Source organism: Theropithecus gelada, chromosome 2, assembly GCF_003255815.1.
Source record: "Theropithecus gelada isolate Dixy chromosome 2, Tgel_1.0, whole genome shotgun sequence".
NCBI classification, from domain to species: domain Eukaryota; kingdom Metazoa; phylum Chordata; class Mammalia; order Primates; family Cercopithecidae; genus Theropithecus; species Theropithecus gelada.
Genome location: NC_037669.1, coordinates 121,882,228 through 121,954,316, shown reverse-complemented (window position 1 = coordinate 121,954,316; position 72,089 = coordinate 121,882,228).

Genomic DNA, 72,089 nt, shown 5'->3' with positions numbered 1-72,089 from the left:
CTCAGATGCTCAATTCCCTTAGCCAAAATGGTGTAGCATTTCTGTATAAACTACACACATCTTCTCATACACATTAAATCATCTCTAGATTATTTATTATGCCCAACGCAATGCAAATGCTATGTAAATGGTTGTTATGCTGTATTTTTATTTCTATTCTTTTACTGTTGTGTTGTTATTTAATTTTTCAATATGTGGTTGGTTGAATCTGTGGATGCAAAACCTACAGAGGGTTGCCCGTATCTATATACCCTTGTAACTACCACCAAAGTGAAGATTTAGAACATTTCTATTACCCCAGAATATTTCCTGTGCTCTTCCCAGTAATCTCCACCCTATTCTCAACCACTAGTGTGATTTCTATCACTATGCATTAGAATTTCATATAAAATGAATATATAGTATGAAGTCTTTGTTTCTGGTATGATTTGCTCAGCATAATGTTTTTCAAAGCTACCCATATTGTTGCATATCAGGAATTTATTCGTTATCATTGCATAGTATTTATTTGTATGGCTTTCCATAATTACCTGTTGAATACTTCGTTTCCAATTATAGAATGAAGTTGCTATGAAAGAACTTTGTATGGACATGTATGTGTTTTTTCTTTTTTGTCCAGTTTTAAAATTATTTTTATATTTTTCTTTGTTTTTAAGTTTTGTGGCTACATAGTAGATATATGTATTTATGTGCTACATGAGATGTTTTGATACAGGCAAGTGACGTGAAATAAGCACATCATGGAGAATGGGGTATCCATCCCTCAAGCAGTTATCCTTTGAGTTACAGACAATCCAATTACACTCTTTATTTTAAAGTGTACAATTCAGTTATTAGTTACTATAATCGCCCTGATGCACTACCAAATTGTGTATTTTATTTATTCCTTCTATCTTTTTTGTAACCGTTAAGCATCTCCACCTCTTCCCCAGCCCCCTAATACCCTTCCCAGTATTTTTTTCTTTTAGGTAAATTTCTAGAGGTGGAAGTGCTGAGTCATGTGGTAGGTGTATATTTAACTTTATATGAAACTATACAAATGTTTTACAAAGGGATGTACAATTTTACATTCCCATAGTTCTCCACATCCGCATCCTTGCCACTACCTGTGGTATGTAGCCTTCTCGTATGGGCTTCCTTTACTGAGTAATATGCTCTTAAATTTCTTCCATGTATTTTTATGAATTGCTAGCTCATTTCTTTGGGGCACTGAATATTTATTGTCTGGATGTATCACAATTTATTTATTGACTTATCTACTGAAAGTGGTCTTGGTTGTTTCCAAGTGTTGGCAATCATCAGTAAAGCTGCTAAAAACATGTGTGTGAAGATTTTTGTGTAGATAACATGTTTTCAACTTGTTTGGGTAAATAACAAGGACTGTAATTACTGGATTTTAAGGTAAGAGTATTTTTAGTTTCGTAATTTGAGCTGTTTCAGTGGTGTGTAATGGTATCTCATGCAGTTTAAATTTGCATTTACGTGAGAACTAATGCATTTGAACATTTCTTCATGACTTAATCACCATTTATATACCTTTGGTAAAACTTTCAAGTCTTTTACTCACTCTTACTGGATTTGTATTTTTTTACTATTATATTGTAAAATACATATTATTCTCAGATGTATGTACAGTGAAGATTTTCTGCCAGCCTCTGTCTTGCCTATTCATTTTCTTCATGGAGACTTTTGAATATTAAAACATTTTAAATTTTGATGAAGTCAGATTTATCAACTTTTTATGTTTGTGCTTTTGTATTCTAGAAATCTTTGCCTTTTCCAAGGTTACAAAGATTTTCTCTTATGCTTTTTTTAAAGACATTTTTATGGCATTGGCTTTTATATTTAAATCTATTGTCCATTTTGAGATAATTTTTATATGTGGCTGAGTTAAAGACCGAAGTTAATTTTGTTTTCCATTTGGATATCCAGTTTTCTGACATCATTTGTTGAAAAGTCCAACCTTTCTCCATTGAATTACTGTGGCACCTTTGTCAAAAATCAATTGACTATGTATGCGTCAGTCTATTTTTAGAATCTCCGTTTTGTTCTGTTTAACTTATTGTCTATTCTTATGCCAATACCACAGTCTTGTTTAAGATAACTTTATAATAAGTAAATCTTAAATTCAGTTACTGTAAGTTCTCCAACATTGCTGCTCTTTTATAACATTCTGTTGGTATTTCCAGATAGAGCTTTTGACTTTTCATATGAATTTTAGAAAAACAGAAGAAAAACTTTTGTTTTTCTGAAAAGCCCCTGGGATTTTGATGTATATTGAATTCAATCGACACTTTAATTTCAACAACATTGAGTCTTTCAACAATCTATGAATATAATGTAATTGCTCCATTCATTTAGGTCTTTCTTTTAAAAAATTTTTATGTATTTTAGAATATAGCTTTTACTCATATTTTTAATAGACTTTATTTTTTAGAGCAGTTTAGATTAACAACAAAATACAGCACAGTTTTCCCACATAACCCCAACCTCCACAAACACATAGCCTCCTCTTTTATCAACATTCACCACCATAGTAGTTCATTTGATACAACTGATTAATCTACATTAATACATCATTATAATTGGAAGTCCACAGTTTACATTAGGGTGTATTCTTGGTGTTTTACATTCAGTGAGTTTGAACAAATGTATAGTGACATGTATCCACCATTACAGTGTACAAAACAGATCCACTGCCCTAAAAATACCCTCTGGTCCACCTATTTATCCCTCCTTCCAGTCTCATTTCTGGTAATCACTAATTTAGCTTTGCCTTTTTCAGAATGTCATATAGTTGTAATTACGTGGTATGTGGCCTTTTCACATTGGCTTCCTTTACTGAGTAATATGTTTTTAAATTTCTTCCACGTATTTTTATGCCTTGCTAGCTCATTTCTTTTGGGCACTGAATATTTGTTGTCTGGATGTACCACAATTTATTTATTGACTTATCTACTGAAAGTGATCTTGGTTGTTTCCAAGTGTTGGCAATTATCAGTAAAGCTGCTAAAAATATCTGCGTGAACTTTTTTGTGTAGATAATGTTTTCAACTTGTTTGAGTAAATAACAAGGACTATAATTACTGGATTTTAAGGTAAGAGTATTTTTAGTTTTGTAAGAAATCACTAAACTATCTTCCAAAGTGGCTGTACCACTTTGCAATGAATTTCTGCCAGTGATGAGCAGGAGTTCCTGCTGTTCCACATCCCTGTTAGCATTTGGTATTGTTCGTGTTCTAGATTCAAGCCACTCTACTAGTATGAGGTGGTATATCACTGCTGTTTAATTTGCATTTCTCTGTTAACATATTATGTGGAGCATCTTTTTATATGCTCGTTTTTCATGTATATGTCCTCTTGGGTTAGGTGTCTGTAAGTCTTTGGCCCATTTTTAAACTGGGTTATTGTTGAGTTTGAAAAGTTCTTTGTATATTTTGGATAATAGTCCTTTACCAAACTTGCCTTTTGCAAATATTTTCTCCCAGTCTGTGGCTTTTCTTTTCATTCTCTTAACTTTTATGAAGTAAAATTTTTTTATTTTAATGACATTCAGCTTATCAATCCTTTCTTTTATAGACTGTCTTTGGTTTTATATCTAAGTAGCGATCACCTACCCTAGCCTATCTAGAATTTTCTTCTGTTATCTACTAGAAGTTTTATCACTTTGTGTTTTACTTTTAGGTCTGTGATTCATTTCAAGTTACTTTTCATAAAGGGTGTAAGGTCTGTGCCCAGCTTAATTTACTGCATGTGGATGTCTGTTTATTTCAACATAATTTTTAAGCCTATCTTTTCTCAATTGTATGGCCTTTAATTCTTCATCAAAGGTCATTTGACTATATTTATAGTATGTGGGTCTATTTCTGGGCTCTCCATTATGTTCCACTAATCTGTTTTTCTATTATTTTAATAATATAATACTGTCTTGATTACTATGGTTTTATAGCAGGTAGCATCAATCCTTCAACTTTGTTCTCCTTTCACATTGTGTTGGCTCTTCTGGGTCTTTTGCTTCTCCATCTAAACTTAAGACTCAGTTGGTCAATATCCATAGAATGACTTGCTGGGATTTAGATTGGGTTTGCACTGAGCCTGTATGTCAAATTGGAAAAAACTGTCATATTGACAATGTCATTTTTCTGTTTATAACCATGGAATATCTCCATTAATTTGGTTCTTTGCTTTCTTTCATCAGAGTTTTCTAGTTTTACTCATGAAGAACTTGTACACATTTTGTTAGATTTATACCTGAGTGTTTTATTTTTTAGAGTGCTAATGTAAACGGTATTGCATTTTTGGTTTCAGATTCCACTTGTTTATTGCTGAGATATAGAAAAGTGATGGACTTGGCAGGATGCAGTGGCTCACACCTGTAATCCTAGCACTTTGGGAGGCCAAGGTGGGTGGATTGCTTGCATTCAGGAATTTGAGACCTATCTGGGCAACATGGTGAAACCCATCTCTACAAAAAATACAAAAATTAGCCAAGTCTGGTGGCACGTACCTGTAGTCCCAACTACTCAGGAGGCTGAGTGGGAAAATGGCTTGAGCCTAGGAGGTGGAGGTCTCAGTGAGCCGAGACCACACCACTGCACTCTGGTGTGGGTGACAGAAGAGCCAGGCCTTAGGAAAAAATAAAAATAAAAAAGAAAGGAAGAAGGAAAGAAGAAATGAAAGAAAGAAAGAAAGAAAGAAAGAAAGAAAGAAAGAAAGAAAGAAAGAAAGAAAGAAAGAAAGAAGGAAGGAAGGAAAGAGAGAGAGAGAGAGAAAGAAAGAAAGAAAGAAAGAAAGAAAGAAGGAAGAAAGGAAGGAAGGAAGGAAGGAAGGAAGGAAGAAAGAAAGAAAGAAAGAAAGATGATAGACTTTTGTAAATTAATCTTTCCTGCAACCTTAATGTAATTGCTTATTATTTCTGTGAACCTTTTTATTGGTGAAGTCTCAAATTTTCTACATAGACAATCATGTCACCAAAGACAGTTTGGTTTCTTCCCTTCCAATCTGTATACCTTTCATTTCTTTTTCTTGCCTTGTTGCATTCCATTGTTATGTTGAAAAGCTGTAGTGAAAGAAGATATTTTTTCCTTGTTCTTCATCTTAGTGGGAAAGTTTTGAGTTTTTCATCATTAAATATAATGTTAGCTGTATATTTTTGTAGACATTTTTAATCAAATTGAAGAAATACTTTATCCATATTTTATTAAATTTACTCTTAAACTGTACTAGTCAGGGTTCTCTAGAGGGACAGAACTAATAGGATAGATGTATATATGAAGGGGAGTTTATTAGGAGAATTGACTCACATGATCACAAGCTGAAGTTCCACAATAGGCTGCCTGCAAACTGAGGAGCCAGGAAGCCAGAACAAGTCCCAAAACCTCAAAAGTAGGAAAGCCGATAGTGCAGCCTTCAGTCCGTAGCCAAAGGCCTGAGAGTCCCTGACAAATCGCTGGTCTAAGTCCAACAGTCCAAAAGCTGAAGAACTTGGAGTCTGTTGTTCGAGGGCAGGAACCACCCAGTATGGGAGAAAGATGGAGTCCAGAAGACTTAACCAGTCTTGTCTTTCCACATTCTTCTGCCTGCCTTTATTCTGCCCACACTGGCAGCTGATTAGATGGTGCCCACCCAGATTGAGGACTGCCTTTCCCAGTCCACTGACTCAAATGTTAATCTCCTTTGTCAACACCCTCACAGACACCCCAGGATCAATACTTTGCATCCTTCAACTCAATCAAGTTAACACTCAATATTAACCATCATATAAATACTTTATGTTTTTGATGCTATTGTAAGCGTTATTTAATTTCAATTTTTATTTGTTTTTGCAAGTATGTAGAAATGAAATTAATTGTATAATTATTCTTAAATTCTGAGTATTGCTAAACTCTCTTACTAGTTCAACTAACACTAGCAAGTAATTTTGTGATTCTTTACAAATTTCTAGTTTTCAAATATTCCAATAAAAAGGTTTATTTTCAGTCTTAGTGTCTTTTATTTCTTCTCCTTGCCTTACTTCAGTGGCTGGGGCTTTTAGTACAATATTGTATAGATAGTGATTTTTTCCAATCTTAGGTAGAATGATATTTGTCTTTCATCCATACATATAATGATAGATGTAGATTTGTCTTACATGCTTTTTATTGGGCTGAGAAAGTTCCCATTTCCTCTTATGTGTGGTGCTTTTAATTATGAATGGCTGTGGAATTTTGTCAAAAGCTTTTTCTGTATCTATTATGATAATCATTAGGGTTTTCTCTTCTGTTGATATGATAAATTGCAATGATTGCTTTTCAAATGGCAAATCATGCTTGAATCACCAAGATAAACCCTAACAGTATATATTATCTATTTTTAAAGTGTTAAACTTGATTGGCTAAAATTTTGTTAAACTTATTTTATTTTATTTTTTTTGAGATGGAATTTTGCTCCTCCTCCAGGCTGGAGTGCAGTGGCATGATCTCGGCTCACTGCAACCTCTGCCTCATGGGTTCAAGTGATTCTCCTGCCTCAGCCTCCGGAGTAGCTGGGATTACAGGCGTGTACCACCACACCCAGGTAATATTTGTATTTTTAGTAGAGATGGGGTTTCACCATGTTGGCAAGGCTTGTTTCGAACTCCTGACCTCAGGTAATCTGCCTGCCTCAGCCTCCCAAAGTGCTCGGATTACAAGTGTGAGCCATTGTGCCCGGCTTGTTAAACATTTTAATGTTAATGTTTATGAAAGTTTCTGGTGTGTCATTTTCTCAAATGGAATAAATTTACTAGTGAAACTATCTGGTTTGGGAGTTTATTTGTTAGAAGGTTTTTAATTACAAATTCAATTTCTTTAATAGATACATACCTATTCAAATGTTCTATTTCTTTTTTGGTTGATTTTGGCAATTAAAAAGTAGTTTATCTATTTCTTTGAGGAGGTTAAAATTAATACCATAAAGGTGCTTATAATATTCTCTTCTTACTCTTTAGTAACTGTAATGATGTCACATTTTCCAGTTCTTATGTTAGTAATCTGGGTCTCCTCTTCCTTATTCTTTGATTTTGCTAGCTAAAGATTTATCACTTCTTTAAAGTATTTATCAAGATTTCAAACACCTTATTCTTGTTTTAATTACTACTTTTTTAATTTTTTGATTTTTGCCCTCATCTATATTATTTCCTGTCTTCTGCTTACATTTATTTTCTAATTTATATTTTTTAAATGAAAGCTCAGATAATTGATTTTGCAACTTGTTTCATTTCTATACAAAAGTGTTTTAAAGCTATATTTGTTCCTCCTAATGGCAGTGTTACCTGCATCCTACACATTTTGGTATATCTTAAATTTTTTTTTTTTTTTGCTTAATTCAAAATATTTTTAAATTTCTGTTATGGCTTATTTCTGACCATACATACATAGAAGTGATATTTTGTTTTGCTTTTTACAAATACTTAGAGTTTTTCATATATTTTTCTGATATTTCTCATTTAATTTAATTGTAGTCAGAGAACATACTCTGTTTATTTTCAGCCCTCTTAAATATATTGAAACTTATTTTATAGCCTAAAATATGGTATATCTTGGTGAATATTTCATATACACGTAAAATAAATGTATATCCTGCATTTCTTAGGTGACTGTTTTATAAATGTTATTTATGTCAAGTGGTTTTTAATGCCATTTAGGTCCTCTCTATACATTCTGGTTTTTTGTCTACTTGTTGTATCAATTACTAAAAGAATAGTGTTTTAAGTCTCCAGCAATAATTGTAGATTTGTCTATTTCTCTATTCCATTCTGTCAGCTTTTATTTAATGTGTATTAAAACTCTAATACTGGATTTATATGTGTTTAGGATTGTTTTTTCTTCTTGATTGGTTGACAGTTGTATCATTATAAAATATACCTGTCACTAGAAATATTACATAAAATCTACCTGATCTGAATTTAGTCACTCTAGCTTTCTTATGATTACTGTTTGCATGGTATATATTTTTAAATTATTTACATTTAACCTTTTTGTGCTATAGGTTTTTACAGTTAGTTTTTATAGGCAGACTTTTGTGCCATCTGATAAATTGTTACATTTTAATTGGAAATTTTAGTGCATTAATTTTTAACGTAGGAGTTTATATGGTTGCATTGAAGTCCACATTATTGCTATTTATTTTCTTTTAAATTCATTTTTTATTCTATTGTTTTCCTTTATTTCTTGCCTCCTTTTTTGATTAACTGGGTATGTTTTAGGGATTCATTTTATCTCTGCTGTTTGCATATTATTTATAACTCTCTGTTTTATTTTCTAAATGGCTGCTTTGGGATTGATTGACAGTATGCATATTTTTGCTGGATATAGAATGATAAATTGGTAGATTTTGGGAGGGCCAAGACCTTGAGTATGTTGCTCCTATTTATTTAGTTTCTGATAACAAGTGTCTTGTTATTTTTATCTTTATTTCACTTTATGTAATATGTCTTTTTTTTTCTGGCTACTTATAAGATTTTCTCTTTATCATTGCTTTTCAGTAATTTAATTGTAATGTGCCTCTGAGTGTTTGTGTATGTATGTGTTTCCCTTGATTGCACTTCATTAAGCTTTATATATCTGTGAGTTTACAGTTTTTATCATATTGTGAAAGCTTGGAAACATTATTTCTCAAATAGTTATTATATCATTTCGTGTCTCTCTTCACCTTCTGGGGCTCCAAATATGCATGTAACAGATAGTTTAATGTTATTCCACAAATTTCTGAGATTCCTTTTATTTTTTTTTTAACTGTTCTTTATTTTGTTATGTTTCTATTGTCAATACCCTCAAAAGTTTACTGATTTTCTTTCTTTTTTTTTTTTTTTTGAGACAGGCTCTCACTCTGTGGCCCAGACTGGAATGCAGCAGCATGATCTTAACTCATGGCAACCTCCACCTCCCATGCTTAGGTGATTCTCTCATCTCAGCCTCCTGAGTAGTTGGGACTACAGGTGCTCACCACCCTACCCAGCTAGTTTTTGTAGTTTTCTAGTACAGATGGGGTTTCACCGTGTTGCTCAGGCTGCTCTCAAGCTACTGGGCTCAAGGGATCCTCCCGCCTTGGCCTTCCAAAGTGTTGAGATTACAAGCGTGAGCCACCATATCAGGCCAATTTTTTAAATATAATGTCTTTTTTGCTTTTCATTCCATCTGTGAAATTTTTATGCAAATATTTTTCAAGTTTAAAAGTGTAATTTGGTTCTTTTGAATTCTTCATGTCTTCTCCTTACTGTGTTCATATTTTCATTTAATTACTTGTTTTAGTTCATTTTGAGAACTAAGTTCATTTGAGAAGGGATAATCAGCTGGGTGCGGTGGCTTGTGTGTGTAATTGTAACATTTTGGGAGGCTGAGGCAGGAGGATCCCTTGAGGCCAGGAGTTCGAGGCCAGCCTGAGCACATAATGAGACCCCATCTCATTAAGAGAGAGAGAGAGACAGAGATTGGATAATTTTTAAAGAAAATTTTATATATATATATATATATGTATATGCGTGTGTGTGTGTGTGTATATTTTTTTTTTTTTTTTACAATTCTGGAGCCTGGGAAGTTCAAGGTCAAGGGGCTGCATCTAGTGAGAACCTTATTGCTGGCGGGAATCTCTGTGAAGTCCCAAAGTAGTGCAGGGCATCACATGGTGAGGGAAATAAGTGTGCTAGTTCAGATATCTCTTTCTGCTTTTATAACACCACTAATACCCCACACTTATGACCTCATCTAATCCTAAATATCTCCCAAAAATTCCACCTCACAAATACCATAGCCAAATTTCATACCTTCTTAATGCTGTTACAATAGGGATTAAGCTTCAACATGAGTTTCAGAGGGTACAAACATTCACATCATAACATTTCAGACCTGGTCCCCAAAAACTCATGTCTCTTACACATACAAATACACTCATTCCATCACTATTACCCCAAAGTCTTAACTTGTTCCAGCACTAACTTAAAAGTCCAAAGTCTGATCTGTGATCCTGTGAAAACAAGTTATCTACTTCTAAAATGCAATGGTGGGAGAGGCATAGGTACACATTTCCATTCCAAAAGAAAGAAAAAGGAAAGAAGAAAGGAGTAACAGATCTCAAGCATTTCCAAACTCCAATAGAGTGAACAACATCAAATCTCAAGGCTTCACAATAATCTTCCTTGCATGTTCCACTTCCTGGATACACTAGTTCACTTCCCAATATGCATTGTTGAATTGCTTAATATTATTCCACAAACCACTGAGGTTCTTTATTTGTTTTTTGTTGCTGTTGTTGTTTGTTTCTTTTTTAGTAGTTTTACTTTTAAATGTCCTTTGCCAAGTTTCTATTGTTATAGTCTTATGTTTACTTCTTCCATGGTATCACTCCCGCTTTTCATTCTATCAGTGAAATTTTCATGTAGATGTGCTTAAAATTTAGAAGTTTAATTTGGTTCTTTTTTAACTTTCATGTTTCTCCTTATTGTGTTCATGTTTTCTTTTGACTGCTTAAACATAGCTATATGTTTAAACATAGCTGTTTTAAAGTTCTTGTCTCCCAGTTGCACCATCTTTGACATTTCTGCATCAGTTTCTATTGACTGCACTGAATTCTGCTTGTGAAAATGGCATGGGCCATTTTTCAAATCTCATTTTTTTGGCATCATTAAGAAAATGAAATACACACAGTTTGGTATTGCATTATATAACATGTTCACTTTTAATATTTATGCATGATAAACTCCTAAGACATTGACATTATTATCCATAAAATACTACCATCATTTACTGAGTGTTTACTACATTCCAAATATTTTATATACAATATCATTTTATTACAATATTTTATATACAATATCATTTTATTGCACACCAATTTCTTTCTTTTGAGAATTTGTCTCAGTCATTTGTATAATTTAAAAAAATTTATGTTTTTCCAAGACTGTAAATTTTATAATGGCAGAGTATATATCTTGTTTATCACTATATAGCCAGCATTTGATACATAATCTGTCATACATTAATTCAAACAAATATTTACCAATGAATAAATGAATGAATATATAAGTGAATACTGCATCATAGATATTATTACACCTAACTTACTTAGACCCATCTTTCTTACACCCATAGAGTCAGAACCTGAACCCATATTTTTTCCCCCAAATCCATGCTATGATGTGCTATGATCTCTAGTTCTTGAAAGTAAGCACTATGGTTTTATCATTTATTCTTCAAGGTAATTGTATAATGTGTGTTATTGTTTTATATTAGAGACTTAGATAAATGTCTCTAAAGAATTAATATGTATTACAGAATAACAAGAGTATAGTTAATGCACATTCTTTAAGACACTTCAGTTTGAGGAGTAGAGATTAATATACTGTTTCATTTTACATTAAATATGGTAAAATGGGGGTCCAAAGTCCAAAGTAATGGAGAAAAAAACAACAAAATAGAAAATAAAGAAAAAAATAACAAAATCTCAACCCTGATTAATCAGTTACAAAAGACAAGAAAAGAGAAAAATATTATAAGATCTGAAATTAAAGGTTAAAAGTTTTAATAACCAATATATCAATAACCATAATTTTAATGTCAGTTAAAAGTCAGATTTGGCTGGGCACAGTGACTTACACCTGTAATCCCAGCACTTTAAGAGGACAAGGCCAGCAAATCACTTGAGCTCAGGAATTCAAAACCAGCCTGGCCAGCATGGCTAAACTCTATCTCTACAAAAAATACAGAAAGTAGCCAGGCATGGTGGTGCATGCCTGTTGTCCTAGCTAATCGGAAGGTTGACATGGGAGGATCACTTTAGCCCAGGAGATCAATGCTGTAATGAGCTGTGATCATGCCGCTGCACTCCAGCCTGGGCTACAAAGCAAGACTCTTCCCCCATCCCCCCCAAAAAAATAAAATAAAATAATAAAAAGATTTTTCAAATTGAATTGAGAAAACCAAGCTATTGTAGTTTATAAGAAACATTCCTAATGCATAAAGATAAAAAGACTATATTAAAATATTTAAACTGATATACCAGACAAATACTAGCTAAAAGACTGCTGATAAGTAACGTAATATCAGTAAAAATAGACTGTAGCACAGAAAGTATATTAGGTTACATGCTGCAACATGGATGAACTTTGAAAACATGCTAAGTGAAATAAGCAAGACATGATAGGACAAATACTATATGATTCCACTTACATGAGGTACCTAGAATAGTCAAATTCATAAAAATGGAAAGTAGAATAGAGGTTGCCAGGGGCTGGGGATAGGAGGGCGTGAGAAGTTATTATTTAACGGGTACAGAGCTTCTGTTTGGGATAATGAAGTTCTGGAAATGAAGAGTAGTTGATATGAACTACATGTTTGTATTCCTCAAAATTCATAAATTGAAATTCTAAACTCCAATGGGATGGTTTTAGAGGGTGGGGCCTTTAGGATGTAATTTGGTTTAGATGAGGTCATGAGGGTAGAGCCGCCATGATGGGATTAGGGTCTTTGTAAGAGGAGAAAGAGGGTTTAGTTCTTACTCTTTCTCTTCCGTGTGAGGACACAGTGAAAAGACAGACATCCTCAAACCAGGAAGGGGCTCTTACCAGACATCAAAGCTGCTCATGCCTACATTTTGGACTTCCCAGACTCCAGAACTCTGAAAAATAAAATTCTGTTGTTTAAACCATCTACTCTATGGTATCTTATTAAAGCAGCCTGAACCAAGACAGTGGTAATGGTAGCACAACATTGTGAATGTGTTAATGCCACTGAATTGTATACCTGAAAATGATTAAAATGGTTAAATAAAAACTATATGGATATCAAGTTTTTAAACTATATTAGCTATAGAAAGGGTCATCACATAATAATAAAAGTTCATCATAAAATCTTTGCCTGTGCCTATGTCCTGAGTGATATTGCTTAGGTTGTCTTCCAGGGTTTTTATAGTTTTGGACCCAGCAATTCCATTACTAGGTATAAGCCCAAAGGAATGTTAATGATTCTATTATAAAGACACACACATGTGTATGTTCATTGCAGCACTATTCACAATAGCAAAGACACAGAATCAACCTAAATGCCCATCAATGATAGACGGGACAAAGAAAAGTGGTACATATACACCACAAAATAATATGCAGTCATAAAAAAGAATGAGATCATGTCCTTTGCAGGGACATGAATAAGGATGGAGGCCATTATCCACAGCAAACTAACACAGGAACAGAAAACCAAATACCACATGTTCTCACTTATAAGTGAGAGCTGAAGTATGAGAACACATGGACACCTAGAGGGGAAAAACACACAGTGGGGCCTTTCAAAGAATGGTAGGTGGGAGGAGGAAGAGGATCAGGAAAAACAACTAATGGGTACTAGGCTTAATACCTGGGTGACAAAATAATCTGTACAACAAGCCTGTGATACAAGTTAACCTATGAAACAAGCCTGCACATGTACCCTTGAACTTACAATAAAAGTTAAAGATAATAATAATAATAATAATAATAATAAAAGCTCAATTCACATAGAAGATATAGTTTGCATGAACCTAATGAAATGGCCTCAAAATATACAAAATAAAAATAAGAAGTACAATAAAATTTGTATATCCACCTCCATAGTGGGAATTTCATCATACCTTTTAATTATTAATAGGTTAAGCAGACAAAAAATAATATACATACAGAAAAGACTTTAAAAAATTGATCTAATAGTATTCTACACTCCAAATTATAGAATATACATTCTTCTCATCCACATTTATAATATTTACAAAATTGATTACATGCGTACTTGGCTATAAGGTAAGCCTGAATCATCCTAACTTAGTGTCCTAAAAAGAAAAGAGAAATATATGACAGTATTGGAAAGGGAGGAACAACACCAAGGAATCTAACAAGAGTAGTTGAGTATAACAGGAATCTAACAAGAGTAGTTGAGTATAACGGGAATCTAACAAGAGTAGCTGAGTATAAAATGAGGATATATAGCAAGTTGGCAAAATGTTAGATACCCATGCAATAATTAATTACATTTTTATAGAGTAGCAACAAAGAGAAAGTATAATTTTTACAATGTTATTTGTAATAGCAATAAAATTATAGTCTACTAGGGAAAATCTATCAAAAGATGTGCAAGACAAATTAATATTTTAAAACTTTATCCAAATATTTTATGTGTGGATATAGCCACTATTATAAAATATCAGATGTTCTCAGATTAATCTATAGCTTTAATGCTATTCCAATCAAAATTTGAACAGAGTTTTATAATCAAATTCTAATATTTGCATAGAAGAGAAAAGAGACAAGACTAGCTAAGATACTTAAGAGGAAGAATGAGGGATGATTTGTCCTAATAGAAATTAAGAATTATGATAAAACTGTAGTATTTAAGAAAGTATGATATTGGTACATGGATAGACAGACTGACCAATAGGACAGAATACAAGTTTAGGTATAGGAGAAACTGATACAGACAGAAGTGGCACAGCTGGAGAAATGAAAGATTATTCAATAAATGCAGTGAGAAACAAGTCAATTCATATAAACATTAAGTTAGCCTCTTTCTTTCATCATGTTAAAACCAATTGCTAATGATGTAAAGATTTCTATGTTAAATATCAAACAATTTTTTGAAGAAATTATAGAAGGGATCCCCCTGAGGCTAGGGTAAAGAAGACTTTCCTAAATAATGCATAAAGAGCATTAACTCCACAAGAAAATATTAATTACTAAAATTAATTAATTTAACAATTTTTCAAAATAAAATTTAAAAACAAGTCAGAAGCTCTGTGAAGATATTCTCAAAGCATGTAATCAACAAAATATTATTGTTTTAAATATTTGAAAAAAGCAACAACTTATAACTCAATAATACAATTACAATGTAAAAATCTGGGCAAAAGACATGAGCAGTTTTGCATAAGAGAAAACATTTTGCCAACCAAAATTATAAAAAGAAGCTCAATTTCCTTAATAATAAGGGAAATGCAAATTAAGATGCAATGAGTTTTATACTCACTCAGTTGGCAGAAACTAAGAATCTGACAACCCAATAATTGAACAAGATATGGAAACTTTTAGTAATTGTTGGTACGGAATTTATTCTTATCAATGAAATCCTTTTAAGTATGTCATCTGTTTCTTACCAGGGCACTGACTAATATACATTCTTGCTTTGTCCCAGTTGTTAGACTCATGGTTGTTAGGTATATTCTTGCACTAAATAACATATTTGTTAGAATAAATATTATTTTATAACATGTTTTATATTGTTTTATGTGTTAAAAAGTAAAATATAAATTTTAAAAATAACAAATATGGTTATTATCAATAAAATGTCAATTAAGATATCAGTGAATTGTATTTGTGTTTGTACTTCCAGCTTCAACGGCATTTAATTAAGTACAGTCTTTTATTGATATTAATCTTATTTATAAATAAACTTTTCTGAAGTACTTGAATTCCTGCTTTTGCATGAAATAGATTTCTGAAATTTTCCTGTTCCCGAAACTTAGTTGTAGTTATCCTAGTGACTATAATAAAAACACAGTTTTCTAATTTCAGAATTATTTATTGTGTTTTACAGGTCAAAAAAGTGCTTTTAAATATATTTAACTCTCATGGCAATCCTGAGCAGTGGAAAAAGACAGTCAATTAGAGTGACCATTTAAATAAATAGATAGTCACCTACAGGTTAAGTTACCCACAGAGGTCCATACAACCAGCTAGCTGCATAGTTTGTACTTGACTTCTAATTCCTTGTCCTCTATACCATTTTACCTCTAAAGATAATAATACGCTTGTAAATCTGTAAAATATTTCACCACTTCCAAAATACCTTCCATATCACATCACATGTTTTGATTCCCACATTCACCCTTGAGTTTCCTTAGCATATTTCTTTCTTCTCATAACACATACAGAGCATAATTTAAACAAAACGTAGTGCTAACTATTAACATAAAAGATTTACTTGTTAAAAATTTTCTAGATAATTAAGCCAAAATAACAATAAAATAATCTTGGTTTTGTTTCATAAACCCCATAGTTGTATTCACTGATTTGTCTAAGAAATAAATAAAAATAATTACTTTGAAAGCTCCTTCATGGTTTCTTTTGGAAGAACAAATGAATGAATGAAAGAATGAATCAATAGTGATAAGGTCCAAAACAGTTTCTGCTTTTCTGAACTTTGTGAAAATAGAAAAGAATTTTTTCCTCCCAGCTAGAAATCTATTACATTACATCTATCAAAGAACAAACAAAACCTTTCCAGAAATTTTTCTTTAAGGTGCTGTGACATGTAATGTGTATTATACAAATAAATAAAGTATGAATATAAAACAGTATGATTTATTTTTATTTTTATTTGTAAACATCTTGCTCAAAATTTTCTCTCTATCCCCGTAATATCTATGTGATCTTGCCAGTGAATGGTAGTGTGGTTACAGGCAAGCTACATCTCACATCCCATTAAACCCACCTGCTCACACTTGGCAGGATTTGGCCAGTGCTGCTGCTCATTAGGGGCTCTGGCAGAGAGAAAGGGTGGGTGGAAGAGGCAATGAAACCAGTGCCTGAAAAGTGAAACTGAGGTTTAGGTTTTATATGGGATTTTATTTGGTGAGTGGTTACACTGCTTTTCATTATACCAGATAACAGGTTGCTGGCAGCATATTTAAAAGATATGAAACTTTTAAGGGGCTGAAAATGAAATTAAAGCTTGATGAAATAAATTCTAATCTGTACCCCACATTCATACGTGTGCCAGGAAATGAACACACTAGTGCTTTAATTGTAATCAGGCTGTTCCCTTAAAGGCAGCAACAATATCCACTTTGCTGCACATGGAGAATCTAGGAAACAATGCCATTAAGACTTTATATGCCATCTTATGCTGCACTTTCTTCATAGCATTACATCACTTCTACAGGCATTTTCTGCCCCATTTACTAAACTGGCTCCAGTCAATGAAGTTGTGCATTATATGCCCTCAGGGAAGAAAATAATGCAAGAGTTTTACTGTCCATGTTAATGCCATTTAATACATTACTCAAACACATACTTAAGACCAACAGTTCTAATTACACAACTTTGGTTTTAAGTGGCTTCCAAACTGACTTCTTAACTGGCAATTTCTCAAAAGCTCTTGTCTTCCCAAACTTCTTTTTGGAGGATTGGAGAGTCAAGAGAATGCAGTTTGAGATGCTGCAAAGGCTCTGGCTTGTTAGTTATGTTATAACTTCATCGTCTAAAAACGAAGAGAAAGAGTGGTGTCCAGCCTGTTTGTGTTGCTTTGTTTTTATTAAATTTTATGTTTTACATGTTGCTCAAACTGGAATTAATCCTCACCTACCTCTTGGGAGGCTAATGTCTTTGAAAAATGGTTTAACATTCTAAAAATGGTGTGAGTCCAAAAGTAGGAGTGAATAGTGAGGTAGAACAGCATTCCATTTCTTTTTTTGGAGGACTTGGATTTCACTCCACTCCTTTTGAGTAAGAGAAAACAGATCTGTCTTTTCTCTGTTTGGATAAGGAGGGGAGAGGGCTTAAAGAAGAGAAACATTTTTAGTACCAGCTGTTCCCTAACTCAAGCCCTGCATAAATTTATTCTTTCCTGAGCTGGAGATACTAGAACAAACCCAAGAAAATGGAAAATATAAAGTGAATCAATGAAGCCAGTTTTATTATTTTAAATTACAAATGTTTTAGAGGACAGCCAAAAGGCTAAGGGATAAATTAACCACAGTTCAATCCAAAACCAGTGATAAGAATGTAGATATCTTTTAAAAAATCTCTGGGCTCTGCTCTAGTGGGAGAACTTTCAAAGCATCCCTGTGTTATAAACCCCAGTGGCCAATTCTTTTTACAAGATTCTTTAACATTTTTTAGCAAACATTATCAGACATGTGAATCAAGTAATGCCATCTCAAGACTCAGCAGCTAGCTCTCTTAGTTTTAATAAATGTGGTCAAATACCTGATACAGTCTTAAGACTTAATGTAGTCTTAATATTAGGATCTTATTATCAAAACCTCATTTTCCATTTAATATTTAGTATTTTTTCCACCAATTTTAAGGTCATGTTTAAGATTTAACCCATGAACATATTGCTAGCTAAATTACAAAGCAGGTTTGGGATGTGTGTGCTTAAGCTCAAGAACAATTTTACTATTTCAGTATAAATAATAAAATATAATAAATGCAAATGAATAAACATGTCAAATTGAATTTTTAAATAAGGTTTCAGTATGGATGCATACTTTATTCATGTTTTGGCTATTGACAATATGTCTGTTTAATGTGTAGGGCCTCCAGGCAAGCTACAATTTGATTTTCTCTTGCCCCACTCATTTTTTCAGTGGCAAAATATATACTAGACAAACATGTTTGGGCCAGGCACCATGGCTGATTCTGTACTCACAGCAATTTGGGAGGCCATGGTGGGAAGATCACTTGAGCCCAGGAGTTCAATACCAGCCTGGCAACAAAGCAAGACTCCCATGTCTACAAAAAATAAGAAAATTAAATGGGCATGGTAGCGCATGCTTGTAGTCTAGCTACTCGGGAGGTTGAGGCAGGAGGATCACTTGAGTCCAGGGGGTTGAGGTTGCAGTGAACCATGATTACTCAACAATAATTTTTTTCTGTTATACCTACCAAAACTTTTCATTTCTTTCAGTGGCATCAATTTTCTGGATTTGGTCAAACAAAAAATTTGTATCTTTTTCTCTACACTTTAGTATAGGTTTTATATTATTCCTTAACTTTTTCATCCTTCAAAACCTAAACTCTACCATATGAAAGGTCATGGATTTTGGAGCTCATCAGACCTGAGTACAGTACCTATTTCTATCACCTGCTAGTGTGTGGTCTTTTAAACTTATCATTAGCATCAGTTTTCTCACATGGAAAATGAAACTGCTCTGTAAGTGTAGTATAAAAAATAGAGATACTGTAAAAAATGGTGTGCAGCTGATGGAAGCTCTTAATCTAAGGATCTAATGGAAAGTCGAATGAGGAAGGATTAAAACGCCATGCTTGCCCCTTTCAAATTAACCACAGTTCAATCCAAAACCAGTTATAAGAACATAGATATCTTTTAAAAAAAATCTCTGGGCTATGCTTTAGTAAGAGAGCTTTCAAAGCATCCGTGTGTTATAAACCCCAGAGACCAATTCTTTTTAAAAGATTCTTCAACACTTTTTAGCAAACATCATCAGATATGTGAATCAAGTACTGCCATCTCAAGACTAAGCAACTAGCTCTCTTAGTTTTGCTAAAAGTGGTTTGTAGGTGTAATATTTAAAAAACTGCTTTGTAGGTGTAGCATAAAAAGTAGAGATACTGTAAAAAAATGGTGTTCAGCTGATGAAAGCTCTTAATCTAAGGATTTAAAGGAAAGTCGAATGAGTAAGTATTGAAATGCCATGCTTGACCCTTTCAAATAGGGCACTGTGTGTGCTAGGCCTGAAGACAATGAAAGCAGCAGATGGTCCACAAGAGAGCAAGGAGATTTGTTTGAGAAAGGAGTCCTTGGCTACGACTTCACTTCCCAAGTGACTAACTCATCTGGGCAAAGGAAGAGAAGCCTGAAACATTCAGATTGCTGTGAGGGGAAGTCAGCCCGACAGGCTGAGTTGCCTTTCTTGTCCTTGGCATTGTAACACTGCACAGTCTTCTGTTGTTCCTGGAACCACTCAAGCATATAATGAATGGAGTACCACTGATTGGAAACGTTCGGCCCTAGATGATATTTCCGCAAGTTGTTTTCCTTCTACAACTTGGTAATGGATTTTTCTAACTTTAACAGGATGGTTGAAGTGTCTCTTGGTTTTATATGCTGTTGCCTGCTCTGGATCCAACTCTGTCCAGTTATCATGTCAATTTTTTTTCAACGCTGAAAGTCAACTACTCTCCAAAATCTTAAATGTTTTTCTTGGAGAGCTACATGATCCTAAGCAAACAAACAAACTGAAGAGCCATTCTGGCTTTTCTGAAGAAATTGAAACTTTTTTTTCTTTAATGAATGAGCTGACTTTTTGGAACTGTAGCTTAGGTTCACTGAATTCTGCAGAGGTCAGGGGAGAGTAAGGAATGTTTGACAGTTTGGAGCCAGGAGGGAGATGGTGCTCTGTGGGACTGACTGGGTTTGGTACCAGCACCTGGTAGGCCAATTGAAGGACAAGGCAGAGGTCTGAGTTTTGAATATTAATAAAACACTGTGAAGACAGACTAGCCAGATGTACCTATGTTAAAATCTGAGCTCTGCTAGTAACTAGATGGGTGAACTTAGACAAAGTTATCAAAATCTATGAGCTTCCATTTTCACATCCATGTAGTGCTGTGGAGGATTAAAGTGTGTGTTGAGTACTTATTCTATGCTGACCACTATTCTAAGCACGTTGGCTGTGATGTCTCAATTAATTTTCACAACAATCCTATGAAGCATAAAGAAATTATTATTATTATTATTATTATATAGATTGTACAAAGATGAGGAAACTAAGGGAAAGGATACCTGGTCAAAGGTAACCAAGTTAGCAATAACAAAGTTAGAGTCTGAATCTAGGCAATTTGGCTCTAAAACTTATATTTTTAACCATTATTATGTGATTAAGTCACTTAATGTATTTCCTGGCATGTAATTAGCATGTAATAAATAGGAGTTTTATTTTTTTTCTTCAACTTTTATTTTAAGTTCAGGGGTAATGTGCGGGATGTACAGTTTTGTTACATAGGTAAATGTGTAGCATAGTGGTTTGATGCACAGATCATCCCATCACCTAGCTATTAAGGCCAATGTCTATTCCTAATGCTCTCCCGCCCCCAACCCTCCACCCAACAGGCCCCAATGTATGTTACTCCCCACCATGTGTCCAGGTGTTCTCATAATTCAGCTCCCATTTATGAATGAGAACATGTGGTGTTTGGTTTTCTGTTCCTATGTTAGTTTGCTGAGGATAATGTCTTCCAACTCCATCCATGTCCCTGTAAAGGACATTATCTTGTTTATTTTTGTGGCTGCATAATATTCCATGGTGTATATGTACCACATTTTCTTCATCCAGTCTACCACTCATGGGTGTTTAGATTGATTCCATGTCTTTGCTATTGTGAATAGTGCTGCAATTATCATATGTGTGCATGTATTTTTATAATAAAATTATTTACATTCCTTTGGGTATATACCCAGTGATGGGATTGCTGGGTCAAATGGTATTTCTGCCTCTAGGTCTTTGAGATATCACCACACTGTCTTCCATGATTGAACTATTAATTAATTTACACTCCCAACAGTGTAAAAATGTTCCTTTTTCTCTGCAACCTTGTTAGCATCTGTTGACTTTTGACTTTTTAATAATAGCCATTCTGACTGGAATGAGATGGTATCTCATCATCATTTTGTTTTGCATTTCTCTAATGATCAGTGACGTTGAGTTTTTTGATATGTTTCTTGGCCACATGTATGTCTTCTTTTAAGAAGTGTCTGTTCATGTTCTTTGTCCACTTTTTAATGGTTTTTTTTTTTTTTCTTGTACATTTGTTTAAGTTCCTTGTAGACTCTGGGTATTAAACCTTTGTCAGATGGATAGATTGCAAAAATTTTCTCCCATTCTGTTGGTTGTCTGTTGACTCTGATGATAGTTTCTTTTGCTGTGCAGAAGTTCTTTAGTTTAATTAGATCCCAATTAAATGAGAGATTTCAATACATACAGTTGATTCTTGAAAAATTTCGGATATAGGGGCATTAACCCCTTGCAGAGTTGAAAATCAGCATAAAACTTTTGACTCTGCAAAAACTTAATTACTAATTGACTTACTGTTGAACTGTCGACCTTACTGATGACATAAACATTTGATTATCACATATTTTGTATGTTACATGTACTATATACTATATTTTTAACAATAGAGTAAGCTAGAGAAAAGAAAATGTTATTAAGAAAAGCATAAGGAAGAGGAAATATACTTACTATTTATTAAGTGGAAGTGGATTATCACAAAAGTCTTCACCATTGTTGCCTTCACATTAAGTAATGTGAGGGGGAGGTGGAGGTTGGAGAAGTTGATTTTTCTGTCTAAGGGGTGGTAGAAGCAGAAGGAAATCCTTGCATATGTAGACTTGTACAGTTCAAACTTGTATTGTTCAAGGATCATCAGTGTTTATAATATATATTATTTATATATTTAAATATATATGTTTGTGATTTTTTTAAAGGTTTATTTCTGGAACTCTAAGCAAGAAGTAGAAACCTTTAATCTGCTAAAAGATTAAATAAATAATAAGCTTTGAGAATTTGTAGAGTTGATAGCTACACTGGTCACTGATTTAGGAAGGTCCATACCCATCTGAATACTGAGCATAAACTTAGGAAAATTAGGAAGATGTTCTAGAGTTAGTAAAGGCATAAAATAAGGTCTTTTCTTTTCCCTTCTACTATTTGCAATATGATTTTCCCTCACAGAAAGGGAAAAAATAAGTAAAGGTGTGCTTACTTTTTACTACTCTTCTGCCATATTTTACTTTGCTATAAATTGATATGACTTTATGATTTGTTTCCCCTAATGATTTTTGGATTCATATTTTTTTCAATCAGTCAATTAACCTTTCAGTGGTTGAGTTTCTATGCTCTAGACACTATGAGGGCACAATTCTGACTCAGTGGTTACACAATAGACACCAACACCAAACCTTAATCATTTCATGGAAAGTCCCTGCTCTAGTCCATCTTGAACATAAAACTAAAAAATTAACCACAGGGATGTCTATATGCCTTCTATTAGCCGCATCTTACTTATCTCACTTCAGCAGGTAAAAATATAATCATAATAACTAGTTAATTAGTTTTAAAACTTCAGTACAGATTTTAAAGTATGGAATCAGCTATACTTATTTTCAGATTTCAATTCAATAATTTTTTCTCTGGCGTTCCTTAAAATATTCCTTGATTTTCAACATTATCCCCTAATGTGATCAACTCTCTTCAGCCCACTAGTATTCCTTTTTCCAATCTTACCCTGTTTTCTTAGTCTTTGAGACTTTGCTTATATCAATCACGTCTGGGATTTGTTCTCCTCACCAGTGGACTCTTGTTAGTCTAACTTCAATTATACCTTGTCCAACAATATTTTTGCAATAAACTTTACCTAAGATAATTCTTTGTATCTTAAATATAGAATAAGTTTTTGATAAATTATTAACTATACACAAATAGATGTTTTGTGACTTTCTTACTAAGCATATATTTAGATACATATAACAAAAGGTAATTCAGTTGTGAAATCATTATGTATGAGTCACATAATGAGTTATGTGAATCACAGGGTTGCCAAGTTCTGCCATTGTTACTCAGTTTGGATGATGTTCTCTTTCATAGGGTGAAAAGTTGCTTTACAAATGTTCCCTACATATATCATTTGTGTTTAGTTTCTTATACTACTCTGTTTTGAGTAAGGAAAATTGATTTTTAATTTATTCCATTTAATTCTGTCATCTGGTCTCCTTTCAAGTTCCTACTCAAATGGCTTCTTAAATAATAAAAACATATAAATAGTTCTTTATTCTAGATTAAGTCAAATTTCTTATCTTTCTTCATAATTGCTTAAATTAAAAAAAAAACCTCAATATAGTTTTGCTCTTTCTTCTATATTTAAACTTTAATAAATTCTGGTATATATGAGCTACTTCAGGATTCAATTGCATTTTTAATAACTGTGCTTTTCTACATGTTTAATAAATCAACCAATGAATGAGCAAAGAAATCAATAAATGAAGATAAATACAACAACCAAATAAAAAGAGCCTTTGGGTAGGGGAAGTCCAATACTATTTTGATATTCTTGAATGAATTCACATGTGAAATCCAGATTCACGGAGTGTATGAACTGAGTTTAGCAACCAAAGCCTGACATGCTGGCAATTTCAGCAGACTAGTAAAAGCTGTTATTTTTGATTGAAGAAAAGAAATTTGCATGATTATCAAAACAGACTGACATTCATTTGCATGAACATGATAAACCTACAGCAAGCATGCTAGCCAAATAGCACATTAATGGGAAAATAGCATCAGTGTGAAATTAATAAGTTGTTTTCCTTTTTTTCAACATGGGCAATAGGAACATTTTGGTTTTGTTTAAGTATTATCTATTCCAGCTTATACATTGTTTACTTTTCATCATCTAATAATAACACCATGGCACCAATGCATTCTTTCCATGTGACATAATTACATAAATTAAGTTAGTCCAATACTTACACCTAGCCTGAGTTCAAAACAGTTTTTTAATGTTTTGATTATAAGCAAGTAAATGAGCATATGTCCAATTACATTTTGGGTGCAATAGCTTTAGCCACCACATTTTGGCATTTTATTTTATTAGCTAAAAGTTCACATGTGGTTTCCATGTCTCCAAGCTGTCTTTAAGGATACAAGACTTGTATAACCTAACATTGTTTTCTTTCCTCCTCTCTCCCCAGACCCCTCCCTATGTTCCCTATGTCTCACATATGCTCCCTCATAGAGGCACCCCTCTTCGTTTTTTAAGACTATATGTGCAAATAGTGAAAACTTGAAAGTTTGCAGATGCTTTCAAGAAATAATAAAAAAGTTTCCAACCCTAAAATTTTTACCTAATAAAACATTCTGAAATGAATTCCAAAATGTTTACTATAGAAGCAGCAGTATTAGTGTACAAATAAATACAGGTTACAATTACTATTTAGCTGCTTCATTCTTTGGCTTGATGCTACACAGTAGCGTTATTGTCACCCTTTTCCTCCTCAAGACCCTCCTTAGCAGCTTTGGGATAAAGGAAGGGGAAACTTAGTGAGCATCTTAAAGGCTGAAATGTATAAGACACAGCCTTGCTGGTGAAGGACACAGAATGAGGGAGTACAAAGAACACATTCAGTTCCTTTTGGCTTCAACATTCTTCTCTGTGTATCTGTGTTACTGATATGGTTAATGGTTTGGAAAACTGCAAGACTTGCATATTCTGGCCAGGGCTTAAAGACAACCTTTCTGAACAACCAGCTAACAACTTGGTTACTTTTTAGGCTGTTGCTTTTAGCATTTTCGAAAGTCTTGGAGTAAATCAAATGTCTTTAATTTTTTTTTTTAGTTGCCTCACCTGTTTATTGGAAATATCATATTTAATTTACAAAGAAAGGGGGGATTTTAATATATTGTTGATTTACAGAGGTTTCTAAAACTTTATATACAAGCAGTATTCAACTAATATAGGATATTCTTCAAGTTCAATATATATATTTAAGAAGAAAAGTCGTAAGACTCTGAAATAGTCAACTGTGTAAAATGTTGAACTGTGTTAAAATGTAAACTCCTGCATGCTATAGATCTTCATGCAGTAGATCTGACTTCCAGCTTTCAAACACATAACTTTTTCAAATTCCACTATTTGCAGGCAACCCCATAAGAAGCAGGACATGGAATATTGTGTCATTTTCATTCTGAGGAACAGACTAGTTGGGTGCACGAGGCAGCTGATGTGATGGAAAAATGTTTGAGCTTAGTTGTTCACTCAGTACCTGATAACTCCGCTCGTTTTTCTTCTCTTACTTTATATGCACAAAAGTCCTTACAGTAGGTAGAAAATGTTTGCTTTTTTTGTGAAAAACAGAGCACAAAAGAAAGCCAACTGTTTAATAAATGATCTTAGTCTTTTATTTACAAAATCATTAACAGTTTGAAAGGCCCATTTAGTTTAGTTGGGTTTTTTTTTTTTCCAGTTATAATATATTGGATTGGAGTTGTAGGACATAAACCAATGGTGTTATTCAGAATTGGGTCCTACTATGAATGTAAAAGTGCATATACATTTTACTGCCTTAGGTTTCTGACAAGTTTACTATTCAAATATATATCTTACTTAAGTTAAGAATAACTACCACCCTGATATATTTTGACCCATTTTGGATGTTGATAAAGTCACTTTATGCAACAAATTGCCAATGAAAGTTAGAAAGATACAAATTTATAGTTGAGTCAAACATTTCAATTTTCTTTTAATCTGGCAGAAATGTGTTCAAGGCTGATGATCCATTTGCAGTGTTTAGAACCTAATGTTAATAGTGTTAAACCTAGGGAATATATCCATTTTATAGAATTGAGCCTAGTGATAACTACTTATATCATATGTATAAAGTTTCTAGAAATTATGATGCTCTCAGACTGTGCTTAAAACATAACAGCGGCTACTATTCCTTTCTACAGATCTCCTTGTTCTATTGTCGAACAGCTAATCTTTATATTATTTTTTAGTACTACTTAGAGAGTACACAACCTCATACGAATGTCCTCAGGAATAATAATTATTGGCATATTAATAGAAATAGTAGGCATCATTTATGAAACACCTACCCTGTATCTGGTACTATGTTAAATGCTTTACATACATTATCTAGTTTCATGCTTCAACAAATAATCTTATCCTCATGTAGTATATGAGAAAGCCAATGCTCAGATAAATTAGAAATAATTGTCTCTAAGTCATACAACCCATAAGTGACAAAACTTAAGTTTTAACCCCAATCCTCCTGTCCATGAAAGAAAGTTAATGGATTTTTATAATGATGCCAATCATATGGTAGAAATTATCCTTTCCATATTAGAGAATTAGATTAAAGGAATTATGTCAATTAGAAATTTTGAAGAATGTCATTGAAAAGCATGTTAAAGGTAATACAAATTTTTGATTGAAAATATTTTGGTAATAAGTCATACACACATGAGTTATAAAATTCAAAGATTATTATAAGATTAGGATTGTGTTTTCTATTCCTAAAGAATGTCATTGGTGTTTTGATAGGGACTGCACTGAATCAATAGATGGCTTTGGAGAGTATTTTTCCTTGTATAGATCTTTTACTTCTTTAGTTAAACTGATTCCTAAGTGTTTTATTTGTAGCTATTGTAAATGGGATTGCTTTCTTGATTTCTTTTTCACGATCACTGTTAGCATACTGATTTTTATGTTGATTTTGTATCCTGAAACTACTAAGTTCATTTATAGATTGAAATAGATTAAAAACATAAAAGTAAGTTTAAGTACTTTAAGTAAAAGTAAGTTAAGTAAAAGTAAAAAAGTAAAAAGTAAGTTAAGTTAAGTAAAAACTTAAAAGTAAGACCTAAAACTATAAAACTACTAGAAGAAAATATTGGGGAAACACTCCAGGTTATTGATCTGAGCAAAGATTTTTGAGTAAGATCTCAAAAGCACAGGCAACAAAAGCAAAAAATAGGCAAATGGAACTACACCAAGCTAAAAAGATTCTGCACAGCAAGGAAAGAATTAACAAAGTAAGGAGAAAACCTACAGAATGGAGGAAAATATTTGCAAGCTAGCAAACTGACAGGGGAATAGTAACCAGAATATATATAAAACTCAATAGCAAAAAAATAAATAAAGAAATATAATAATAATAATAATAATAATAATAATTCAATTTAGTAATGGGCAAAATATCTGAATAGACATTTCTCAAAAGAAGACATACACATGGCCAATGGGTATATAAAAGACATGCTCAACATCATTAGTCATCAGAGAAATGCAAATTAAAACCTCAATGAGATATCATCTCACCCTAGTTAGAATGTCTATTTTTAACAAAAGATGACAGGCTGATGGGGATGTGGAGAAAGAGGAACATTTGTACACTGTTGAGGGGAATGTAAACAAATCAAATATTATTAAAATAATGCCTATAATTTTAAGTCATTTTCAGATTCCCTGGCTTTTAGTACAGTCACTGTTGAAAACAGTATGGAAGTTCCTCAAAAAACTGAAAGTACAACTAACTACTATATGATCCAGCAATCCTATTCCTGGGTATCTTTCCAAAAGAAAGGAGATCAGTACATTGAAGAGATATCTGCATTCCGTGTTTATTATAATACTATTTACAATAGCCAAGACACGGAATCAACCTAAGTGTCCGTCAGTGGGTACATGGACAAAGAAAATATGGCATATATACACAACAGAATATTATTCAGCCATAAAAAAAGAATGAAATCATGTCACTTGCATCAACATGGATGGAACTGGAGGTCATTATGTTAAGTGAAATAAGCCAGACATGGAAAGACAAATATTGCATGTTTTCCTTCATATGTGGAAGCTGAAAAAGTAGATCTCACTGAGTTAGACAGTAGAATGGTGGCTACCAGAGACTGAGGAGGGAATAGGGGTGGGAGAGATGAAGAGAGGTGAGTTAGTGGGTAAAAAAATAAAGTTAGATAGAAGAAATAAGTTCTAGTATTTGATAACACAGTAGGGAAATTATAGTTAACAATATTTTCTTACATGTTTCAAAGTAGCTAGCAAATGTTTTCAACACAAAGAAAAGATAAATGAGGCAATGGGTATCCCAATTACTCTGATATTATTATTATATATTATATACATGCTCCAAAATATCACATGTACTCCCAAAATATGTACATCTATATGTTAATAAAAATATCCCAAGTTATAAGATTATATAGTAAAAAGTACATCTTTAATTAGTAAACCCGTTTTCCTCCTAAGAGAAAACTAAGAGCACTGGTTTCTTATTCCTCCTTGTAGATATCCTCTACACACTCGAACATACACATACATCTATTTTTTTCTTACCCACTCCTTAACAATCTCCCCTTCTTTATGATGGAAGTCTGTTATTTTCAGGGTAGAAATGTGCCCAACTAAAACATAACAGTTCCAAGGTACCTTTCCGTTTTGGATGACTGTTCAACGCAGTTCTGGCCAATGAGAGGGAAGCAGAAATTGATTATTGGTTCTTTCAGGAATGTTATTTGGAAGGTTGAAAAATGTACAATCTAATTCTCTCTGGTTGAAATATCAATAAAATGTTGGGAATGGAAAGCCATCTTGCAATAAGTAGGGAGTAAACCACATGTGAGAATTAATGACAGAAAGACAGAAGAAGCCTGAATCCTTGCTGGTAGAATGGCATCACAGTGGTAGCTCTAGACTACTTTTACATTAGAAAAATAAAATTCCAATTTATACTTCATCCTTTTATAGAAGCATAATATTCTTTTATAGATGTGATGTAATTTCTTTCTAGACTTCCATTAAAGTCCAGTTAGGTTGTTTTAATGCTCCCAGTAAAGAAGATTTCACAATAAATATTCAGATACATATCATTCTATGCAGGAGTCACCATATGTGCATGACAAATTCCTAGAAGCTGAATTGCTTGGCTAAAGGGCACATACATATAAAAAGCTTAGGTGTTGTCAAATTACTTATAGAAAATTCCAGCTTATTGACATCAATTCATGAAAAAGCAGGTTTTTCCACACCCTTATTAATGTAATATATCAAACTTTTAGGTTTTGTTTTCTAAATTGAAGGTAAAAAATCATGTTTCAATACAGCTTTAACTTAAACTTCTTGCATTATAAATAAGGTTGAAATATTTTCATTTGCTATAGAGCTATTTATTTTCCCTTTTCGCAGTCTTTGGCATCCTGTGCCCAAATTTCATTGGATTCATTATTACTTAATTATTCAAATGAAATATTCAAATATTATTAAAATAATGCCTATAATTTTAAATCATTTACAGATTCCCTAGCTTTTAGTTCATCTCTTACTTTTTTCCTTTTTTAATCCATGCAGAATTCTATAACATTTGTGCAACTGAATTTATTTTTTTTAGATGGCTTCTAGATTCACATCTGACCTGCAAATGCTTTTCTCACTCAGATTATAAAAACATTCTCCTATGGATTGAAAAGTTTGATCCATTTTGGAATTCATTTTGATGTAGCCAAATGTGAGGTAAGGATTCAAATTCATTTTCTACCAAATGTTTGCTCAGTTGTTCCAACATATTTATTGAATAAACCCTTTACCTCCACTATTTCTAATGCCACCTTCATCATATACTAAAGGCCTGTGTATATCTGAATCTATTTATGGCCCTTTCAGTCTATTGTATTAATCAGTCTGTCTATCCATGTATCACTATATGCTGTTTTAATAATTGTACCACTATAATGTGTTTTAATATTGGGCTTGCTCTTTCTTTAATATTGTCATCTTTCAGAATTGTTCTTGCTCTACTTACTTGTCTATTTTTATACATTAACTGTAGAAATAGCATGTCCACTTCCAGAAAACATCCTTGTCTTATAAATTTAAAACTAAATATATACACTAAGGAAAATCTTTAAGAGGTTGTGTCTTAATAAAAATATATTACATGTATTTCCACTTAATTAAATATTATTTTGTTTCTACAGTAGTATCTTATGATTTTTTTCTGATAGATCTTATGCATTTCCTGTTATCTTATTCTTCCATTTCACTTTTGTCCCTATTGTAAATGCAGTATCCCTTTTAACTCTTATAATTGTTTTGATACATGATGGCAGGTGATTTTGATACAGTAAGGTATCTCAAACAAACTTACTAAATGCATTTACCGTTTGTGAAGCCTTTTAATTCATTTTCTTAAACTTCCCAGGGAAACAAATATGTCATTAGCAAATAATGATAATTTATTTCCAATTTTCAAGCTAATTATTGCTTCTTTTGTCTAATTGCAACGAGTATAGTAATAGTTCAAATTCAAATTAGGGCTCTAGTTTAATTGCAAAAATATTAATATTCTTTCCCAATTTAGCTCCCTATACCCACTACTGATACTATTAAACTTACCCTAGTATAGCCTTTTTTTGGAAGATCTTAACAATTCATTTAAAATCCATTGTAATTATAACTTTTGATGAAAAACAAGGCCGTAGAGAAAGGTAAAAATGGTGATAAATATAAAACTATATTCAAAGCCAAAGAAATAACTAAATAATAAAAATATTTATAAGCCCTAGCTAACAGCTCTACCTTTCTAAGTAGTATTCATGGCAACAAAATCCAAGGTAAAAAAGTACATTTCCCTAGAGTTTAATGTACAAAAAATAAAATCTGGAAAATTTCTCACCCTAATGAAAATATACGTTCACATCTAATATAGTGCTTTATAGTTATGTTCAATACTGTTATCAGAATTGAATTTTAATTATTTAATCTAGAACATCTTATATATAAGTAACTAGAAGCTTTAAGATAACTAGATAACTTTTTAAAATTAGATAACTTTAAATAGAAATTGTCAAATGTTGGCACTCTGCACTATTTGTTATATATCATATTGATTTTTTAAAGAACAGATAAACAAATCGGTAAAAGAAGCCATCATATAAAAAAAAGAAACATGTAAAATAATGAATAAAACGAGATCAAAGATGGTAAAGTTGGTTTACTGTGATGAATAGTTTACTTATTTCAAATGTTGATTTCAAAACTAATTTCACAGCAAATTCTTTCCGAAAGAAAGAAAGAAAGAAAGAAAGAAGCATGTCATGGCCAATAACTGCTGAAAAACTGTGGAGACTGGCACTTTCAAATGCTTGGCAGATTATTAAGCCAATTTTTATTGAGTCCACTCTAGCTGTTGGAGGGTCTGTGATTCCCAACTGTTTCACATCAGAGAATGAAAACAAGTAGGGCCCAGCCAAGACCACATTGGTGACTGCCAGCCCCTTTATATGCCAAACATGAAAGCAACAAGTCCAGATGCTTTGATCCTTGCATTTTTGGACTTAGCCCAATGTTATAGAAAAAAAGCACAACTCATGTTAGGACAACATACATTATAAGTAGAAATCAATCAATAGCACTGTGACCTTCAAACTCAGTAAATGTTTGGAGTTAGTTTCAGAGCATGTAATCTAAATTGGGGATTGGAAGTTGGAGCTGGTCCTAAACTAACAGAAAAAAATGTATATTTTTACAATATAGAGATTAAAGGAAGCAAGAGATGAAGTTTTAATTTATATATGTATGTGTGCATATATGTGTATATACATATACACTTATGAAGAACGTATTCTAATTTAAAAGACCCTAAATGGTAAGGAAAAGAAACCCATCACCACAGTGAAAACCTCTTTCCCTGCACGTAATTATAAAAAACTGAATTGTGACGGGAAAATATACTGGAAGGAAATTATGAGCTTTCTCCCAATTTGGAGTAAGAGAATCATGAGATAATTTAATAAGTGAGTAACTTGGTTGCTAGGACACCGTCCTGACTTGTAGCAGTGCTCTAGGCCTGCCAATGTATGAAACAATTGGCCCTCGTCTTGGCAGGGTTGTAGACCTACATTCCCCAACACAGGTACATTGAAGAACTCGCCATGACAGAGCTGAGCTGCAGAGTTGATGGTCAATCTGAATTTGGTCACAAGTTAAACTGTGGCCTCAATTCTTGTTTTTTTAATCACTATCTGTGGCCAGGAGAGTTACCTGAAACAAATATTCTGGAATAGAGGAAATATCACTAAAAAATACCCTAGTTTAGGGGGCAGGATCTAGCACCAAGAGGTAAATAAAAATAATTTTGCATTATTTATTTTGTTTTGTTTTAATTCTGCAATAATGAGTTTACTGTATTGTTGCACAATTTCTGTCTAGACTACATTTCGTTAAACCTTACGTTTTTTGTATTACAAGCCTTTTGAATTGTTCCTGGCACCAAACAGGCTGTTCTAGCACAAAAGCTAATTTACAGTAATGCCTAAAGTGTTCAAGAACCTACGATTAAGATTTCTTTTTATTTTCTCATTTTTTAAGGTATATGTTTCTTGGTCAGAAAAGTAAATTAGCGGTGGTGATAATACATTGCAATCTTTACTGACATGTGAGAAAGGCAATGCACAATGTACAGATAGTCTACATTTTCAAAACATTCCAGGAACTAAAGAAGCCAGTTGCTGCAAGATCTGGCCTCAGCCTGTCAGCCTGCCAAAAAAAAAAAAAAATTATTTCCTACAGTATAAACTGACTCAAAATGCCTCACAGTGTCTTCAAGAGAGCTGGGTCAGGGAAGGGAAGATGATCATACTGTTAGTTTGGCTGTATTATCTGTATGTGTTTCGGATGTTAAAAGCATACTCATGCACAAGGCAGAACCCATTAATATATTTAAATAAGATAAGACAGTTAAGGCATGAGATCAGAACTTGGCCTATTTAAGTGAACCTATTTACCCAAGTGCTGAGAACGACTTAATTCCGAACTTAGAAATATGGACATAACACCACAGAATTCATATTTTGCATTGAGACTTTTAATTGTTATTAGTCATTCCTTATATTGACTAATGCTCATATATCTTCATAAGTATTCCACAATTGCAGAGGAATTCTTCTTTTACTCCGAAACAAATACCAATTAGGCCTATTTCTAAATAAATTTATTTCTAAATAAAAGTGGCGAATGGACAAAAGCATACACCTATTCATTCATTCTTTCTTTGATCCTTTATGACTTGTGAAGGACTTTGTTGAAGGCTGAAAGGAATTTTAAAAGTAGAAAACAGGCCGGGCGCGGTGGCTCAAGCCTGTAACCCCAGCACTTTGGGAGGCCGAGACGGGCGGATCACGAGGTCAGGAGATCGAGACCATCCTGGATAACACGGTGAAACCCCGTCTCTACTAAAAATACAAAAAACTAGCCGGGCGTGGTGGCGGGCGCCTGTAGTCCCAGCTACTCGGGAGGCTGAGGCAGGAGAATGGCGTAAACCCGGGAGGCGGAGCTTGCAGTGAGCTGAGATCCGGCCACTGCACTCCAGTCTGGGCGACAGAGCGAGACTCCGCCTCCAAAAAATAAAAATAAATAAAAGTAGAAAACAGTATGCTATAGTAGAAAGGTCAGAGATTTTAGCATAAGAATGTTTAGCTCAATCCTGGCTTTTCTACTTAATAAGGGTATGATCTTGAGCAAATCACTTATTCTCCCTACATTTCAGTTCCATCATGTTTAAAACTGTAATAAGGGCACCTTCCTACTTTCCTCTGTTCTTCGAGGATTAAGAGAGATAATACTAAATAGGGAGCAATCCTTTGTAAACTATAAACATGGCAACAACATAGGTATTATAAGGAAAGGATGTTTTTCCCACCACAAAGGAGTTTCCATCAATTTCTGGAGGCAAGGCATCTTTACATAAAATGGTTTTGGTATTAAAGAAAATTTTTGATTAGTCACAGTAAAAATTAAAAAATTAAAAAAACCACAGAGGCATCAAGATTTGAGATGACCCCAAAGGATGGGTTTGACTACATTTGGTTAAGAAAAAGAGAAAATGTGTATAGTTAGAGAGATCTGTGAAGTACAATATGAAAGTAGAAATATAAAATAAAATATTCTTTCAGTCGATTATTTATGCACACAAAAATATTTGTTTAGTACGAAGAGAACAGTTTGGCTGAAACGCTTTTGAGGAAGATAGGAGACAAAATGTAGATCTTTCACTAAATTCTGATAGGCTATAAATCATTGTGAAAGCTGTGGCAACTGTGTCATATTAAAGACGGTACAAGTAAAATATATATATATCTGAACAGAAAGAATATAAGAGAGGCTAACAGGAAGTCTCTGTTCCAATTTTTCTAGCCTTAGCTTGCCAAGTAGGGAAGTAACACCCAAGACAAAATATAGTGATGTATTTTTGGAAAAACTCCTGGCTTAGTTTTAGGTTTGGAATAACCTTGGAGGGGTATTTTGGACAGTGTATCTGGTCTACTTTGTATTGGCACCTATGATGTTGTTCTGAAGTTAGGTGAGCCACTCTGTCTTGTCAGAATACAGACAAATCTGGATATCAGTCAGCTGGTCAAGAACACTAAGAAAGGCCTGAAAGAGGGTCACAGATAGAGAAGGTCAAAAGGAGAAAGTTCAGTCTCAGCTGGAGTACATACAAGTGCAGGCCATACATGTGTTACATCTATAGCCCAAAAGAGTCTGAATAAAGAATGTCGGGTTGCATCCAGTAACTGGGCCGGCCATGAACTTTTCAGACAGATTAGTTGAAGGGACAGGAAGTGACAAATACAAGAAAGATATAGGATATAAAAAATCAGAAAAGTGGAGATGCAGCCTCAAAATGAAACCTATCTGGAGATCTGTAATGATCTGTTGTCTCAACTTTTCCTCGGTATCTCCTCTTTTTCTGCTTCCTCTTCCTCTTTTTCTTTCTCCAATTTCTCTGGCAAAATCATTTTTTCTCTCTTCCCTCTCTCCCTCATTTTCTTTCCTAATTTCTGTTTATGGTAACAAATTTTATTAACGCAATTTACAGTTCAGGATTGCATTTTGGGGTTTCTTGCTAACTGTTCTTAGATAAAAAATAGTTATTTAACAAATGGTGAATGTTGAAGAGTTTATAACAGGCATTTTCATCTTCTGGCAGTGGTAGGCTAGTATATTGCAGAGAAACCCTCCCACCAAAAGTAAACAAAAACTGGGCAACACATAGACACACACATACACACAAATGCATCTCTCTCTCTTCCCCCCAACCCAGATAGATAGGTAGGTAGCTGGATGGATGGATGGATAGATAGATAGATAGATAGATAGATAGATAGATAGATAGATAGAAAATTTTTTTGTGTTTAAGAATTGGGGAGCTATTAAGACAGTGAGGATTACAAAGGTCAAAATATCCAAGACACAGGGTTAGACAGAAGCAGAAAGATGAGCCCAAAGTCCTGCACCATTTTCCCTCCGCCGTTTACTGATTCACAAGCAAAAGCGAAGACGCAGGAAGTTAAATAGATCTTTGGAAGGACTGGGTAGCAAAAACTGGAGTTTAGGACTCATCAACAAGAAGCCCTAGAAAAGACCCCAAGTTTTCAATTGGGCTTCCCCAAAGGGCCACACTTTAAGTATGGGGTAAAATGTAATTAGACTGGCCCTCACAAAGACTAAAGCCCATCTGACTGGTTTAGAATAGTCTGTTTCTACCTTAACTGTCTGAAAGAGCACATGGTCCGAAACCAAAAGAAAGAAACAGACAAGAAAAGCAAACCCCAAAGAAATGTGGATATAGTAGTTATCAGACATGGACATTAAAACAACCATAATTTATTTATTCAGGAAATTAGATGATAAAATAGAGGACTTCAGCACAGAACCATAGAACTGAGACTCACAAAACAATAAAATAAAAATTTTAGAAATAAAAAAATGTGATGATTGAAATTAAGAACACAATAGATGAGGTAAGCATTCACCAAGTCACAGCTGAGGAGACTATTGACCTGGAATACAGGTCACAAAAAAATTATATCCAGACTGAATCATGGAGAGAAAAAAGGGATAAAAGTAAACAAACAAAACTCCAGAAAACTACATAAAGGAAATTTAGGTTGTGGGAGCGGGTAAATAAACAAAGCTACTAAAGTTATAATTAGTGTGAGAGAGAATTTTGCTTAGTCAAACTAGTCAGGCTGCTGAATCTTCTCCTAGGCCCATCTGTGCATTTCCTCATAAAATCCAGTTTTAGCAAAAGAACCCTGCTAAGTAAGTTTAGCCAAGACCCCTCGTCCTCCATATCTAATTATCCTTTATATCAGATCAGGTTCTTCATCCTTCACCATCCTCCATATGATGTCTGATCCCCTTGACCTGTCTTTAGCAGGAATCCCCTTAGGTAAGTTTATTAAGAATATTCCTTACTGTTGATGTTTCCTCTTATTAAATTTCTATCCACTGATCCCTCCACTGCTCCTTGGCTAAAAATTCCCAATGACCCATGCTGTATCTGGAGCCGAGTTCAATCTCACTCCCCTATTGCAAGACCCCCTTGCAGTGGTTCCCATACCTATCCCAATTGTCCTGAATAATGTCTCCCTTACCATGCTTTATCAAGTATCATTGAATAATTTTTTTCTTTAACAGATGTCGTAGAAAGAAAGGAGAGATAATTTTCTAAATCCTAACGAGAAAGTCATTAAGTAGAGTCAAAAGTATTATGAACTCCAAAACATAAATTAAACCATACTTAGGCTCATCACAGTAAAACTTCAAACCAAGATAGACGTATTTCCTACAAATTAATAACAACAAGACTGATCAGCAGTGATGAAGATCAGAAGATAACAGGATGATATTTTCAATGTACTGGAAAAAAATATAACTGCCGACTGAGAATTCTAGATCTTGGGAAAATATTCTTCAAAAAAATGCAAAATAATAACATTTTATTATAAGCAGAACCTGAGAGAGTGTATCATCAACAGACCCACACTAAAGGCAATACTAGAGGGAGTTCCTCAGATAGAGAAAATTATCCCAGAGAAAGCATGAACATGTGAAAAAGAATAATCAACCATGGAAAGGGTAAATATGAGTGCAAATCTAAGGAAATATTGATTTATAAAAACATGAAAGATAATGTCTTATTGAATTTAAAACATATGTAAAGTTAAAATATATGACAATAATAAGAAAATGTAAAAGGCATGAAGGTGATAAATAAAGTTAAAGTATTCTATTTCTTGCATTTGGGGGAAGGGTGAAACAATACCAACTGATATTAGATTATTTTTTAAAAGAACAATTTTCATTATATAGAGTAACCACTGAGAGAGTAAAAAATGAATAATTAACAAGCTAATGGAAGACAAATTAAGATAAGAGAAAGGAAAATGAATGAAGAAATGTTGTAACAAATATAACAATAGTTAGATGGTAGATTTAAAACTAAATATATGGCTGGGCACAGTGACTCAAGCCTGTAATCCCAGCACTCTGGGAGGCCGAGACAGGCAAATCACGAGGTCAGGAGATCGAGACCATCCTGGCTAACACACTGTCTCTACTAAAAAATACAAAAAACTAGCCGGGCGAGGTGGCGGGCGCCTGTAGTCCCAGCTACTCGGGATGCTGATGCAGGAGAATGGCGTAAACCCGGGAGGCGGAGCTTGCAGTGAGCTGAGATCCGGCCACTGCACTCCAGTCTGGGCGACAGAGCGAGACTCCGTCTCAAAAAAAATAAAAATAAAAATAAAATTAAAAAAAACTAAATATATAAGAAAATATATCAAAGTAAAATGAAGTATATGCTATAAAAATGAAAAAGATTAGCAAGCTGAATTTTAAAAAAAGCAACAATAAAAATTATATGCTATTTATAAGAGGCACATTTTAAAGATAAAAAAGCTAAAAGTTGAAGGAAAATAAATACATATCTTGCAAACCATAAACTAAAGGAACCTTGTGTAGCTATAATAATATCAGACAAAGTAGACTTTAAGGTGGGAATCATTACCAGAACTAAAACAGAAATTTGTTAATGTTCAAATTCTAAGTATGTTTCTACCTAATAAAAAGGAAACTGACAGAACTAGAAAAAAATATTAAAAATCTGCAATTGCTTTAATATTCTTCAATCAAAAACTGATAAAAGCAAATGGAGGCTGGGCACAGTGCCTCACACCTGTAATCCAGCAATTTGGGAGGCTGGGATGAGTGGATCTCTTAAGCTCTAGAGTTTGAGACCAGCCTGGGCAACATGGCAAAACCACATCTTTAAAAAAAAAAAAAAATTAGCCAGGCATGGTGGCACATGCCTGTAGTCCCAGCTACTCAAGAAAATGAGGCAGGAGAATCATTTGAACCCGGGAGGCAGAGGTTGCAGTGAGCTGAGGTTGCATCATTGCACTATAGCCTGCACGACAGAACAATACTCAATCTCAAAAAAAAGCAAATACACACAAAAAAATCAATAAGGGTATAGACGAATTGATAACATGATGAACAAATTTGACCTAAATGGCTTGTGTAAAACATCATACCCAACACCTACAGAAGACATATTCTTCACAAATGCCCTTGAGACATTGATCAAAATTGAGCATATGCTGTGTCACAAAGCAAATATTAACTAAATTAGAAAAATGAAACCATTCAAAATATGTTCGTTGGTCACAGTAGCATAAAACTACAAATCAATAATAAAAAATGGTTTTATGTTCCCAAATATTTGAGAATTAATGATATACTTTTCTGTAACCTATACATCAAAGAATAAATCACAGTGGAAATTGGAAAGAAAATTAACGTAATGATTCTAAAATATAAATATCAAAACTTTAAAACACAGAAGCTAAGTCCATGCTTAGAAAATATATATGCTTAATTTCATATATTAGAAAAGAAGAAAGGTTAAAAAGGTATTTTTCAATCTCAAAACATTAGAAAAGAAGAACCAGAAACCCAAAGAAAGTAAAAGAAAATAAATTATATTATGGCAGTAGGAATTCATAAAATAAAAACAATCCTATAATAGAAAAATTAAACAAAAGCAAATATTAATTATTTTTACTATAGAATTAAGAGCAATATGGCAACACTGAGAGAGAGAGAGAGAGAGCGCTTTAATAACCAATATCAGGAATCAAAGTGATAATGATGTTATTAGAATCCCACAGTTACTGAAAAAACATAAAGCAATGTGAACTATTTTAGGCCAATAAATGGGTAAACGTTTGGAAAAAACTTTACAGAATGATGTTCTAAATTAATTATTTGATTAATAATAAAGTACCCTAAAGAATAGATTTTCGGGGTTGGGTGTGGTGGCTGATGCCTGTAATCCCAGCAGATGGGGAGAACAAAGTAGGAGGATCCCTTAAACCCAGGAGTTCAAGATCAGCCTGGGCAACACAGCAAGACTACATATTTACAAAAAATAAAATTTTAGCCAGGCATGGTGGCAGGCACCTGTAGTTCTAGCTACTTGGGAAGCTAACACAAGAGTTGAGGGCTTAAGCCCAGGAGTTGAGGGCTGCAGTGAGCTATGACTGTGCCACTGCACTCTAGCCTGGGCAACAGAGCAAGACCCTGTCTAAAAAAAAAAAAAAAAACAAACAAACAAAAAAAAACAGATTTTCCTCATATTGATAAGTAGATGCTATTAGGAAAGACTCTAAAAACTGTAGTACAGAATTATCCCTTTTGGTTTAAGTTACAAAATGACATATAAGGAGTTTTTAGAGAGTGATTCTGTAGACTTGTAGACTAAGTGAACTTTGGGTTCGAGAAGATGGTGAGAGAGCAAAAGATTAGGGTTGTGGGTCTTATATCCTATAGGATGGGTCCTGCATTGCCTCCTGCTTCAGAGAGTTGCATAGCACATATGCTAGATCTTTGATAAGATCCAACAGGCCAAAGTGCCACAAGTTCCCTGGTGATGTGTCTGAATGTGTGTGTTTTTTGTTTTGTTTTGTTTCTTTTTAAGACTTGGTGTACAAGAACATTCCTCTCTGACTCTCTGCGGTCTCTTTCTTATTGTTTATTGGTTTCTGTATTTTTTCTCTTTCTTAGTATGAAAGATCTTCCCAAGCTTCATCTTCAGCCACTTCTCCTGACATTAAACGCAATCTTTTCCTGTGTCCTTCCTACAGTGACAATTAACCTTTATGACAATTCCCCAGAATTTCTTAACTTGGCTTATATGCTAAACTCAAGACAGAAACCAAATTATGACACTCTCTCCTTAACTCAGTGTTCAAAGTGCTTGATCCATAATTCAAAGAACTCTGTCATTCAACTCCAAACTCCCATTCCAGCTTCCATTGTCATTAAACCCCTGCTTCCCGATTTTGCAACCAGAACACCACTTTCCTGTATGGTGGCATATGCACGCTCACACTCCTTCTTCACCAGAAAGGCCCTTTCCTCCTCAATCCACCTCCCAGATTCTTACTCCCCTTTCAAGGTCTAGGTCAAATCCCATTCTATCTGGAAAACCTTCCTATATTGGTCTCATTCCATTTATACGTTTCATAATGGAATTATTTCAATGGTTACTTTCTCCTAGATTATGATGGGGGGACACTTTCTAGTCATCATTATTTCCCCACCACTCTTAGTCCACAGTTTATGCAATGTAATCAATAGAATCCTGTTGACTTTTGAACCTTCACTCTAAACTTTCACTTACTTCACCTAATGTGACCCTCTCTCCCTGGGAAAATCCTGCTTAGTCTGTGATATCCAGCTTTAGTGTCATTGACTCAACAAACTCTCCCTATCCCCACATAGAGCCAAGTTGAAGTAGAAGTGAGGGAAGTAATGCAAGTTTCCTCCTTTAATATTCTTACATAATAGAGCTTATGAAACTTACCAGTTGTATGTCAATTCAGTGTATGTTCATGTTGTGTGTACATATTTGTGGCTCTCAACTTTTCTGATAGTTCTCCTATAAGTTATTATTTTAACAGGTTGAGTTTAATTCTGCCATGGTGATCCCATAGGCAGATTTTAATAACAGAATTTGTTTAAATTACCCAGGAGTTTTAGATTATGAATTTTAATCTGGTGATAATTCTACATGAATAGGTAAAGTTGAATTTCAATGGGGAAAGTGAAATAGACTTCTTTATATTTGTAAAAATAATTCTGGTGAAAAAGCATATGACCCAGTCAAATTAGTTAATGAGATATGAACACCAGCTTGAGAATGGTGCTTTAAAACTGAAGTAACTAGGTTTTTCCTTTCCTAGTTTTTTCCAAAGACAGATCTTCAAAACCAGATACATACCATAATATTGATCTAACATGAGTGTTTTTGATTGAACAAATATCTTTAACAGAAGCAGAATGTGCCAGGAATTATCTGGTGGTGTCCTTTTTAAAACTGATGCTTACTCTTTTCCATAGCTAACAATTTGAGCTTAATCTAGAATAGTCATTTAACATTTTTCACCTACATTTTCTGTGTACTGTTTCATACATACCAAAGACCTAATAAAGCATCCCAAGGTTATTGAGTGCCTGCTATGTGTTTAGCTCTCAGCTCTGTTTTATGTGACATTAGAATGCTTTCCTGGCCTTGAAGAGACTCTAATCCAACTGGGAAGACAACTGGCACGCAGATTTGGTGACAACTTTTACTAGGTCAAATAGAATCAAACTTTTCAGAGTATAGAAAAGGCCTTAGGTATGGTAAAAGAAAAATGAAAAACAAATTATTTTAAGGAAACTCCAGAAACTAAATAAGCAGAGTTCACTAGGTGAACAGTGTTATAAAACCAAAGAGAAATACTGACCTCCACCAAGAGTATCCAAGAGCAGAGCACAGAGCTGTCAGAGCAGAATATGCTCTGTGCCCCCAGAATGTCAGTCCTGCTGGCCTGCATGGCATTCCCCAACACCCCATACAGTTACACTGGCTGCGTCTTTACAATGCATTCTCGGCCTCCTCTATTTGCACAAGCCTGAAATGTATTTCTTCAAGGTCTATCCCAAATACTTCCTCTTCCTTGATGATTCCTGATTGATTCAGTTGTTTCCTTTCATCAATTCTTAGTTTGAACCTCTCTGATTGCAAGATCATTATTTTCTTTGAATCATAGCTCTTGCTGGCCAGACCTTAAATTCTCACTTTTCCCCAAGAGTGTCCTGGCCCAAAAAACCAAATTCGATTTTTCTTTATATCTCTGACAGAGACTAGCAATGACTACACATACAAAGATTACTTGTTGAATGAATAGATGTAATATAAACTAATAAATAATATGTGCAATAAACTATAAATTACATATTTTCCTTTGTATCTACTCATGGGATTTCATATAAACCAGTTAAAGTACTACATTAGGTCTTTAAGCAGAAAGAAAACTTTGCATGCAGATTATGTGTAAGGGAAAATGCCAAAGAGTCTAGGATGTTAATGAAGAGACTTTTGGTACAAAGTATGAGGTGACAAGGGCAGGACCATATTAGTGGCAGTAGAGATGGGGAACAGGATGGAACCATATGATTGAATAGATATAGGACATGAAAAAGTTAGGTAATGAATTAGATATGTTTGTAATTTGCAAGTTCCATAAAAATTTACATAATGTCTTATTATTATACACATCACAGTATTAAGCAGTGATTTGCAAGGGAAAGAGAATCACTGAAGCAGGGCACAGTGGCTCATGCTTGTAATTCCAGCACTTTGGGAGGCTGGGACGGGCAGATCACTTGAGGTCAGGAGTTCAAGACCAGCCTGACCAATGTGGTGGAACCCCATCTCTACTAAAAATACAAATTAGCTGGGTGTGGTTATGCACACCTGTAATTTCAGCTATTTGGGAGGCTGATGCAGGAGAATCGCTTGAGCCTGGGAGGCAGAGGTTGCAATGAGCCAAGATCACGCCATTGCACTCCAGCCTGGGCAACAGGAGTGAAACTTTGTCTCCAAAAAACAAGAAGGAAGGAAGGAAGGGAGGGAGGGAGGGAGGGAATCACTGGAATGAAGATAGCTAAACTCCCATCCCAAACTGAGTGTTTCCTAACTGCGTGATGTGGAGCAAGTTACTCAACATCTCTAATCCTCAATTCCTTCAACCATAACATGAGGATGGTAATTTTGAAATCTTTTGAATGCTATGAAGAACCAAGAGAAAAAACAGAAAGTACCTATTGCAGTGACTGGCACATATTACCTAACTGGTTACAGGTAATTATCAGTGAATATTTGCTGAATTTATGAATGAATGCATTAGGGCGAAAGTGGAAAACAAAGAGCAAAGAAAGGACACAGAAGGACTGAACAAGCCTTTGGAAGAGAGGAAAATCATTCAGGGTCAGAGGATTCAATGGAGGATTTTAATGTCCTCTGATTGCTTTAAATTATGGTAAGAGACCATGCCAAAGAGTTGAGCCTCTATGGAAAAAGGACTGGAATCAACAGAGTTTATTGTGATAGCATAAAACATACCACGAAGTGAATTGGACACATCTTTAATATAAACAATTCTTTTTATGCTGCATGACTATTAGGTACAAATAGTTTGCAATTAGGATAACTGACTATAATTTCCATTATGGTTACATGGCTCAAATGAACATGGGGGTAGAGTTACTTGGGGAAAAAAATAATAGAGTAGGCAGAGGCCTTAGGCTATTGTAGCCATCTAAATGACAAGAGCATGGTGTAAGAATAGCCATTAACATGGACGCCATTCATTTACAGAACATGACTCTTGCTCTCTGCCCTTTCACACCTTTTTGCAGATCTCCAAAGTCTTAAAGAAATGAAGGGCAAGGAGCTTATAGCTTGAAAGCTTTTAGATTTCCTCAGGATATAGAAACCAATTTTTTAAAATCCTCTAATATGTCAGAGATAATTTTGGTGAAAGAAAATCCAGGTTAAATACACCTGTACTTTGTAATTATACTCCAGAGTACCTATTGATTGAATGTCTGTATTCTACCTTCCTTAACACTAAATAGTTTAGACTAACAAGGACAAATGCATGGCACTCAAGCCAGCTTCTGTCCCAATATGTGTCTGGGATATTCCTGGGCCTGAACAATTTAGACCAGAGAAGCTTCCTGAATGGCATCTTGGCAGATATTATAAATGAGGCACAGGTCTCCTTCCTCAGAATCTACCTCAAAGCATTGCTCTGGGCAGTCCACTACAAATGGATTGAAACTGGTCTCTAAAGTCATACCTGTTTGTCATTCTTGGTTCAGATGTTTGTCTGCCTTAAGACAGGCGCCTGGAACAAAAGCTCTCTAAAATTCATGTTCAGTTCAATGAATCTATAGACCTCTCAGTTCCAATAATCTAATTAGCAGAACAAGACCATGATTATATAAGAAGGAGACTCCTGTGTATTAAAAACTTAAGGTAAATAAAGATTAAGGTAATTTATCTATGGCTGTATGGATAACCCTATCTTTATCTTGGCATCCTTTAGGTCCTTCTAGTTATGCATGCGTGTACATATTTACAAAATTACTATGTATTGCATTTTACTCATGTTCATAATTTTATCCCCTATTTATCTAAGGTCATGATCACTGTTTCATAGTTTTTGTTCTAATTGTTGAGTGTTTCCGAAATGCTTCATAATTTACTCTGAAGTCTTCTACTCACTCCTCTTGGCATTACTAATCAGTCTGAAATATGATGATACTAAAATTTTTTTAAACCCCTGGCACTTTGAATGATGATGCTTTGATTGGCTTTACAGGAGGACATACCTGGCAATTCTCTTTTTGGTACACTGACCTTATTGCTAACAATTTGGAAAAAAAAAGTTTAAGCATCAAGTATTTTAGAATTTAAAGCTAGTTTATGATCTTTCTATATCCTCATTTGTTTTGAAAAGCTTTTCCCCTTTTAAAAATTTTCTTCCTTTCCTCTAATGCCATCCTTAAAGATGTCTGAACCTTATTCCACACAAAAGACCTTAAAACTACAGGTGTGACTCTATACTTACAGTATTTTCTGTTACCCTTTTACTTTCATTTTTTCCCAAACCATCATGAGTTAGTTTCCTTATATGTTCTCTCATTTTGTGCAATATTCTTCCTAAAAGTAAAGTTTAAGCAAAGCTATACTATGTGGTTATTTCTCATTTCTCCTATGGCACCAAAATAACAGAAATCAAACTTTGATAATCTTTTGAGTCTGTAGAAGACATGTGTGGTTCCAAGATTTTAGCACAATCCATGTTGAAGGGGCTTTAGAAATTTGTTAAACTCATCTAAATCATAGTGTAAAATTAAATTATATTCCAAATAATTCTACTCTTTTCATTATTGTTCATATCTTACATTTATTGAATGGTTTTAAAGAGTGGTATGAACAAATATTCTGGTGAGAATAAGCACATAACACTTTGGGGGTTAATGGGTAGGTTAGACTGGCTAGAGCAAGGTGTTTGAAGCATTTTAAGGGAAGTATTGATAGGTACATAGTTTAAAATCAACCAATCACTTTAAAATATTACAACATCAAAAGGTGGGCACCCCTAACTATTATCTGGGTGTCTTTATAACATTTTAATTTGCGTTAGGGAGGGGGGATCTTACTAAGGTTTCTCCAATTCTTAAAATTAAACACTCGAGAGACCATTCTTTAACAACTCTTTTGGGTCATTCTAAAACACCTCTGTTATGGAGATTAATACTCTTTGATTCTGAGCCAAAAGCATGGTTTTCAGATGTTACAATTACCTGTTCAGCTTCTCACGGGCAATTATTTGAAAGGAGTAAATGCTCTGGCTACAATTGCCTCTGTGGGAGCCACAGTAATTGCCATTCATCAGGGCAGCAACCTGCTGAGGGCATCAATTCATAAGCTCTGAGCCATCAATAAACTGGAACTTGGGCCCCTGGTGCCAACATTCTTTACACAATGAAATATTATTACTGGCAATTAGGTAAACAATAGGCCAACCAGGAAATGGAAGAGAGGTTGCCAGCAACTATATTAGCACTCATCCACAGATGTCTTGATACTTTTCCTGCAAGAAAAACACCTTGAGATAACTCTTTCTACACAGTCAGGATCAATTATCACACACAAAAAAAACTTCACAGAGTGAAGAATGAAGGAAAAGAAAAATGATCACAAATGGGTTTTTGTTTTAATTGGAAATATGATATGGGGCAGTAGATAGCAACTTTCTCATCATAGATATCCATAGATATCCTATGCCACCTTAGTAGTAGCTGGTGTTGAGTACAATAGATGGAGAAAGAGGATTGTGTAACTGGACTCAAGGAAGCTAGCTCCACAGCCACAGTGTTGGGGCAAACAGCTTAATAGTGTTCAGGGAATTCATATTAATGAAAGCTGATAATTTGTGAAGTGCTTAAGAGTTTAAGAGGATTTTGCCATGCATGATGAAATTTGATCACCATGATATCAGTGATGTAACTAGAGCGGGCATTATTGTTTCTGCGTGGGTATTTTTGATGAGGGGAGAGGACAGAGGGTCAAAGAGGCTAGGTCTTAAGTTGCCTAAGTAGATTCCAGAATAGTTCTTTCCCTCTTCTGCCCTGTTGCCTGTCTTGTTCAGATCCCCACTCCTAACGTGATTAGACTAGTCTTGAAGGACAAGTCCAGCTTACCCCAAACCTATTACTAAAACACTTGGGCCTCAGCCCCTACCCTTTAGAGCAATTCCTCTCACAGGGTTCTGACTTACTTGAGGAAACAAGGAAATGCTGCAACCAGGGGTGGGTCAGGAACTTTTGGTAAACCCTCTCTTCTGATATAAAACTAGAAGAGCAAAGAGTGAAACCCCAGGTACCAACAGTAGCTTCAGACGAACACAGAGGCAGGGCTATGAAAGGTATTGAACTGACACACACTAGTAAGGATGAAATGCAATCAGAAAGGTGCCATATTCATTGCATGAACATGAATGTGTGGGATGTTTTAAGAAGTGAAAAAGAAAGTAACTCCAAACCTGGTAATTGTAGTCATTTTCCTGTGTAAGTTGGAATTGATAAGTCCCTCATCTCCACTCCTGTTGTTTTTACCCAAATACATAATGCAGCTGAAAGCTGTTTGATGGGATAAGAGTATACTGCTAAAACAGGAAAAATCTGTCAGGGCAGAAGTAGTGGGAGGTCAGGAATTTTTAAAAGGCACCATTAAAGAAATGATGTGGTTTGGGGTATGTTCCTAAAGTAATGCAGTGCATCCTTCATCAGGAAATTCTTTTGACTGATAAATCTTATTCTATTTTTATATGAGCTTAAGATTATTAAATTCATTTTATATATCAAACAAGTTTAGGGTCGATAAAATATATTTCTGAAAACTAAGCAGGAAATGGCAGTCTCGTGGTTAAGCATAGATGGAGGGCCAGGAATTTATTTTTCACCTCCACCACAAGTTCATGACTCATGTGATCTAGGCAAAAGAGTAGATTATTTTTCTTCTCATTCCTTCACCTGAAAACAAAACAAAAACAAAAACATCAACTTTTTCACCCTTCCAAAGCCCTTTTCCTATTCATCCTTGCTTGCTTCTCTTGTTTCCCCTTTTCCTTTTCTTTCATTTATAGGCCAATCCCAAAGTTTAAGGAGATTGTGGCAAGGTATAAGTCAGACAGGTATTCTTTTCAGGTCTTTTAAAACCATAGTATCACAGCAACAACTCTAAAAAGAAATGCCACAGACAGAACAAACCTGAATAAAAAGTTTGAAATAGATATATTTGACCTTTGCTCAGAATGGGAACAAGGTTTCAGAGAGAGGAGCTGAGAATCCCTAGAACCAGGTGCACAAAAAAATATTCTAAAGAATTTCTTCTGAAATCTCAGTAGAAAATCTTCGAAGGTGCCACTGCTCCTAGTATGGGATTACTTCTTAGACTCAAGAGAAAAAAATAAGTATTAGAAAATAGTTATCAAATGAAATACTTCCTGGACTCAGGATACTCTGGTGCAGCCTGTATCTATAATTAGGCAAGTAAAACAAATCATAGCAAAATTACTTTAGATTTGTTAAAACCGTGTTGGCATTAGTGAACATTTTTACAACAAGACATTAATTACTTTTTTTAACTGCTTTCCTGATAGTTCAAATGTTTCGTTATTTTCTCCCTTTTCAGGATATAAACATCTATAAGCAAGGACTGGATGTTCTATGTCATGGATCTCCCAAAAGCCCTGGCACCATTGGTTGACATTCCAAAGCATTTGACTTGCTAAAGAATCTTTCCCTCTTAGAAGTATAAAATTCTACTTTGTTTTCCCTAAAAAGACAAACAAAATAACTGTATATATATGCTGATATTGAACCGGAATTACAAATAATTTATAATGTCAGATATTTAAATTTTACCTATTCTATAATATTTATTTCATAAAAGTCACAAGACTCACTATGTTACACAATAGTGTTTTCAGAACCACTTTACAGATTCTTCTTTTTGATTTCTGTGTAACCATTGCTATTTTACATTAGCTCTAGTTTGAAACATATAACCTGTAATTTAAATATATAATTGTAAAAGTCCCTTTGCTTGTATATGAATGTAGGTCATAATGCCAAATACACCATGATTAGTTATTTCCACTTGTTGAAATTCCTGGATGGAAGGGTGTCAGAGACAATGAGCCACTAATTACATCTGAGCCTCAGTGGTTTATTGGAGTGTTCCCTCTGGCACTTAAAACCTCCAGCGCAGAATTTGGGATTGACAACTCACAGTTTATGTTGTTATCTATTGTTCATGGATGGATATTGTTTTCTGAAATAGATGGCAAAGTCCTTGACTATAGTAACCATAGCTTTTATATAATCAATAGCATTTAACACGAGAGGTAAAAGCAAACTCATTTAATCCAAGATTTCACAAACCAAAGAGTTTAACTGATTGTTAAAATATAACATTTTTTTAACCTCACACTTGTGGAAGGAAAATAAAAACCTGAGACCCCAATTCACTACGCCGAAAAGAAAAAATTCAGCTGAGTCATGCAAGCCACTGCCTTTTCTTTTGTTTCTAAGCAGATCGCTACAGATAAGAGGTTAAATATCTCCACAGGTAAGTACTCTATGTTCACCTTAAATTATGTAACGTGCCAATTTACTGAGCTTGAGAGGAGTACATGACTAATTCCCCACCCGCGTCTTTTCTCTTGCAACATGTGGATGACCATACCCTCCCTCTTTTCCCTCTAGCCTGCTTTTCCCCTTTAAATATTGAAACTCTCAAAATCATCTTTGGAGAAAGGCACAGACCACAGACTGTTTCTGTGATTCAATGTTCCTTTCTTCCAGGCATGTCCTTAAACTTGGCAAAATAAACCTATAAATGGACTGAGACCTGTCTCAGATAATTTTGGCTTACATACTAGTAAAATTTGTGTGCGTGCATGTGTGTGTGTGTGTTTAGCTAGCTAATGATACATGCTGAAGACTTCTAGGTGCAGAGTAGTAAGATTTTGCATTGGTTTTTTAAATGAATCTGTTAGTCACTTATTTTAATTGTTAGTTGTAATCTCTTACATGAAGAGGAATGCTTTCAAAATGTACTTCTGATTCATTAAGAAAATGTTCACCTCTTACCTACTGACTTGCCATTAGGAACAGTGTGGTCATTATTTGTCACAAGGTTGGTAAGCAAAATTAACCTCTAATTAAAAAAAAAAGTGTTTACAATGTTAAGGGAGCAAATGCAATTATCTAAAACATGTTGAAGGACATTCTAACTAATGTTTCAGTGATTCAACTCAATAGTAGTTGGAAAATAACTATTAAAATAAACTCAATATCACAAGAAAATGTTCCTTTTTTACTCAAAAATAGGCTGAAACTTTTATGATGACAATAAATAGATGAGTTATAGATATAACAAATTGTATGACAATAGGTACATAAATTTTTCTTAAAACTAAAACTAAAATTTTTAATTAGGCAGTCTTGCAATTTGTGGTCTATGAATTTAACTATAATTTTATTCATTATTGTATCAAGGACTTGGTGAGCTATAGTAGCTATAGTAATTGATTTCTACATGATATGTTCCTTCAATTTCTCAAGATGTTGTCACAGGTAGCCACACTTTTTCACTCATTCTACATCTAACTCGTGCATCTAAGGATGCTTGAATAAAGGATGCTAGTTTTTACTAACAGCCATCCTGTGACCAAGAGGAGAATCCACTCCAGAAGCAAACTAATACAGTGACTATCAGAGCAAATAGAAAAATACAAACTAGATCTGTGATAATCTTGTGAGTTAATTGGTCAACTCAAAAGAGTGTCCAACTTCTGAACTTTCTCTAACATGAGTAAAATAATTGTTTTGTTATTTAAGCTAGTGTAATGTTGGGTTTCAGAAAATCAAAAGTATACTAAGACAATACTCAAAGGAAAGGAAAGGAAAGGAAAGAAGCAACAAACAAAATTTACTCAAATTACAATTTTTCCTGGAGCCATTCATGATTATTAGCAATTCAACTTAAGCTATTCAAATGTAAGAGTTAAGATAAACAGCAATAGTCACAGATCAAAGAGATAAACAAACAAAAAAATTATATCCTCATATAGTTGCAAACAGGAGTCCCAGGTCGCTCTAGTGGTAGTTCTATGGTTATTTCCTGCTACTGCTGTTGCTATTGCTATTGTTAAAGCCTTGGGTTTCTTCTACAGTAATAGCTGAGGTTTACTAAGCTTTACTGTATGTCAAGTAATTTGCTGTCTAATGAACTCAGAATGGTCTCTTTGCATCACCAATTGTTGAAACAACTTGTCACTTAATTTTGTTTATTTCTACTTGGCTACCTAAGAACAAAGAGATAATCATTTCTTAGCCCTCTTATAGACTAACAGTCACTCAGGTGATTGTCTTAGCTTACCATTGAAGGGTTTTTCTTACATCATCATTTGACTCATCCAGTTAATGGATAATACCCTTTTGCTTTGACCATTTCTAAGCTAATTATAATCTTTCTCTTCATGGGTGGCCAATTGCTTTCGACTGTTAAAATACACAATATTTATTTTTTGTTTCTTATTCTATAACAAAAGTATTTCAATAAGTTTATTCTTTAAAAAAGAAAGACATCTTAGAGCAGTCAAAAATCAGGTGGCCTGCATTTAAAACTTGGTCCTCACAAGATCTTGGGCAAAAAACAACTCTCTGTGCATTAATTTTCTTATTTGCAAAATGAGGAATAAATAGAATTTATCTTACAGGATTACTAGGATACCATGGACAAATATATGTAAAGCACATAGAATGTCTCACACATAATAATGCAGAACAATCCTTAATTATTCATTTATTCATTCGTACATTCAATAAATGATTCATTGAGATATTAATATGAGTAAGGTTATATCCTGGGTCTTATGCGAATACAAAAATCAAAAGGCACTGATTTTTTTTCTGCCTTCAAGTATTCAACTGTCTAGTCTTGGACATAATTCACAAACAAAAATATCAACGTAGTCACGTGGTATTCAAACATAACTACATAAGTGTATTAAGTATGAAACAGGAAAAAGACAGAGGTGTCTTTTAATACTAAAATGTTAGTATTATTTTTCTCTTATATTCAAGTAATTTGTTTAGTGTAGTGATTTAGTGTTTTTCTGTTGCTGCGTTCTTTTCTCAAAGCTTGCTCACCTGTTGCCTGTTTTCCTATTAATCCACTGTGCTACTGTAGCACCCTGTATTACAGTAGCCAGTAAGGATACTAAAGAAAGTGTCAAAAGATAGAAAACATATTATGACCTTCTTTCTAATCACTAACTGAATGATACAACTGATCAATCTTCCTTTGTGACTCATAGTACAGTATGAACAGTTTACTAAGTCTGAAAGATCAAAGATCATATCCTATTGAGCTTTGAATCTTCAACATCTAATAAAATGTCCCTGATTTTCAAGACCTGGCTAGTTAGAATATCACTTTCTCCTGGCCACAGTGATTGGTTCAGGAAAGGGAAAATCACCCACACAAGACTCTGACATTTTCTGCCAGAAAAATTATTTAAAAAGATTCCTCTGTCTATTCATTTTGCCAAGCTTTTGAAATAAAAGTCTGGAGTTGCCAACAACCATCTTGCCACCACCTGGAGGAAGTCTGAGAAGGAAGAAAGAGAACTAAATATATAAGAGAAAGGGAGACTACTGACAACCTTGAACCTCTGGATTCAATAGGCCTTGACCCACCACTTAGCCTTTCCAGCTTGTGAACAGATACATTCGCCCTTCACTTAAAATCACACCTGTAATCCCAGCACTTTGGGAGGCCAAGACGGGTAGAGCACGGGGTCAGGAGATTGAGACCACCCTGGCTAACATGGTGAAACCTCATCTCCACTAAAAATACAAAAATGAGCTGAGCACGGTGACATGTGCCTGTAATCCCAGTTACTTGGGAAACCGAGGCAGGAGAATTGCTTGAACCAGGAAGTCAGAGGTTTCAGTGAGCGGATATCGTGCCACTGTTCTATAGCCTGGTGACAGAGCAACACTCGTTTAAAGGGAAAAAAAAATTGCTTTAGATTGAGATGTTCACACACAAGACTCAGAACTAAGTATTATTATTATTATTATTATTAACCAGACTTTGATTATTACATACCTTGAGGTAGTCTTTGGGTTAAATCTGCTTGATGTTCTATAACTTTTTTGTACTTAAATGTCGATGTCTTTCTTTAGGTTTGGGAAGTTTTCTGATAGTATCCCTTTGAATAAACTCTCACCCCTATCTCTCTCTCTCTACTTCCTATTTAAGGCCAATAACTCTTAAATTTGCCCTTTAGTATGCAACGGGCATACTCAAGAATGCATCAGAGTCTTTTAATAGCACAGTGGATCAAGCAGAAGAAAGAATTAGTGAGCTCGAAGACAGGCTATCTGAAAATACAGTCAGAGGAGATAAAAAGAAAAAAGAAGAAAAAACAATGAAGCATGTCTATGGATTCTGGAAAATAGGCTCAACAATGCAAATCTAAGAGTTATTGGCCTCAAAGAGGAGGCAGGGAATGAAACAGAGGTAGAAAGTTTATTTAAAGGGATAATAACAGAGAATTTTCCAAACCTAGAGAAATATGTCAATATCCAAGTACAAGAAGGTTATAGAACACCAAGCAGATTTAACCAAATAATTACTCATCAGAGAAATGCAAATTAAAACTACAATGAAATACCATACATGGAAATGGCTAAATTTTAAATACTTGATAAAATCCGGTATTGAAAGGATGTGGAACATTTTAACATTTTTACATTAATGATGGGAATGTAAAATATACATCCACAATGGAAAGCAGACTGGCAGTTTCTTATCAAGTAAGAACCATGAAACCCAGCAATCTTACATTTACATATTTACCCGAGAGAAATCAGAACATATGTTCACACAGAGAATTGTTCTTAAAAGTTTACAGCAACCTTATACATAATAGTCAAGCAACCCAAATGTTCATTCTCTGCTGAATGGATAAACAAAGTTTGCTGTGTCCATATAAAATAATACTACTGAGCAGTAAAAAGTAGTACCACATTTTCTTTATCCTGTCCACCATTGGAGGACATCTACATTGATTCCTTGCCTTGGCTATCGTGCATAGTGCTGCAATTAACTTAAGCATGCATGTATCTTTATATTAGAATGGTTTATATTCATTTGTGCATATACCCAACAATGGGATTGCTAGGTCAAATGGTATTCCTTCAACAGGTAGATTTTTGATCCTCACCCTCCTCCCACCCTACACCCTCAAGTAGGTCCTGATATCTATTATTCCCTTCCTTGTATTCACTTATACTCAATGTTCAGCTCCCACTTCTAAGTGCTGCCATGAACATACATGTGCATGTGTCTTTAAGGTAGAATGATTTATACTCCTTTGGGTATATACCCAGTAATGGATTGCTGGGTTGAATGGTAGTTCTGTTTTAAGCTCTTTGAGAAATCTCCAAATACCTTACACAGTGGCTGAACATTCCTGCCAGCAGTGTATAAGTATTCTCCTTATTCCACAACCTCAATGGTGTCTGTTAATTTTTGACTTTTTAATAATAACCATTCTGACCCTTGTGAGATGGTATTTCATTATGGTTTTGATATGTATCTCTCTAATGATTAGTGATGCTGAGCATTTTTTCATATGCTTGTTGGCCACATGTATATCTTCTTTGGAAAAGTGCCTGTTCATGTCCTTTGTCCCCTCCTTTTTTTAAAAAAATATGGTTGTTTGCTTTCGCCAGTTAGTTTGTTTAAGTTCCTTATAGATTCTGGATATTAGACCTTTGTGAGATGCATACTTTGAAAACATTTTCTCCAATTCTGTAAGTTGTCTGTTTATTCTGTATATGAAATTTTATAAAAGGCAAAAATATAGTGATGAAGCAGATCAGTGGTGGTCAGGGGCTAGGAGTGGGAGTAGTGTGACAGTGAAGGACCACAAAGGAACTTTTAGAAATGATAGAAATGTTCTATACCAGGATTGAGGTGATAGTTACACTACTCTATACATTTGGCAAAATCATTAAATTGTACACTCAAATTTGGTGAATTTAGTGGTATATAAATTATATTTCAACAAACTAATTGAGAAAATATGTATTTAGTCACTCTAATGTATAACACATATACAAAGATTTGGAGAGGGAAGATCATTTTTTAATATAAGGCCTATAATTTTCTGGCTTCTTTCTTACTGCACTTAGTTTTCCATTCTCTTTTGTAATGTCTCTTTTTCCATCTATATATATAATTGCCCTCTGCACATCCTGTATGATGCTTCAGAAGTTGTTTCAAATTGACTTACCCAATGTCAAATCATCATACTTTTCCCACATATTGTGCTTGCTTTTGTTTTTTCTTTTTAATCTCACCACCATGCACCAAAGCCAGAACTTTTGGCTTCACCCTGGAGTCCAGTATTTCCTAAGCAATCCTCAGCCAACTCAGACTTGTCTTTTTTTACATTTGAAATCTTTCCTGCTTCTCTCTAACTGCGCTGCCTCCACTCATTGCTAACCACATGATTTCCCACTTGGAGAATTGCAGCAACCTCCTCAGTGGTCTCTCTACCCCGGTCTCTGTGATCTCTAATTCAAAATCTGATCTGTCACTTGCCCTGCCAGTACTGCCTGAAGGATTAGGTTCTAATTGCTCTCCATGGGCTGATAGGGCCACTCACCATCTGCCCTGCTTACCTGTGCAGTCATCTCTCTGCACTCTTCTGCCATGGAAAATTGCCTTCAGTTCTCTGAATGTGGCATATGTCCTTCTACTTCTAGGACTAATGGAAATTTAATTTTGCTGGAACATTCTCTTTTTATTCAAGATACCTCTCTTTCCCAGACTCACAAATTTATCTTATTCATCCTGCAGTTCTTAACCTAGACATCACTTCCTTTGGGCACCATTTGAATTTTCTTGTACTTCCATAGCTCCTAGAACCTCTGTGATAGCATTTACCACAGTAAAATACTTCGGAAATGTTTAAACCTATAACTCCTTCTAGACAGACCATGAGCTCCACGAGGGCAAAGAAACTTCTGTCACCCTCACTTAGACCCCTAGAACCCAGCACAGCACATTTTACATAGGAGACATTCAACTAATAAGGGTTAAATAATTAAGAGACTCTGCCTCCTTTTATCACTATCAAAAACACGTAGGCTAATCATCTTAAAAATTAAATGTTGAAACATTTGCTTAGTTTTTGAGCGTAAAGTCCAACTACTCTTTGTGGAAAGTCAGCCATTTTTTAAGGTCAATTTAAAAGTAACATTGGTTGCTCTTGCATTATAGCAAACTCTATTTCTCACATATTCCTCAATTTACAAAAACTTGTGGACATATGGTATTCATAAATCCTGTAATATGCAGCTGTGTCATACAAAGCTGAGAATAATCCATCATTGATTCATACCTCTGTCCATTGTTTTTTCCTCCTCATAAAATGAGAGCAGAGTCTCAGTTTACATTCAATATGTTTCTTCTGTTTAAAAATGTGTAGGAATTTATGTAAAAATTTTGTGCATTCAAAGCAAAATCACGAAGACTGGGAATACATCTTCTCCCTAATAAAGTGCATAGTCATTGTTGGAAACATACACTCTATACCTCCACTAAAGCATTTTATTAAGTTCTGAAGGTGTTCAGTGAGAACCAATATTATCTATTTTGAGGAGTGGTCAAGATGGGGATAGTCAAGGTTAGTGATTTATGTGAGTACAAAGCAACATAATTTTCTTTGCTGTATCATTATATGGTTTCAGTCCTGAAGATGGGCTTGTCATAGATACTGTCCTTAATATTTTGATCTATGATTGTTAAAGAAAGATTACTCTCTTTTCTTTGGATCAGCACTCATAAAATAGCCTTTATGTCTGGTTTCAATGGAATATATATTTAATATTTAAAAGTTTATAGAGATACACACAGAAGTTAATATGCTTCTAGAAAAATAAATGGAATTACTTGAGGCTGTAGGTTAATCAGCATTTTCTGTATGTGTGTTGTAAGAATGCATATATGTATCATTTATTGTAATTACAAAATACGTAAATAAACAGACAATTTTCAAATTAAAAATACATTAAAGTAGAAAAAAATTCTGCAGATTACTGCTAATATTTTGTGTACTTTCTTCTAGTAGATTTTCTATTTATATAATTGTATAATTATATATATATTTTTTACAACACTTTTACAGTACTTGTTCAATACACTTTTTCATGGTTATGTTTAATTCATTCATTAACCATAATTTATTGATTTGACCATACTTCCATTGTTGAATGCATGAAACTCATATATTCATATATATATATATACAATTTCTTAATTTAATATGTATGTACTTATTTAATTTCTTAGAGACAGGATCTCACTATGTTCTGCAGGCTGATTTCAAACTCCTGAACTCAAGCAATACTCATTCTGGCCTTCCAAAATGTTGGGATTACACGCATGAGCTACCATGCTCAGCCTATTGCCGAATATTTTTATGTTACAAAGAAGAAAAAAATGAGCATAAATCTTTTTTAATATCTCAAAATGTTTTCTTAGAATATATTCCTTTAAGTGAGGGTGCTGACTCACATGTGTGAATATTCTTAAGGTTTTTGCTAAATATTATCCATATTGACCTTTAGAAAAACTGCATTATTTTACATTTCTGAAAATAGTGTGTGACTGTCCTTATTTCCTACCACCCTTACCAATACTGAATATTATCTTTTTGTTTATTTGTGCCAGTTATGTGTGAAAAATCATTTATTATTAACATTTTAATATACACTTCTTTGATAATTGTGATGCAAATGTTTTCTTATAGTGTTCATAATTTGTATGAGTTGCCTATTATTTTCTTGTATCAATATTCCTTATAAATGTATCTTATTAATTTATAAAAATTTTCATAAATAACAGTTACTCTTTATTTTTACTTTATTTTAATGTTATTTTTACTAGTTTACTGTTATTTATTTTTGATAATTTATGAGAATCATTTTTGTTTTTATGTACTTGAATTTATTAACAATTCTGTTTTTAATTGTTTGCTTTTCTACCAAGAAATGATGTATTTTCATCTATACTTGTTTTGTAACTTTAAAACTATGTTCTTTATAACACTTTAATCCATCTGCAATTTTTAAATAAATATTATGAGATAGGAAGAAAGCTTTATCTTTTCCAAATAATCAACAAATTATGCCATTCCCCTTCCCAATGAATAAACCATTCTTTCCTACTAATTAAGATGGATCCTTTATATCATATTAGTAAGCACATGTTGTTTCTGATTATCTAAGTCTATTTATTCATCTGTCTTGCTTGACTTGCGTATGCAAAACAATACATTAGTGTTCATTCAAATACGGTATGAATTTCAAATTTGCTTCATGTGATATTCTCTGGCTATAAATAATTGGACTGAGAAAAATAATGAATGTGTTGCAAGTCTTTTTCTCAGTTTTCCATTTCCTTTCATTTATTTGTCTGTTTATATGGTAGTAGCATACCAGAGTCATTATGATAGCTTTAGTAACATATCTAATTTTGAAAACACCCTTCATTGTTTTTTCTTTTATGACTTTTTTTCTTATCTTCACTCACTTATTTTTCTATAGGAGCTTTAGCATCTATTTTACTGGACAGTCTTTAAATCCATACATTTACCTGAAGAGACTGATATAGCACTGAGGTTATTTTTAGGTATAATTTTATATTTTTTTAAAATGCATTTTATGTTTACTTTTTATTATTCTAAATCAATTATTGTCAGCTATTACCTCAGTGAGATTCTCTCTAAAACCTCCAAATAGGTCAGAACGCTTGTTGCATGAAAAGGTCACTTGACTATTCCCATTAGGAAGAGATGACCACCAAAGAAAGAATAAATGGCAGAAAATACAGTGTGTGGAGCAGGCTGGGTGTCAACCATGATGAACTTGGGGAGGTGTCCTGTAGGACGGGGACAGTTGCTCTTCAGCTCCTAAAATTGTTGTCATTCAGGACTCTGTCATCGCTTCTGATTTCATAAAAGAAAAAACAGAAATCTGAATTTTTATATAAAATTAGCCTAGAGTTTCTAATGACATGTAACAAATTATAAGGGCAGGTAAGCAAAGTTGAGTGTAAGAAAGTAGTGAAATCCTAGTAAAAACAGGAAGTTTTGTGCTTACATTAATTTGTTTACTCCAAAATATTTATAGAGCATCTTCATATGTCATATTCTGTGGAGAACAGCGATATATGTCTTGGTCAGTTCAGGCTATAATGGAATACCATATACTATGTGACTTTACCAACAAACAGTAATTCCTCATAGTTCTAGAGACTGGGAATTCCGAAATCAATACACCTGCAGATCCAGTCTGGTGAGGCCATTCTTCCTGGTTTGCAGACAGCTGTCTGCTTGTTGTATCCTCGTACAGTCAACGGTAAAATCTCTTTCCTGTCTCTTCGAATAGGGCACTCATTTCATTAATGAGGATTCAGACCTATGACTTAATTACCTCCCAAAGGCCCCACTTACCAATATCATCATTTTGGGATTAGGATTTTAAAATATGAATTTGGAGGCAGGGAGAACACAAACATTCAATGAGATGTCTTTCCTTAAAAAGTTTAAAATAAAATAGATACGCTTACTGTCTAGTTACAGAGTAGAGAATTAACTTTATTCAAAGAAAATTCTGACCTTTACCCTCAATATTGGGAAGTGCTCTCTAGGTCCTTGGAATATCTTGCCTGATACGAGTGTCTTCGTCTGTGGGTTTTAGCCAGCAGGCAATCTAATAAGGCAATTTATGAGAGATGCTTTGGGTCATGCAGCATCAGTTTTGCTTCCAGAAGAGGCTGGAGACTACAGGTGTCAGTCCAACCTCTAGAAGGGGTTGAAAATGGAAAGCTCAACCACATGGGCAGTATGCGATTAAACAGCAATGAAAACTCTAGACACAAAGGGGTAGGGTGAGTTTTCCTGGTTGGCAATACTCCATACACATATATATTATATAATATGTGTGTGTTTATAAGACTAGATTGAGCTTTGATTGATAGTGAGAAAGTTTTCTACTGATTCATGAGAAGGGCACTAGGCTATAGCTTGGGTTCACTGATAATCTAATTCCAAATATAAACATTCCTCTGTTTGATAACTATCTTCTGTAGTTATCAAAAAATAAAACCTTGGGCTGGTGTGAGAAAAATTGGACTCTACTCAAAATGACTCAGGTAATATCTGATGTACATTAGTTCAAAAATGGTGAACTGGATGATATTGAAAAGATGATCAAGAAAGATGAAGTAAAATGAGTAGACATTTCTAACCTAGATAAAAGAAGATTTGAAGGACAAGACTGTATCCTTCAAATATTTGAATAGTCATTATATAGAAACACACTACCACCTGTTTGGCAACAATAGGTAGAAACAGTTCCAGTGTGCAATGATCTCAATGTAAGTAGAATTTTCTAATAAACATAGCTGCCCAAGAGTGGAATGAGCAAATGAGCATTCTCTAGGGTAGGATGGGAAAGTGTTTGTCTAAGCATATGATGAGGCCTTCATAGAGAGCACTCAAATATGGATAAGTGGTTTTAAATTAAGCAATACTTAAATAAGTAATCTTTAAGGTGATTTTTTTAAAAGTCAGATTATCTTTAACTTACTATCAAGCCATCAAATCCCATGTCTTCAGATATGCTTTCCTAGCCAAAAACAATTTAGGAGCAATAAATTAGAAGTAAGGGGAAGTACTTGTAGAAATGACCTAGGATTTACAGAACTCCTAATATGTATTTTCTATACATTTTTAAATTTGTTCTTTAGAAAATCATACTTTGGAAGTTTACTCTTCTGCCACTTTTGGAAGAGGGAGGATAAGCTCAAATATTAAAATAACCTACCAAAGGTCAACTACTCACATTATGGCCAACCCACATCTTCTACCTCTAATGCCCATATTGTTTCTCAAACCACCTCTTTCTAGAGGCAGATACCAGGGCCACAGCAAGCTAAAGAGGGAATGACAGAGAATCTTTGTAAATCAAACCAAATATCTTACAAAGCCCAGTTGTCTGGGGTCATTTAGTGTGGACACAGCCTCTCCTATTTCAAAAAGCTCCTGACAGTGTCACTGAATTAGAAGAATATAATGATGGAAATTCATCGTAGCATACAAACCATACATCATCAAGACAATATGAAGATGTCTAAGAAAACAATGCTATGTCTAAAATCAGTGCTGTTGCCATATTTAAGAAAAAAATGATTGTAAACAGTTCCATTGCTTCAGAAAATCACACTAGCTGAGGTTCACATAAAACCTGTCTCATCTGTCCTGCAATAGCGTAGTGTTCAGAAGTTTCCCTGAATCAGCTGTGGACAATACAGATATGTGGTAATGTCATCAGAATTCTTTGCTTTCATGTGACAGAAATTCAGGTAGAACCAGGTTAGACACTAAAGGGAACTCATAAGAAGGCTACTTTTCTAATCTCAGGGAGGACAGAAGTAAAGCTATGACTCAGAGGTAAGTGGATAAAAAATGTCAACTTCTTTCTTAGCATCTTTTGTCTTTCTATTCACCTTGGCCTCTCTTCATCATTTGCTCCTACTGCAGACTGCCTCCCTGCATGTCACGGTTAACCTGCCTGCCAGCAGTACTTTAGCATCACAGTCTGTATCTCCCATCACTCTAAATTTGAGGACTACTCCCTGTATTAATTCTGTTTGAAAATCATGGATAAGGACTCTGATTACTCAGTTCCAGTCAGGTGTCTAATCATGAGCCAATCAGTTGTGTCCTTGAGAAACAGTTCACACAGAACTAAAAATGGTTCCTGAGGGACACACCTGTATATTAGTGCCATGCCTACGCAAGGAAGTTATAAGCCAGAGGGGCACCACAATTAATAGTTATTAGATTTGCCCTCCAGTTGAATTATGCAAAAATGTTCAGGCTTATTACGAGGTACATTTTAGGGAACATTCTATGAAAACGTGTATATATTTTAACACAGAAATTGGGGGACTTAAAGGAATAAGCTTCAATTATCTAGCATATTTGCTTATTCAGGGTATTTTGTGGTTTACTGGCATGGATAAAACATATTCTAGTTAAAGTATTTCTCCCATAGTGTCTTAGTAGAGCATTATGTTGCGAAATGATAATTAAGTTTCTAAAGAAACAAAGCACTTTCGGTTGTGATTGAAGTCCTAGGGGAAAACTGGGTCCACAGTAGAGCAAGTTTTTCTAAGATGTTGTTATAAAATATTACAAGAAGTGTTTCATCTTCTAACTCAATTGTTCTGAAGTTTACGAGTTGAGCTAAAAATGTGTACCATCATCCTCTTTTACTGAGGTAAAAGCCAAAAGTTACAGAGGCCAGTACATGACAGTGTATGTTAATTATTAGAAAATAATTTAAAATGTATGTTCCAATGACATGGCTGTAATGATACAGTTCTCAGCTGGAATACCATTTATCTAAAAATTCAAGCAGCTGCCACTACAAGAGAGTTTATGCCAAAGGCAAATTGTCAAATATGAAACGTAGGGCCTAAAAGCTGGTTTTGGACAGATTAAAACACACACACGCACACACACCAAATACACTGCATTGTTGGCTGAAGCTCATTTTCAGAAATACATGGCTCAGCGCTAAAGTGGACAGTTTAATCAGTTCCTCTGCAGAAATAGCAAGATTTTTTACAAGGGAAAGAAAATCTACAGAGATGAAGCTGTGACTGGAAAATTTGATCCACATGGTTGTATTTTTAGATCTGTCAAAGACTGACCTCTGTTTGCAGTTTTTCTAGCAATAGTTTAATGTAAAATTAGCCTATTTGTAGTGTTTCTATATTTCATGGAATTTTACTATATATTATACCTTATTTGTTATTTCGAGAAAGTCAATTATTTTCTTTTGAAACTTTTAGTTCCAAATATTCCCTTTTTTAAGTTATGCAAATGATAATGAGCCTACCTTCCATACATTTTGTGTAGTCTGTTTGGTGGGAATTTTGTTAGAAACTTATAAAGGATGGAACATGTTATTTTGTTACCTTTGAAATATTCGCAGAGTAAAGAGATGGTGAACAGACGGGAAATTTTTCACTGCAGGAATCCAAACAGAAATATTTTTAATTTTCTTCATCAGTATATGGGAAAATTTTGAGCACGGAAAAGGGTGACTTCTCTGTATTTAAAACAGACACAACCTGGTTGTTTTCACAGGCATATTATTATTATTTCTTAGATAAGTGGGTAAGTATGTAAGTATATCAATATATAAATGCATGCGTGTGGGAAAGTAGCATGGTGACCGAGGAAGAAAAACTCTAGAGTAAAACTTTACCTTATTTTAAACTGTACTTTCACTAAACTTATTATTTGCAATTCAGTTGACAATCATATTACTATGTGATATTCAAATGTCAAATGCATATCTCATTTTCAGCTAAGGCCATTACATCATTTCTTGTCAAATGCACTGAAATATGGCTAAGTCTAGCTCTGATTAGATAAGGGACCTCATGCTGGTGTTAGTAAATCCAACCCCAGGGATTGGTTCCCAAGCTGAGGGAAATGGCAAAGTTATTATTGATGGTGGTGCCAAAGCTAACAGGTTTCACATGTCTTTCATGAACATGTGGTGACAGCCCCAACAGTGACATAGTTAAGAGTTATTTGTTCAAATGTCCTAGAATCATTGCTGGAAAAAGGTGAAAAATCTGTAAATTTTACATCCCACCAGTATGGGAGTTTGCTCAACTCTTTGTAGGTTACCTGGTTCATTGCACTGACTGGAATCATATGAAAAATAATCCCTTATTTATGTGCAGGGGTTTGCCTCATTAGAAGTCATATAAAGTATACATTGGAATTCGAGTCTGGGGTTTGAGTCTGGGCTCTGTACAGTTCTAGCTGTGTGACTTTCACAGTGTTTTTTTATTTCTCTGAACATCAATTCTTCTACATAATTGTGATTTTGTGAAAATTGAAGGAGATTGTGCAAATAAAACACGTGGTGATCAACAAGTCTTAGCTCTTCATGTTAGGTTATTTAGCCTTGACATAATTTCATAAGATGCGCAGAGAATGCTTTTCAAGAAGCAGAACCAGTGAAGAGAAAGTGGCTTGTCCTTGGTCACATGGCTAATCAGGGTGACAGAGGATCCAGCCATAGCTCCTGGTTTGAAATCCAGTATCCCTTAGGTGTCTGTGGAGGAAAAGAAACCCTGTAAATTGGACTATAATTAAGGTACTGCTATACTTGCAGAGGCAAAGTAAAATGGTGAATTGGTTCAATTACCTCAATAATTCAAGCCCAAAAGTACCAAAACACTTTTATCTAGTACGATGGAATATTTCAGGCCAAATATCTGAATAATTGTTCCCATTATTCATATCATTTTGAATATATGTATACATCTGTTTTTTTCTTGTGGGGGAGAGGATAAGGGTAATCTTTGAATCATGTCTTCAATGTTTCCAACATAAATAGAGAGTATCATTTTTCGTATTTGTTCAAAAATCTAGTGGCCTTTTTATTAAATTGAAGTTTGTACATCAATGGAAAAATCTTTACTGAAATATGGTACTTCCAACTGTAAATTTGGCTTGATTTAAGTTGCTTACAAGCATAACTGTACAACAGTGACAAGACACAGCCTTCTTTGTGGGTGTTGGGGGTGGGGCACAGTTAGAAACACTTTTTAAATCCTTTCAGTTCAGTTTTTATTCTATATGTGGAATTGAACTGTGATCCTGGAGAAAATGGTTCAACCCTGCTACAAGGAGTTATGTTCAAATTAGTCCAAGACAATTGTGATATCAAAAGTGGGCTAAAATTGCAGTTATTTAAAACTCAAAGAAGCCCACCTCCTCTTTTTTTCTGATCTTTACAAATCATATACTTATTTCAAAGCGAAGTTAAATTCTTCTGATTATATTTCCTTAGCTACAGCCCTGAACTGAACATAATATCAGCATTAAAATACAAATTAGTCACATTTGGAAAACAACCAACAAAAGGTTTTTAAACTCTAGAAATACATATCAATTAAAATAGGCTGTGCATAGTTAAAATGCAGTGTCTGCACTAATAATTCTGTCAGCCCACCATCATTTATGTTTTATAATAAATACAGTGCTTAACAGAATGTAGGAATAACATTACCATGGATTGACAAGCCTATTATACTTTGAACAGGTACTACAAAGAAAGCTGTAAAGCAGGTATCTTTGTTCACTGTGAAGTCTGCATTGTAGAATGATCCCTAGTGATGAGGAAGGAAGAGTTTCAGACACAATTGGGCCCCTTTTAAAGGGTATCCTCAGTAAAATACTGTGTATAAGTTCTTCAGCATTAGCATGTGTACCCTCTCTTATGATTGCTAATAAGTCCTCTGGGCCACTAGTCAACTTCCTGGTCTTTGCTTTAAAACCTGTCTCAACTGAAAGGCAATGAAAGCTCCCCTCGAGCCAGACAATAGGGGTGTGCACAAAAGCAGGTGAGATTGTTTCTCTCTGGCTTTGACTGGTACTATCTTTGGAATTTCATCCTATGATTTTATAGTCTCTATACTGCTATTCCATATACCCGCTTGAGTGTGAAATGGAAGAGCAGAATAGTACCTTTATAGAAGAGATTAATACCATAAGTGTTCCACACATAGTAAATCTCAAAAGATCTTCATTGACCAGCTATGAAAGGAAACCAGAGAATGTGAAAGAGAAAATGACAGAACGGAAAGTGGTTACAGGTTAATTTCTTGATGTTAAGGGAAAAAAAGTGCTTACTATTAAACTTTCCTTGTTCTAAGAAAAATTCAAGACCACTGTTTTTCTCGCCTTAATTTAGAAATGCCATAATAGAAGAAGAAAAAAACAAAACAAAAACCAAAAATCGTTTTCCAAATCATGATTTCTAAGATGCCGATAGAAAGGTTTTTACTTAAGTAGCTGTCCTTTCTATAACTCTGGATCCAAAATTTTACTTCTAGGAGTCTTTCCAAAGGAAAAAATCAGACATGTGTATAGGGACTTAACTATATGACTATATAACAATTTCAGCAGGAATAAAAATTGGGGACTGATTAGGTATATTATTATATTTGCATACATATAATGGAATAAAATATAGCCACTAAAATGACATCATTGAAAATTCTAATTTAATTGCAAGTACTTTTTAAATTCTTACTGTAGGCTATATTCTGGCCAGGCTGTAGCATACCTTAGTATCTGCTTTCACCAACCTCACACTCTCGCAGGAAGACAAAAATGGAAATATTTATTTATACTTATTATAAGTGTGGTAATACATTCACTGAAAGAACAGATTAAAGGACATTGTGCTTCTGATTTTGTTTTATATACATATTTCATACATATATAGAGAGGATACTTGTATGTGTGAGCATATATACTCACACATTTGCATATATACATGTATAATGTGTGTGTGAGAAAATATATATCTATTCACATTGTACCTGTTGGCTATTGCTGCATAACAAATCACCCCCAAACAACAATTACTTATTTCCATTCATACATTTATTGTTACTCATGCATCACTGTAGGCCTATGGATTGGCTGGAACAGCTCTGCTCCACATGCTCCACGGGTCTCTCCTCCTCCCTGGGATAATGAGCTGGATTGAGCATGTTCTTCTCATAGTAATGTGAGATGGACAAAAGAGAACAGAAATAGGAGGCATCTTTAGGTCAAGGCTTAAGAACATCCAGAGAAAAATATAGAAAAACCATGAGATGCACAGGAAACAATATTAATTTTCTGAGTGGTAAGATTATGTGCAATTTTTCTTCTGTTTATTTTTTCTAAAGTTTTAACAACAAAAAGTACTACTTTTATAATAAAATCCAGGTAAAAACTTATTTTAAATATTTCACTAAACTATTCACAGGTTTCCTATTTCTTATGTCCTTCTTATAATTATTTATATAGAAAGAAGGCCAGTTGGAGATAGAAGACCTAATATTTGATGTTGTCTATTTATGTGTCAAAAAGTTATATTTTCCTCATGCGTTGCCTGGCCTGCATTTGAATATAAATTGTGTACCACTGATAAGCTTAAAGTGGTAGAGAATTATAAAGCTACTATAATCCCTGTTCATTTATTTACTTTCTTCATTAAAGAAAACACACACAGAATTCCATTTGTTTACAAAAATCACAATCTTCTTAAATGTACTTTGATTTTTGCATGAACACAACAAAATGTTTTGATATAGAAAGAAAGTAGGTAACACCTTGACTTGCTGGTATTATTTTTCAAATGTGTGGTCCTTCATCTCACAGTATTCCTCATAGTGACACATAAAAGAAATGCTTTATGCTCATCTCTGTTCTTTGCTTTCTTTACTCATGTAAGCGAATTTTTTTTTTCTTTTCCTGTGGACTAGCCTAGAAAGCCTTATTTCCCTTCCCCCTACCCCCACACTTTTTTTTTTTTTTTGGTGCCATAATTAGATTGAGTGGTAGATGTTTCTAGTGAATCATTCTACCAATTAGGCTAAAATATTAAAGACAAGTAACTTGAGAAGGAAACTCACATATCTATAGCACTTTGCAGCAGATGTATCCTATTTACTTCTTTATTTTATTGCTTAATGACTGGATCTGAAGTAATTGCACCGTTTGACAGATATTTATTTGTAAAATGTGATTCATTCAGTCAGACACTTTTCGAATGATTTTCATGCCAAGTGTTAAAATTGCGTAGGCTTGAGTAGCTGTTTCAAAAGATGCAAACACGCATGTTAATTCCATGCATCAAGCACATCTACTTTCGGCTCTTTTTATTATAGAAATATTCCAGTTGACAAAGAGTGCTAGTGAACAGACGGCAGGGACTCCTGGACTTTAATCAACCGCAATCACTGGCAGAGTTCAGAATTAATTTCCTAACCATGAATCACCTGCAGACAATGAATCACGTTCTAGAGAATTTTGCCAAACAAAACAAGCCATCATGCCCTATACAACTATTGAGGACAGGGCTGTGGAAACTCATTTGACTAGCATAGTTGAAATAGTGAAAGGAAAAGAATACTAGCGAATACTGGAACAAGCTATCAAACAGTGCCTGGTGACTTTCAACTTAACAAAGACAAAGGAAAGCAAGAGTTCAGCAAGAAAACACTCCTTTCTGAAACAACCTCCCCATTGGTTGGATTCTATCCCTAAATTCTAGCTATTGACAATCAAGATGAAGGATTTTTTAACTAGGATAAGTTCTATCCATTACAGCACAGACATCAAAACATTTTTGCCTATTCTCTAACCAAAGAATCAGAAACTTTTTATTTAGTTTCTGTTTCAGACACTGTATCTCCTTGGACAGAAATAAATGAGGACAATTAGACAAATATTCAGATAATTTAGCTAAAAAATAATTTCTAATGAAATAACCAAGTTATTTTTATACTCACATTTGTGATTGCCTCAATTTTCCATTTTCTCTTCTAGGTATAGAACAAAGGAGCCAATTACCTTTACATGCTTCTGCACACTGTAAAAAAGTTGAGACAAATTTCAGTTTCAAGACATGATACAATACTTAGCAGTTCACATAACATCATCGAAATAAAAACTGGTCACTTAAAAAGAAAATATTTTTATTGTCAAATTTGAATGTAGTTAACTTCAAACTACACCAACAAGTAAACAATATACCACTATGAAAAACAAAAGGTCTTGGCCAACCTGAGATATTTGACATACTTTGCTCCAATCATGCACGTCATTGCAATGAGAACGAAGAAGGAGTAGAACATACTTTTTTCTGAGACAGAGTTTCGCTCTTTCACCCAGGCTGGAGTGAAGTGGCATGATCTCGGCTCAATGCAACCTCCACCCCCCGGGCTCAAGCGATTCTCCTACCTCAGCCTCCTGAGTAGCTGAGATAACAGGTGCCCACCACCTTGCCCAGCTAATTTTTCTATTTTTAGCAGAGATGTGGTTTCCCCATGTTGGCCAGGCTGGTCTCAAACTCCTGACCCCAGGTGATCCACCCGCCTCAGTCTCCCGAAGTGTTAGGATTACAGGAGTGAGCCACCATGCCCAGCCTAGAAAATTCCTATCTAGAAAAAATAATGAATAATAAGAACTTGCAAATGCATTTTTACACAAATATCAAAAACTTAAACTAGATTGAATGTGTTTTCTTTTTACTGATTGATAACTACCATCAAATAAATTTGCTCTTATAAATTCACCCAATGTTGGCACATTAAACAAAAAAGAAGAAGCAAGATTCGTATCATATGGCACAGAATAAAATAATTTTCCAGATGAGCAATCAATATTTTATTTTAGACCATGAAAACAGGTATATTGGACTATAAAGCATCCATTGTGAGTCACTTTAGCCAGGCAAATGGAACACATTAACCATTATTTTTATTGAGTGGAGGTAGCTGGAAGTTTTTTATTTGACTTATATACTGTTTAGTCATACTATTGTCTGTCCATCACAGTGTGTTGTCTTCCAGCCTCTTAATCATTCCTTCTCATTCACTGATTGCCTTGGTGCCTGGGCTTACGTTTCTTCTCTCTTCTTCAAATTCTACTATTATCCTGAGTGCCTGGAAAGACCTGTGTTCAGCCCAAACAAACCTTTGATCCTAAGCATGTTGGTCTCATCTCCAGTGACTTTTTCCAGTCCAGTTCCCTTCAGGAATCCACCACAATGCTGTAAATCGGAGACGTTAATCTTTATCTGAAACTGCTCCAGATTTTCTATTGCAAATTCAGAATCTATAATTATTTGACCCAAAACTCTTATTCTCTGACTGTTGCCCAGTTATTTTCCATACATTGTTTAAACCTCATTTGTTTAGCCACCGTACCAAATATTATGAAGAGCCCTGTTGGTACCTTATATTGTTCTAGACATCAGATCTCCTGGAGTGAACCCAACGAAGATGCCTGCTCTTGTGGAGCTTACATTCAAAACCCTTGACCCTTCTTCATTCTCCTAATCAACTCTCCCCTGTTTTCCTTTTCTACAGAGTGTATGTCCCATGAGCCATCATTTCAACTACTCTGTTCTTAATATCCTAACTTTTTTGCTCATTATTCTTCCATCATCTACTGGCAGAAACCCAAGTCTTAAGGAATCCAACCATCTCCCTTCTCAGCATATTCACCTCAGTGACTGAACATAATTAAGAGGAAATCACATAACTGTGCAGATAGATGCCATACTAAGTTTGTGGTCTTTTCTACAGTAACTGGGTCCTCAACATTTCCCAGAAATCCTTCCTTTTATATTTTCTTAGCTTTTTCTCTAGATCCCTTGGTGCTTATTTCAAACTAACAAGCAAGCTAAATAATGTTGGCATCCAAAGCAAGCAGTTTCAAACGGACCCACAAATCAGTCAGTAGTCCTTCCCTTATCTGCAGTTTCACTGTCTGCAGTTTCAGTTACCCACAGTTAACCATGGTCCAAAAATATTAAATTGAAAATTCCAGAAATAAACAAATCATGTTTTAAATTGCCTGCCCCTTCTAAGTGGTGTGATGAGATTTCACATTGTCTCACTCTGCCCTGCTTGGAATGTGAATAATCGCTTTGTCAGCTACCTGTGCTACTTGTCCCTTAGTCACCTAATAGTCATCTTCATTATCAAGAATGAAAAAACATAGTGCATAGAGGGTTCAGTATTGTCTGCATTTTTAGGCACACACTGGAGGTCGTGATATGTATACCCCATGCATAAAGGGGAGACTACTCTAACTCATGATATGACTAACAAATAATAATTCTATTAGTTCGTTCTCACACTGCTAATAAAGACATACCCGGGACCAGGTAATTTATAAAAAAAGAGGTTGAATTGACTCACAGTTCAGCATGGCTGGGAGGCCTCAGGAAACTTACAATCATGGCAGAAGGAGGAGTAAACATGTCCCTCTTCACATGGCAGCAGGAAGGAGAAGTGACAAGCAAAGTGGGTAAGTCCCTTAGAAAACCCATCAGATCTCATGAGAACTTACTCACTATCATGAGAACATCATGGGGATAACTGCTTCATAATTTAATTACTTCCCATTGGGTCTCTCACACCACACGTGGGGATTACGGGGACTACAATTCAAGAAGAGATTTGGTTTGGACACAGTCAAACCATATCGATGATGATGATTATCAATACAGAACATCTAGTTGTGTTATTTCACTAATCAGGGCTCAGAGACTGAGGCCAATAGAAAAGTTTCTGAACCTTGGTTGGAAGGGAACAACTGATTTTCTTTGCCTAGGTGTTAAACATTTTGTTGGACCTAACTTTAAAACTAAACTCCAATTCAGCAAGAATAGTTAAAATAGGAAGCTTCTCAGTGTTGTGAATAGAAAGAGCCCACATATATAACCTTCCTGGACTGCCAGATCAGCAGGTATATGTAGCATGAGGTGATTAAGGGTGCTCCAAAACTTAACAGGGCCTTGGACAATTATTCCATGTCTTTTGCCTTGGTTTTCCCACCTGTGAAGTATGCATAACAGAATTAACATAAAAGGGTTGTTGTGAATATTGAATGGGAAATATGTGTAGAATGTTTACAAGAGTATCTGGTCCTTATAAGCACTCAGCTATGTTAGCTGTTAGTTGCTGATTCCAATTCCATCTGTAACTCTGGCTCTGTCTCTCTTTCCTAATGCAGCAAACTTCTTAAAAATGCTTTCTGTGTTTGCAACCTCTTTTTCTCATTTCTCTACCATCTCATCACTCCACCACTCCTCTGAACCTATTCTCATTGAAGTCATCAATACTAAATCCTTAACACTAAACAGTAAACACTAAATCCCTTAGATGTTTAACACATCCTTAATACTAAATCCCTTAGATTTTTTACCCTGTTCTTATTTGACCTATAGGAATCATTTGACCCTAAAAGCCACTCTTTTGTCCTGAAACTCTCCTTCCCTAGCTTATATGAAAACGCACACTCATTGATTTCCTCCTATATTTCAGGTTTTACCTTCTCACCCCTTTTTCATGATTCAGAAATATTTTTTCAATATTGATGTTTCACAAAATCCTATCATGTCATCTTTTTTTCCTCACTCTACATTCTTTCCCTGGGGTATCTAATGCACCCTCTTAGGATTGCCATCTCTATTGTCTACGATGAAAGCTAAGATACCTTAAAAAAAAAAAAGCTACCATAATAAAAAGAGGAATGGCTTAAGGAATGAAGTGTATCTACCCCTTACCTAAAAGTCAACGGGTATGTTGTTCAGGATGGCAGGGCAGCTCTACTCCACACAGTCACTCAGAGACCCAGCTTCTTTTCTCCTGCTGCTCTGCATCCCTGCATCATCAGTGGATGCTGTTTGCAGCTGTGTTGCTGTTAAATTCAGGGTCCTGAGGGAGGGAAAAAAATAAGAACTCTCAGGGGTAGAAATGACATGTAGTTACATATGTCACATCTGTCCACAA